The 72089-nt window shown below is 38.7% G+C and overlaps 1 protein-coding gene across 3 annotated transcripts; it reads left to right on the top strand.

Annotated features, from left to right (window-relative positions):
* The first annotated feature begins 14938 nt into the window (after positions 1-14938).
* LOC131059084 (uncharacterized) lies at positions 14939-63300 on the top strand. Of its 3 annotated transcripts, none has more exons than XM_059213936.1 (13): positions 14939-15170; positions 15333-15483; positions 38203-38283; positions 38377-38469; positions 38554-38601; positions 38689-38805; positions 38948-39046; positions 39192-39239; positions 39313-39405; positions 39823-39930; positions 40468-40532; positions 40641-40773; positions 61222-63300. In XM_059213936.1, exons 2-13 carry the CDS (start codon positions 15409-15411, stop codon positions 62995-62997), a joined length of 2736 nt encoding a protein of 911 aa, XP_059069919.1. In that variant the 5' UTR covers positions 14939-15170; positions 15333-15408; the 3' UTR covers positions 62998-63300. The 3 variants fall into 3 exon arrangements, with proteins under 3 accessions (XP_059069919.1, XP_059069918.1, XP_059069917.1); XM_059213935.1 differs by having other exon boundaries at positions 15319-15483; XM_059213934.1 differs by having other exon boundaries at positions 15310-15483.
* The last annotated feature ends 8789 nt before the right edge of the window (positions 63301-72089 follow it).

Raw genomic sequence — 72089 nt, 5'->3', positions numbered from 1 at the left:
TACCCCTCAAGAATATATCAATTTGAGGGAATCTTCATTCAGAGTACTATGCTTGGACTTCTTGACACTAAACAAAAACCTTTCCAGATAATCCTCAAGGCTCTCATCTTCAGTTTGTGTCATTCTAAAGATATCATCCCCATGATGATCAGTGCCTCTACAATAATCTTTGTATTTTGCAAGAAACAACCTTTTCATCTCATCCCATGTATTGATTGTGCTACTACCCAAGCTCATAAACCATCTCAAGGATGACTCCTTCAAAGTGGCTGGAAAATTTTTGAGTCTATGCGCATCTATAGTATAATCAAAACTCCTACAGAGAAGATCAAACTCAAACAGAAATGTATCCGGATCCTCTGTCACCAACTCATAGAATTTAGGAAGTGAAGATGCTGGAATGTTCTTGAGGTTAGCATTATCATGCTAGTCAGAGATGGGAAACTCAAATGTTGGACCAGGTGGTGGTGGATTATTTCCAACAGGAGGTGGGTTCCCTTGCATTGGACTTGTGGGGGTTATTACAATAGGCAATTCTTCTTCTTGTGGACCAAAAAGGAACTAAAGACTACCTTCTGGAAATTCAGACTCAGGGTGATTCAAATTTTGTGGGACTTGATATAGTTCAGAAAAAGGATTTATAGCTGGAAAATTATCTTCTGCATGAGTAGTATGAGTGGGCAAAAATCTACCTCTGGCATCTCTTCTTCTATTATGCATGCAGATTCATGAAATTTCTAATAATTAACTAGAAACTAAAATAATCATAAAAGGTTCTTAGCTTGACACCATCCCCGACAACGGTGCCAAAAATGTCTACCCCAACTTTAATGACAATAATAATACCTCTAATTGAAATTTCAATCTAAAGTTTGGAGATTCATATGGTAGAGTTTACTATTCTCGTGGCTGGTGTTCATTTAGTTGTCAATCTAGGAACGTAAAACTTGAAATGGGTCTACAATATATATGCACTAAGCTCCTTAAATGATTATTCTGGATTACTGCAATGACTAACATTATGCAGAAAGGAAAGGTAGGAATGGAAATCATAAAAGGCTAAATGAAAGCATCACAAAACACTGTTGAAATGATCTAATGAAAATAACAAGAATCACACCATTCTGTCTTGGCTGCAGGAATAGTCAAAGGATCTATTTCCAGTGGCTGCAGGAACAATCCAATCATGAACTTCTACTGCAACTAAGTAAAACTAACTTCAATGATCTTAAACACAGGATCACTCACCAAGTGGGCCCCCTTGGATGAGTGATATCAAATTCTCAGCAAAGAACTATTAATAGATTAGAACAACATTCGTATTCATTTCTTCTTGAAAAATGATTACATATTCTAAAAGAGAAAATTCAGAATGCTTGACAAAACTCTGCTCAATTCCTTTTCATTCTGTCTAACTCTCAGAAAAGAAGGAAGAGCTTATTATAAAGAAAAGATCAACTATAATGGACAACTCAAGTTACGCCCAGAAGAAGAGGCCGATAATTGTCAGATGAAGGAGATAACTGAGAGCTTGGCTGCAAGAACCGTCATGAAACCGAACCACAGTCTTTGCACACCAAAGCGATATTTTGCGAATTCAATATGCACCAGAGTTAAACTCCCATGATGAAGTACAACTGCTCCGATTATGCCATACATTGCGCTCGCTTGAGTCTCCTTCAGTTTGACCTCCAGCTATCTGAACGTGATTCTCTAGTCCTTAGGCGCGAAAGAAAATCATCCACCACAACATCAATTATTATCTGCACTAAAACAGAAACAACATACAAGGACATGCATATGTATCTTACTTAATTAATACATTCATTAACTCACATATGAAATTATCCTAAATAATCTGTATATCACAAGGACAAATCATTTGGCTGCAGGAATAAATTGACATGGCTGTAGGAATTAACCGACAAAGTTCAAACATGATTTCTTAAGTTCAGTTTTAAAACATGGATTACATATAGTCAATTCACAATACCTTACTATCACAATGCAACCCAAAAGATACCAAAAACCTGAGAGTCCTGATAAAAAACATGTCAATACATCGACTTATTAGTGTCCACTTTTCTAACCACCATCTTTGTGCACACGCCCATGTATATATGTATATGTATGTATATGTATATGCATATACATACATACATATGCATGGATGTATGTATGTATATATTTACAAGCACATATACATACACACACACACATATATACATATATATAACATATGCATATACATATACACATATGTATATGCATATGTGTATGTATTAAGCCTTGTTTTTGAAACCATTGAGATACAGTGGATTGATATGGAGACTTTGCAGTTAGCGCAGGGATCTAGATCTAGTTATTGGGCTCGAATTAAGGGCTACGCAGTGACACATTCCAGGTCCATTGGAAGCGTCAGTTGAAGCATGTGTGTGTGTGTGTGTGTGTGTGTATCTTTTTCCTCACCTATTTATACATATACGCATTTATAGAAAGTATGTCAAGCATAAAGGCATATAAAATGCAACCCTCTTTTCCATACTTTATACATGTAAGGGTACTCACTACAAGGAAATGGTGAACAAAGTTGGACACTAAGTAGTAGATTTCATTCAATGCATAATAAACAATTAAGTTGCGCTTCACAAAGCTAGTTTGCAAACACAACAAATGTATATCGAACACCAAGAAATGACTTGCCATCGCAACCCATTAGAAAAACAAAGTTCAACTTAATAATTCTTGGCACTGTCCTAGAGCTTTGTTGTGTACCTCAGTGTTATACACAATTTTCATTTCAAAACCCTTTATCACCCAATTATTGAAACGTAAAACCCTTGTCCATGCATTTTCCTAGGTCTACACAAGGCCTTAAACACAGACAAACAACAACAGAGAAATTTTCAACTATCTTTCACCCAAGAGAAAGAACAAATAGCAGGAGTAAGAAATATCCAACCTAGACAACCTCCCCCAAAAATGACCTTTGCAACAAAATCACCCGAAAATAATATGCTTTGTAAACCCTAGCCACCCCAAAATGAAACTCTTTGCAGATACAAAAAATGAACTATTTTCACAAACAACTACCTCTCCAACAACTATCTTTCATAAAATACACCGACGCAATTTTTATTTCAAAACCCTTTATCACCGAACTATCAAAATTGTAAAACCCTTGTACATGCATTTTCTCAGGTCTACAAAAGGCCTTAAACAGAGACAAATAGCGATAGAGAAATCTTCCACTATTTTTCATAACAAACAAAGACGAACACACATAGTGCATAAACAAATAGTATAATGTGTCTGATATTCACCACACCACCTTCTTTTTACCAAATTCTCAAAGCCCTTTCACACCCATTTTCCAAAGCTTCAACTATCTTTCCTAAAAAATAATACATTGCTACAAAATAAATGCCTATAGGTGTAAATATTTTATCAATTATTAAACCATTCTATTTGAAAAGAAAACAACACTTTGCTTAAAAAAAATCTACCATTATAATTAAATACTATAAGTAAATTCAAACCAAATGATAATAATTCGTCCGATATTCACCACAACACCTTCTTTTTACCAAATTCTCAAAGCCCTTTCACACCCATTTTCCAAAGCTTCGATTATCTTTCCTAAAAAACACAAACAAACACACATAGAAAACAAACAAATTGCAGGAGTAAGAAATATCCAACCTGGACAACCTCCCCCAAAGATGAACTCTGCAACAAAATCACCTGAAAACAATATGCTCTATAGACCCTAGCCACCAATTCTCAAAGCCCTTTCACACTCATTTTCCAAAGCTTCGACTATCTTTCCTAAAAAACAACACATTGCTACAAAATTAAATACTATTAGTAATTTCAAGCCAAACAATAATAATCCGATATTCACCACAACACCTTTTTACCAAATTCTCAAAGCCCTTTCACACACATTTTCAAAAGCTTAACACACATATAGAACAAACAGAGATCAGTAGTAAGAAATATCCAACCTGCACAAACTCACCCAAAAATGACCTCAACAACAAAATCACCCAAAAACAATATGCTCTATAAACCCTAGCCACCACAAAATGAAACTCTTTGCAGTTATAACAAATGAATACCGAATGCCAAAAAATAGACTTACCATCCCAACCCAAGACGAAGTGCTCTATTCAATGCATAATAATTATTCAAATATGCCTTGCCATCACAACTCAACACAAAGTACCAAGCGATAAATTCCACACGTGTTGCCTGTCAGGAATGTCGTGTCACCAATCAGACAAGCCGCGTTCATTGGGAAACCTTGTCGCAAAGCAAGCCACATTCACCGGAAAAACCCCACCTCAAAGCAACTGTCAAACAAACCACATTCACTAGAAAAACTATCAGAAAAGAACTTTTTCGGATGACTCACAATTTGTTGGCAAAAAATCCCCATACTAAATGCCCATCGACGTAATTATTAATTAAATAAATAAAATATACTACAAATTCATGTCATCATAATCATCATTCATGTGCTAGGCTCCTCCCACTTTATCCTCTTTGCCTCCTTTTAAGGGTTACATTCATTATCCTCTCTGTCATAACTTTTTTGCACTGAAAAAAAATAAAGAACTGGGAATGTATTTATGCTAGTATATAGGCCTATATCTTTATAAAAAAAAGTACAAAAATATTTTATATTTTTTAAATATAGTAATTACTTAGAATAATTTGAAGATAATTTACTAAAGATAGTTATTTAAAAAATTAATAATTACAAAGTAGGAAATTTTAATTTTAGATATGAAAGATAAAATTTATAAATAAGTTTAATTAGATTTTTGATGAAAATTACTCCTACTTTATTTCCAATCTTGTAGTCATCTAATTTTTTGTAATTATCAGTAGTATGAAATGCATTTGGCACTAACATAAACCTAAAGATTGCATTCTTTAAAATTTGCAAAAAATATTAGATTCTTGATGAAAATTACTCCCACTTTATTTCCAACCTTATAGACATCTAAATTTTTGTAATTATGAGTAGTTATGAAATGCATTTCGCACATGCCAATGACCACATTGCACCCCTTCCTTCTTGGATAAACCATCAAGGCACTGTTGTTCTTTACCATTATACCTAGCATGTACATTAACCTTCTCTAACTCCCCTCTACCACCCATACATTTCATATTCGTCTCTTGTTTTTCTAATGTAATTCTTTTAGTTTTATTTGATACAAAAAATAAAATAAAATCTCTCGACATAAAAAAAAACCTTATCTTCGAGAGAAAATGAATGCCGACAAGCTCTGCATTATTTATGATTGCTCATACATACAATTCAACAAAATCCTCTCACATCACTTGAAATTTTTAACCAATAAAATATATTTTAAAAAAATCAAAATTTTGAAAAATTAAATATCTTATATCTACATTAACAAAATTTAAAATATAATATTTTAAAAAATGATAAATTTTAATTAGCTGAAGATATTTAATCAGAATCATTAAAAGTTGCACCTTGATAGAATTAATACTAGCAATTGCACCTTAGTGTGCAATGGGTATGTCAAAAGAGGTGTGTAAGGTGAATTAAAAAAAACATTGGTCTATTTTTTTTGCATATAATTGGGCAATACATGAGGTCACTTGTTAGGTCATAATGTTGGTTGTGCAACAAAGTTCTCATTAGAGAAGTGATTGCTTCAGATTAACTATGCATCCACTTATAGTGATCCAATCATAATTGAAACAAAACCTTTAAATTGAGAAGAAAATCATGTTTCATTACCAACAATACATGGTAAGAGCAAGAGAGAGGTTGAGATAGTGCTAGAAGGGGGAAGACATAGAGGGGCAAAGAGTGAGAGAGAGATGGGTAAAGAGATGAAGATAGAGATATAAATAGAGTTAGAGATAGAGATGGAGAATAAGGAGAGGAACATGGAGAGGAGGAGAGAGATATAGAGAGATAAAAGAGAGAGGGGAGAGGAATAAATAAAAAATGGAAAAGAAAAATAAAAAGAGAGAAAGGGAGAGATAAAAAGATAGAGATAATAAGTGATATATAAAGAGAGGGAGAGATATAGTTGTAGAGAGAGAGACAAGGATAACTAGATTGAGTTAGAAGGATGGATGAAATAAGTGATAGGGAGAGATAGATATAGAGAAGAATATGTGTGTGTGTGTGTGTGTGTGTGTGTGTGTACACACACACACACACACACACACACACACACACACACACATATATATAGAGAGAGAGAGAGGCATGTCTAGAGATATAGGGGAGAGAGGAAAATATAGGTAGAGATGAATATAGAATGAGAGAAGAAGAGGGAAAATAGATAGAGAGATAAAGAGAGGTACACGAAGATAGAAATATAGAAAGACAGGGGGATATAGAGGAAGAGATAGAGAGAGATCTGTAAACGAAGAGGGAGAGATACATATAAATAGATGATGAGATAGAGTGAGAGATAGATATCTAAGAACATATAGAGAGAGGGGGAGAGGGGGGAGAGATATATAACGAGATTGACAAACACAGAGATATAGGGATAGACACATAGAGATGGAAAGAGGATGAGATCAATAGGGGGATATAGAGGGAGAGATGCACATATATTGGAAGAGAAATGGAGAGATGTAGAGATATACACAAAGAGAAAGAGAGATATAGATAGAGATAAGGAGATAGATAGGGGGATAGGGAGTGAATGAGCGAGGGAGAGAGGGGGAGAATTAGAGAGGAGGGGAAGGTAGATAGAGCGCGCACGCACGAGAGAGAGAGAGAGAGAGAGAGAGAGAGAGAGAGAGAGAGAGAGAGAGAGAGAGAGAGAGAGAGAGAGAGAGAGAGAGAGAGAGAGAGGTGACAAAGACAAGTAATAGATAAAAAGGTTTAGACCTTAGAAAGAGGGAGAGTGATAGAGAGGGGGAATATAGAGAGATAGGGAGTGTATGTTTAGAAAGAGTAGAAGTAGAGAGATATAAAAAGAGGGAGTAATGGGGAGAGAGGAAGACAGGGATAGATAAGATAGAAAGATTGAAAGAGGGATGTATAGGAATAGAAAGATATGGAGATAAGGGTAGAAAGGAGAGAGAGAATAGATATAACTTGTAAAATATAAAGGTGGTGAGAGAGAGGAAGAGATGGAAGGAAATGGAAAGGGGAGAGGGAGGCATGGAGATATAAAGATAAATATATAGGAAGTGATATGTGAAGAGGTAGAGAGGGATATGGAGAGAGAGAGTAGGAGAGATGAGGGAGGAGGAATGCATGAGATCTAGAGATAGAGAGATAGAGGTAGTAAGGGAGAGGGAGAAATAAGGAGTATGTATTTGTGTGAATGAGAGAGATATAGAGATAGAGATAATGAAGGATAAATATGGAATGTGTGTGAGTGAAAGATATATATATATATATATATATATATATATATATATATATATACATAGTGAGGGAGAGAGGGAGGAAGAGGACATAGAAGTAGAGATACATAAAAAGAGGGAGCGAGAGGAGGAAAGGGAGATATACAAAGATAGATATAGTGGGAATGCTAGAGGGGGCAAAGAGAGAGATACAAGGAGAGGTAAGGAGACATAGATAGCACAAAGAGATATAGATTGAGATAATAATCAAATGGCATGTTATCCTTAGTATAACTCTTCAAGGACACAACTATATATAAATTTATTGGTATGAAATGACTAATCAATAGTTAGTTGCTCTCTCTTGCTCTCTTGTTCTAAAAGTTTAATTTAGGTTTTGAGTTGGAATTTATTTTATTATAAAAATTAAAATAAATTTCAAATATTTAATTACTCTAGAATAAACAAAATTTTAATAAGACATAAATACAAGTTAGATTAATTCTAATATCTTTTAATTATTATTTGTAATTCCATGACATAAATAATTTAAATTAAATTTTAACTTAATAAATAAATTATCTTTTTTTTTATATTAGATATCGAGAGTCCAAAATCGGAGAGTTTATACAAAAAGATAAGGTGGGAGGCAGAGCCTCAACTGCCAAACTGTGAAACCAGAGAGAGTAATATATACATTTATCTCTTAATCATATCAAAATATGGGGACACAATAGAGTATAGCACTATTGGAGAACCTCGCCCTGGTCCTCCAGCCATGTGGTCCAACCTTGTACTCCTTCCATCCATACCACCTTCTTTCTTGCTAGGATCTGGGAGCACATCTCTATCCTGTTGAAGGGAGGAGGCCTACTATCCTGTAGATCCTTTATCAACTTCTTTACTGCCTTATTAAAGGAGGTTTGAATTCTTTGCAAGCCTAGACCATTTGTAACCATCTTGCATCTCATAAACAAACATGGCTGCTCTGCCATCTTTGAGGAATCGCAAGAGTTTGTTTCTCTCAATGTTCATCAGAAAGCAAACCTGCACAACAATTTTGTAATGTGTGAGTTTTTTAAAAAACTCAGTACGTTCCCTTGTATTACCTTGAAACTTCTCCTCATTCCCAAGTTTCCAAATAAACCAAAGAATGTAAGAAGATAGAATTTGCCAAAACTAGATTAGTATCCTTCCTCAGTCCTTGAATAAAATCAATAACTATATCAAAAGTGTAGACATTTTTTGTAATAGAAATTCCAAACAGTAACCAAATTTCTCTAGCAAAAGGGCAGTCAAAGAAAATGTGGCGCGTGGTCTCAGGTTTTCTGCAGACAGAACACCGATCATATGCAGCCGATTTATTCCTAATAGGTAGTCTATCCAATATAAGTTGCCATCTGAAGCATTTGATCTTAGGGGGGATGGGGGATCGCCAAAGCTTCTCAAAGGTTTTCTGCCAAGTGTGGGGGGTATGGTTGACGTACCACAGAGTGTTGATATGATCGATCACCGAGGTATCACTATTGAGCAGGGTATAGATAGACTTGGCTTTGATCTTGGGGAGGGTGGAGCCACCCTTCCATAGGAATGTAAGGTACCTATGGGTGTCTACTTGTGTGCTCTTAGGGAGATTAAAGGGAGTGCATGCATTTTTAATCATGTTGTAGGTCCTCTTATGTGATGTAGGGAGATCATATTTAGTGCTAACAGCCTCCCAGCTGATAAGGTCATCATGTTCTAGTATATCCATAATATACTTGATTCCTTTATTATGCCAGTGCTTAGCAGAGCAACCTTGGGTTAAAGCAAGGGGTTTAGAGTTATGATGTAGGTTCCACCATATTGACCTTTCATCGTGGAGGGTATTGTCACAGTTAATGCTAGAGTTGTTGATAAGACCACACACATGCTCCTAGGCTTTCCAGATGGATTTAAACACCCAGGTGCCTTGGACAGACACAGGGAAACCGCCTGCAATCGAGTCACTGAACGGGAGGGCTTTCCAGGATTTGGCAGTTTTTGGGGACACCATTTTGTATGTTGCTTCTGATGAGGATTTTCCATGGTTCTTGTCCTTCTAGTGAGTGAAATATCCATTTGGCTACGAGGGAGAGTCCTTGCAGCCTAAGATCCTTGAGGCCCAGCCCACCAAGTTTTTTGTCTAAGTGGCACCAGGTCCACTTGACAGCGTGAGCTTTTCTTTTACCCTTGCCATTAGACCATAGGAATCTTCTGATAGCCTTTTGGATTTCAAAGACTTGGTAGTTGCTGAACCTCCACACAAAGGAGTAGTATATGCTGTAGGAAGAAAGGATTTTTTGGCAGACTTGAATCCTGCCAGCAAGGGAGAGGACCCTATTGTCTCACTTGTTGAGTTTACTGTCTATTTTTCCCTTGACCCAACTCCACATGTCTCTAAGAGAGGGAGATATAGAAAAGGGGATACCAAGGTATCTGACTAACTTATTTGGTCCTCCCCATGCATATCCAAACTGGTGAAGCCAGTCTGGAGGGTTATCTTTCCACCCAAGTAGAATGGATTTGGTGCTAGAAATCCGGGCTCCAGATGCTCTACCAAAGGTGTCAAGTTTTTGATTAAGGGAATCAATATTGTGTCTTGAGAGCTTCAGGAACAACGAGGTATCATCGACAAACTGGATGTTGATCAGTTCAGAGTCATCTGGCATAGTAATGCCTTGGACTTTGGGGGATAGGGTGCCATCTCTAAGGAGATAGTATAGGGCATCTGATGCAATGACAAACAGAGCAGGGGCAAGGGGGCAACCCTGCCTAATTGATCTAGACAGAGGAATATGCTGGGAGAGAGTCCCATTGACTTCGATCAGGGCAAACGCGTCCTTGAGGAGGATCCAAACATAATCACAAAACTCGCTAGGGAAGCCAAAGGCGGAGAGCATCATGAGGATGAAATCCCATTCCACCATGTCATAAGATTTCTCAAAGTCGACAAGGAACATGGCAGTGTCTTGGTTCAAGGTTTTGGCCCATTCCATGGATTCCCAACTAGTTACAAGATTCTCCGAGATATATCTACCTTTAATGAATCTTGTTTGGGTAGAGCAAATGAAATTGGGAAGGATCTTCTCAAGGCGAGAGGCTAAGGCTTTGGCTAGGATTTTGTAGGAGACGTTGAGGAGGGTGATTGGCCTCCAATTTTTAATTAGGGCTTTGTCCCCCTCTTTTGGAATAAGCTTAATAATACCCCTATTTAGGAACTCCCCCAGGGTGCCAGTGTCAAGGGCTTCATTGTAGATATCATAGAGGTCATTAGAGATCCAGTTAATGTTGGTTTTGTAGAATTCAGCAGGAAGTCCATCGGGGTTTGGGGCCTTGGTATCCTTGAGAGCCTTAATGACATCCTTAATTTCTTGCACAATTATCTTAGCTTTGAGGAGGAGAGCTTTGTCCTCAGAGATTCTATTAGGAATAATGGTCCTACACTTGGTACGAGCATCTATCGAGGCCTCATTATCCTCCGACGTAAACAGAGTCTTGTAAAACACTTCAAAGGCTTCTTTGATATCATTGATATCCAGGAGTTCCTTATCATCTACCATTATTTTGTCTATTTTTGCTCTGGTTTGTTTTTGCTTGAGTAGATTAAAGAATATCCTGGAGCCTTTATCACCAAATTGGAGCCAGTGGTTACGGGCTCTGATGAAAGCACCTCTGAGTTTAACTTGCTGGTGTTTTCTGAGGATATTTCTAGCCTCGGAGACCTGATTGGCCAAGGTAGGGGAAGAGGACTGCAATTGAATTTATTGTTCTAGGGAGTAAAGCCGAAGAGTAAGGGTTTTTTCTAGGTATCTAAAGTCCTTGGCTTTTTTCTGGCCAATGGTTTGGAGTAGTTTCTGCCAGGAGGAAATGTTCCTCTTCCATTTGAGAATGTGGGATTGGGGGAGATGTGGTTGTAGATTGAAGAGTCTAACTATTTTGATGGCATTTAGGACTTCCTCATCTTGTAGCAAGGAAGTGTTAAGTAAAATTTTCTTATTGAGAGGGTGGCTAGGGGTGATGGAGTTCCTGATGTTAATGATGGCTAAGATGGGGAAGTGATCAGACAGGGTAGTTGGTAAGATTGGAACCGCATTCCCAAACTAATTGGGGGAAAAGGAGAAGAAGTCCTTATTAGCATAGAATCTATCTAGCCTGGAGTATATTCTATTAGTGTTTTGCTGAAAGTTGCACCAAGTGTACCATAGGCTAGGGGTATCAGGTTTGGTGCCTTCCAAGGGGTCAAATAACTACAGATGTTGTTTAAACCTGTCCCAGTGAAAGAGGTTTTCCGTTCAAACGGAAGTCCCCCAGCCTTGTCATCCTAACATTTAGTCATGTTAAAGTCTCCAGCCATGACCCAGGGGATATTTGGGAGGGAAGTTAGCCAATTCCAGAGGGATATTCTTTCCTTGTAATCGTTAGATGCATATATGGAGCATATGCCAAAGCAAGTTCCTTTAACATCTAATGTAACCCAAGCCACTCTATTATAGGGGGAGGTTCCTTTATCCTTGAGGTACATTGTCCATTTAGGGGGAATAAGAAGGCCAACTCCTCCCTTTCCTCTCGAGTGGTTGGTACAGATTTTGATTGCATCTCTCCAAATGAAGTCAAGTGTGGTGTCGAGAGAGAACCCAACAGATTTAAGTTCTTGTAACATTAGAAAATCTAAATTTTTATGGTAATCCAGAAATCTTTTAATAACAAATTTCTTGTCAGGCGACTCAAGGCCTCGAATGTTCCATGATATGTACTTCATTAAAGTGGAGGATTTAAGAGGGGTTGGTAGGGAGACCGTGTTGATCTCCAGGCTTCTTCTTATTTTTGGAGCCCACAGGTCTACCTTTTTTTAATTTAAGGAGTATCCTTTCATAAGGTCCTCATCATCTTCACTGTTTTTGGGAGGCTCAACTCTAATATTTGAATTTCCTCCTATGTCGGACCCAGATAGCTGGGAGCCTGGAAAGCCAAGGAGCATCGTGCTAGATCTAATTTCTTCTAGACCCTTATTGGCATAAATAACTTCTATAATATGATTGTCCTCTAGTTCTTTGAGCGTAGATGCAGTCGAGGGGTTGATGGTGCTAGTATCAGTAATAAGTCCTGCAAGTGTAGAGGAGACTGATTGTTTGGGGGTTCCGGATCTGAGGATCATTGCAGGGTTATCACTAACACTAGCATCATCAGCGCCACGATTAGGGTTTTCCAGATTTTTGACCATATTTTTAACCACAGAATTGACAAGGGTTTGTGCAGGGTCCTGGGGTTTATGATTAGAGGCCAATTGGTTGGTATTTGAGCGACTATGGTTTAGGGCATTGTGATGGGTAGTTTTACGTCTTCGTTTCCTTGAAGTAACAAGTTGAAAGCAACCAGAGGGCGACTCTACAAGGTCTTCTGGAGGGTCGGAAACAGGGATGCGGGGTTCAAGGGCCATAGGTGCATGGTCAGGATTCAGTGGGTTTACTCCATTAGGAATGGAACCAGGAGCCGCGGTCACCACGTTAGCAAAGTGAAGAGGAGGAGAATTTAGGTCATTAATGGTTTTAGGGTTTACAGAAGTCTCAACTGAATTATTCTTTTCTTTCCTGTGACTAATAATTGGGCAGTTTTTTACGAATATGCCCTTCTTTCTTGCAGAGAAAACAGGCATTCAATCCTCCAAGCATTTCAACTGGACAGACGAATGTGTCTCCATTAATATCTAGGTTTAAAGATGGTGGGATGTTGATTCCGGGTTTAATTGAGACAAGCATTCTTGCGTCAAGGTTGGGTACTAGCCTAGGAGTTTCATCAATCCGAATTGTTTTGCCAAATGGTTCCATTAATTGGGGAAGAAAACACCACAGAAAGGGAGCGACATCTTTGAGGATGACCCACCCGGGAGAGGATAGTGCGAGGACTTCCTCATTAACCGCCTCCGGAGACCAGGCTAGGGCTCGAAAGGAGGTATTCCCGACCGTCCAGTATTGGCGTTTAAGTGCTCCCAATTGGGATTCATGCGAGTTAAAAAAAATGAGGAAAAGACCTCTCTGTATTTGCCTACAGAATGTGATTTTAAGCCCTAATTTAAGATTCCATAGATTATGAAACCAATTATCTACGAATTTCCTAGGTGGGCATTTTTGAGCATCAACACAAGCAAAAAAGATAGCAGTGTCACATAACCTAAGCTTTTCCGAGGCAATTTCATTCAACATTTCAATATTTGGCGAAATGCAGAAGGAGTCCGAGGTAATGCAAGGGCACTTACCGTCCTTACTGGGTCCTTCGTCTGCAGGAGCCTTAAGGAATTGCGCCGACGAGTGGACTCCATTCGCAGGCAGGGCGACGGTCTCAACGCAAGTCTTTTTTAGGGTTGGGTTTGTTTGTGGCGTGGGTTTAGATCTATTAATGGTATCTCTGTCTGACTTTGGCTCCATTGGAGACCAGGGTTAGGGTCCCGCAGGATGAGCAGATGGGTGGTGGAGTTAACCGTATTAATTGTTGCAGAGTAATTAAAACACAAAGCAGGTAAAGCAAGTGGAGGGGGTAGGAAATGCAAACCGGGTGGAGGAGCTTAACTCCTTCACGTAGATGCCGAGGTACCCACGTCAGCCCTTGAGTGCCTTGATGTTGCTTCCACCTTCAGGGAGAGATCACGGCCGAAAAAACGCAGACCATCCTTATAAACATAATTTTAGATAATTGCAAATCTCATGGAGAGTTAATTTGAAAAGAAATGTGAATGTAGATGTAATGTTTTCATAAATAAATTATCTTGAAAAAAAGAGTAGAAGAATTAAAATAAATTAAAAATTAGAATATCTAATAAAAGAAGGTAACATTAAAAATATTCTCATCAAATTAAGAAATATTTTAATTCTAAATATGATTATTATACAACAACTAACATTTTGATAAGATAAATAATTATAAATTAAATAAATTTTAATAAATTTTAATTATTATTTGTAATTTCATAAAAAGACATAAATAATTAAAATAATTTTTACACTTAATGAAAATTAATTAATGAAACAAAAAGGAAAAGATGAATAGAATAAAACTAATTATTTTTTTAATATTATTTTTTCCTTGTAGAAACTTAATAATATATTTATTTTCCTACTTTTAGCTTTATTTTTTTTAAAATATTTTTTTTTCTTTGTAGAAATTTAATAATACATTGATTTTTCTATTTTTCTTTTTCTTTTTAAAAAAATTAGAAAACAAAATAGAATATCTTAATAAAATAAATAATATTGAAAAACTATTCTTATTAGATTTTTTCTTTTATGAACATTCTTGTTCTAATTAATTAATATATTTAAATATGTATTTTTTAGTTTTTTATCATATAATATATCTTTTTAAAATTTAATTTAAATTTAAATAAGTGGTTGTCATTAATTCTATAGTCTTGCATCCTTCTCTCATATTTGAATCATTGTGAGTGGAAAACTTGATATAGGGTATGCCTTGGGCATAACTATAGATCTTGATTTGAATCATTGATTTTACAATGTGAATGAAAAACTTCATATAGGTATGCCTTCGACATAACTATAGATCTTTAATGTACGACTGAAAAAGAGTTAGATGACACAAAAAGTGAAAATTTGATCTAGGTACACACCAAGGAAAAATATTTCATATTAAATGAAGGTTTCCAGGCGAGCCATTATCTTCCCTAGAAGAAGGCCATAAATGAACTTCCATGCATCTAATTTATCATATTTGAACTTAAAAGTCCTGTTTCTGGTCTCTTGGGTGCACCGGAAGGCTAAATTTGAAACACAAGGGTAAGTTTTTCAGGAAGACTGGGTGCTTAATGTAGGGTTTAAGCATTGCACATAGAAGGTCATGTGATCTGTAATATTTGCTTGTGGCACAACCATCTATCTTTATACAAGTCTAAACTTATTTCATCACTGTCTTTAGTTGTTGCAGGCACATTGTTGCAGGCACATGCCTCCACGCCCAAGGCAGCAGCATCGGGCGCCACCTTCATCAGGGTCATAATTTCATCAACCAAGGGCAATGGTAACAACTAGAAGCATGCCGCCACCACCAGGTTTGGGAGGCATGGGAATGCCACCATCATCATCCTATACGGTATACTTAATTTCATATGTTGCAATTATTTTGTCTGTAGTCTATAAGCTTGTTTCATTGTAAAATATGTCTGTATAAGTTTTTGGGTACAAGTATTTAGTGTTGTCTGTGCATGTTACTGATAGGTTCATTTTTCTTTCCCTTGTTCGGTTTGCTACATCTTCTTTATATGGTCAACCCTCAAATTCATTCAATGCTAATCCAGCCTATCCACCTGTTTCTCAACCTTAACATATGCCAATAGTTAATCCTGGCACTCAGGAATGGGAATCGTCAGGTCAAAATAGTGTTGTGCCACAAGCAGTACAAACAAACCAACGGGCAGTTTCTGCATCTGTAATATTCAATCCCACAGATTTTTACTGGGACATATGGTCGCAATGCGTGATGTAGTCAAGGAGTCTTGTCATTAGTGTCAACTTGCCAGCTTGACCGTTGTTTTCGTGAAATCAACATTTCTTTTGGATTTCTTCAGGGGGCTTCTGTACAACCATTGAATTCTAATCTACAAAGTTCTTCAGAGTGGCATGAACAGACTGCTAGAAATGTAAGGAGTTATCAAGTTGATAAATGGCAACTGCATTATTAGATTTATTTGTTTTAAGAAACAACATTTCTGAGTCAAGCTGGGTTTGATGTGGTCTTATTTTAAACTATACGGTCTTCTGAAATAAAGTGCATTGCTTGATAGTTATTTATATTTCTGTTTATTTGGCCTTTTCAAAAAAGGCACAAAGTGTTAGAAATATTCTAGGGAATTGACAATAGTTTTTGACAACTGGGGATTTTTATTTGTTGCCATCCCTCTTTTGGCTTGGTTTGCATGCAGTATGCCTTCATAGGATCAACTTAAGTTGTGTTTCAATGCACAAGCATTTTTTAGATATCTGTGGAGCATATCACCGAAGATTTCTGTTTTCATGTACATACTGTTACAATAAAAGTACAAGGAGGTCTAGTTGGGAGAAACCTTTAGAATTGATTACATTAGTTGGCAGGATAAAGGCAGAGTTTGTACAACGGTGCAAATCCTACCAAAATCCATCGCAGTGAGGTTGGGGAGCCTCTATCGAAAACATATCATCTACAATAGTTGTAGTATATATAAGATACGTCCCATTAGATAGATATTTGTATAGGTAAAGATATAATCTAACAAACAGTAGACAGAGATATAGAGGATAGGAGAATAGATAAGTAAGGGGGAGGTAGAGATAAGGAATATATGTAATGTATAAATAGATATAAGGATATAGTAAAGGTGAAAGCCCTGCATACATATGCATGAATAATCAATGATAATATATAGTTATATTGGAGTTTTACATATAATATGTTATGGTTCACGAGTACTCTGTTTTTTGTATTCTGTTAAGTTGTTAAGGTACAGTCCAGATCAACTCCTTACTCCCTTTGTATAACTGAGTCCATAGTATAAATACAACATACAAAAACCACTTGGGGCTCAAAACTTCGGTCTGTGTTCTCCCATTTTCTTGCTAACATTGGTTCTGTTGTCAGGACCTTGGTTAGGTTGTACGAAAGACAGTAAGGGGAATTTAAAATTAAAATTGTAAACCAGACAGGAGTAAAAGAAGAGATGAATTTTGTTGGATAATTTGCAGCACTGTCTTGTTGGTGTTTGCTTCATGAGAGGGGCTTAGGCACCAAGGGCATGGAGAATACAAAGGGGGGATCTCCAAAAGGAATCCTTGAAAGGATGTGACCCATAGAAGGAAGTTGGGAAATAACTACCATGGGAAAAGATAAAGAACTAATGCAATCCTAAATCAAAAACAGCCAAGGCCAAAGGAGATAAGAAAAATTCTAGAGAAATTAGAGAGCAAATTGAATTGACAGATAAAGTTAACATGGCAAGTCCAAATGGTGAAGAGTTGGAAGAACAAAGCACAACTTCTCTGCAGAGATTCAAATGACTATCTGTAGGAGCTTCACGTGTAGAATCCACCCAATTTGAAGGTAGCACCAGAAGATAATAAAGGAGACTGCCCACTACACCACTACAGAGAGAGCCATTGGTAGAAGATGTCTCCAAAAAGCATATGGCGGCACCTAATAAGGTGATTGCAGAAAAAGCATTGATACAATAATACAATATATGGTGGCCTTCAACACGACATTAGAGGACATGATGGATTGCCTCTCGGATCAACTAGCTGCTGCATTGATACACAAAAGGGAACATGATGAATAGGAAGAGGAAAAGATGAAAGAGACAGCTATTGCAGAGGTGGTTCCTACCACTACTCCAACTTAGAAACAAAAGCTCATAGAAATACAGACTAAGGAATTGCAGCCAAAGAAAAGATTGGACAAACTAATGCTGGCAAAACCAGAGGTCACTGAGCAAGTTCAAACAAAAATTAAGGAAGCTACTGCAAAGGCTCATAAAGAGATGCACGAGGAAGAAGCAAAATATGAAAAAGTCACTTCCCCCAAATTAGATCCTATAGACCACAGGGCCCCTTCTCCCTTCTCCTCCGCACACCTCTGACATACCCTCTTCCTTTGTCACTTCACCCGTGCGTCTATCAAAGACTTCTTGGCAAAGTTAAAGTAGATCCAGCCCGTCACTTCTCCACAGCTACTTCAGCTACCATTGGTAGGTTCCCAAGTTGTTCTTAACAATATCTCTCCACTTCACAAATTTCAATTGGGAGACCTGTTACACCAAACAATGAGGGAGCAGATTTTGAAGCACTATGTGGATAGTTCAAAACAATTGAACATCATAAAGGATGTTTAGGACAAATTTTCTCAATTACAAGGGGTTTCCTCTCAACTCCTTGCGGTACAAATTAAAACATTGGTGGATGGAGTCCCAAAAGACACACGACTGCAGTAAAGGACAATGCGATAACAAATACCTACAGAGATTCAGAAGACATAAATGGATGAAGAAAGGAAAAAGTGTGCTGCCGCCCATTCCACTCTGGAATCATATATCAACACAATAAAGAATACAAAGAGTTACATTAACACCCTCTATCAATTTTGTTTATAGTGGCCTACTGTTACAGCACCTGTCAAAGCACAAATGGATCAGATAGAACTACACATTCTCCAAATAGCCACATTCTATGATGCCTTACAAGACTTTGATGGATGAATTTGAGCACAAATGGAAGCTTTGCATGCACAGTTTCAATAGCTACAAGACTAGTGAGATTAAACAAGGCACAAATTCTAGTAGCTAAGGGAAGTAGTGAGCTTGCGGTTGGTTCATATCACTGGAATACTTCAAGAAGCACAGAAATTGGCCCAATAGATCCAAATTCCTAACACTCTACTGCAAACCGAGTCCAATAATCCAGATGTAGGTACAAAACCAACAGTTATAGCAAGCCAAGGCACAATAGGATATCACTTTTGCTAATCTCAAGGAAATTTAAAAGGTAATTCTTCCTGCACGGTAGGAGTAGAGTTGGCTTGAGGACAAGTCAACGTTTTGAAAGGGGAGATAATTTTAGTAGGATAAAAGCAGAGTTTGTACAGAGTGCAAATCCTTCCACAATCCATCGCAAGGAGGTTGTGGAGCCTCTATCGAAGAGACATGATTTACAATGGTAGTAGTATATATGGGGCACGTCCCATTAGATAGATATTTGTGTAAGTAAAGATATAATGTAATAGATTGTAGACAAAGATATAGAAGATAGGAGAATAGGTACGTAAGAAGAAGGTAGAGATAAGGAATATAATGTATAACCATAAGGAGATATAAAGATATGGTAAAGGTGAAAACCCTACATACATTTACATTAATGATCAATGATAATATATAAGTATATTGGAGTTCTACATTTAATGTGTAATGGTAAATGAGTACTTTGTTTTCTGTATTTTGTTAATTAGTTAAGGTACAGTCCGCATCAACTCCTTACCCCCTTTGTACAACTGAGTTTGGGTTATAAATACAACATGCAAAAATTACTTGGGGCTCAGAACTTCGATCCGTGTTCCCCCATTTTCTTGCTAACAACACCAATTGAGGTGAGATATCCAAGATTTCTTGCCTTATGCTTGTTTCAAGTGCATATGTATGCTGTTACCATAGTATGGTTCATTAACTTATGTATTGTTGAATATCCTTGGAATCTATAAAATCTTAATCTTCCCTCATGTGGTAGATAATATGTGGACTAGTTGATTGAACTTGTGTCATGTAGATTATGTTTTCCTTTGCATGGCCTATTATTCTTTTGTTGATGTCTTTTGGCAAGATCAGCGATCAATAAACAGGTCTGTATGCTTACTTCTAAGGCGGGATGTTTTCTTTCTTGTTTTATGAAGTTTGGTGATCCTTGCTATCCAAATCATACCATTTCTTTTATGAGGGATTAACCCCTTTACTCCAAACAAAAAATCTTGAATATTGTCATTTTCTCAACTTCTGACCCCTCTTTATGCTGAAACAGTGTAGTGTATAGAATTTTCATTTTACAATAAAGGAGGAATTGCTACTTAGGCCTTGAAATGGATGGTTGTCGATGTGTCATGAATTACTCCTGCACAGTATCTATAGAAAAACAATTTTAAAAAAAACTTAAAGCAATTATGAAATAAACCTAGGAATGAAAAAATGCTGTTAAGAATTTCGAAGAAAGTACTAAATACTTCTTTCTTTCAGAAAATCTAGGTCATATTAGTCTGAAGAACAAGAGATACAGGGAAGACCGAAAATAATAATTGCAAGGAAATATTACCATCATTTTTTTGGAAAGAATGAAAGTAAACTAATTGAATTGATATCATTTTATTTTAGATTTGTCTGCAACTTCTTTCTATGTAGATGATGTTAATGTTGATAGCAGAAGGAGACGTCATTATTCCTGCAATGGTTGTGAAACTGTATTGCTGATGTTTTTCATTTATTGTGTATGAGCTCTTCTTAGTTCGTTCTATTGTTCGATAATATTGAATTTTGCTAAGCTGGAATTGTAACGAGCTTTGATATCTGTCACCGTCCTTGTGTATTGACTACGACTCATGGGAGCCTCGTGCTTAATGATTGCATCCTCCTCCTTTATCGTTTTTCTTCCGTCGAGAGGTGTGACGGTGTCTACAGCTGTGCGACTCTTCTTGGTAACGATTTTTGAAGCGGGATGAATGGTAACTACCGGCATGGACTTTTCGTATTCCACTGCCTTAGATATTCTTAAAGCTTTGTCGTGTCCATATAGACGTGTTGGGATTTAATTTTGTGGTGCATGAAGTTTTTCAGTGAGATCATATTGATCATATGCATGTGTGATCATTGATATGATGAGTTTCTTGTCAGTCTCTTATTCAGCGCTTCAGTATCTTCTTCAGTAATTTTGTATCTTTTCAACTCTTCGTATTCTATTGGTGAATGATTATCCCTGTTGCAGGAAGTTTATATGTTTTTTGTCTTGTAGAAGCTTCAATCATTCTTGAACAGTTTTTGAGATTCTGCTGTGGATTGTTAAATGCTAATAATCGTGTTTAGTTCTTTGCTTACTTAATCTTGTGAGCATTGTATCAGATTTGTGACAATAATAAAAGATTCTTTTTGGTGTGGCTGGGTTTTTCACCCTCAAGTGAAGGGTTTTCCCAAGATAAAATTGTGTCTATCTTGTTCTTATGAGTTTTCTAAGTTTCAGATTTTTTAGTTTTTGTCTTTCTGCTTCTAACTTTAACAGATGATAGGATCAGTATAGCTTGAATTTGCTTACGGTTGGGTTTTAAAACCCGACCTACAGGTCTTCCCCATTGGCAGGCTGGGTTTTAAAACCCGACCTACTAACCTCTTTTACTATCAAAACCTGATGTGTAGATCATGTCCGACCCCAATGCAAGTCGGGTTTTAAAACCCAACACGACCTATCAATCTTTTTCTGAACATGGTGCAGGTTGGGTTTTAAAATCCAACTTGCAACCTAGGTTTTGTCCAACTGCAGATCGGGTCTGCTAATTTTTCTTTCTTTTTGTTTAAGTGTAATTTTGATCTTGCAGACATCATTGCGGGTCTTTGAAGCCGACAATCTAATGGTGAATATTGATTTGCATGATGAAGATGTTGGAGATTCTGGCGGGTGATTGATCTTTCTCCAAGTAAATCCAGAGGGAAGAAAATGAAGAATAAAGTGTCCTCATTGACACTAAGTAGTTTTCATGTAGTTGCATCTTGTCTTACTGCAGATTTTCTCGCAGTTGCATTTTTATTTTATGCAATAGTTGTAGTCAAGTGGGACTCTGTAGTTGAATTAGTCAACCGTGCCCATGTTTTTCTCAACTCCTTTCCTATAAAAGTGTTGAGACATGGACCAGCTAGGACTCGAACCTAGGATGTTCCATACGCTGCTGGAGTGCTCTACCACTGAGCTACTAGCCCCTCTTGGACCAGTCCATCATCGGTCCGGTGTGGCTTATTTCCAACACCAACACCCCCCCATAAGCCACACCTCTCGTGTGCTTGGGGCTCCTAGCCTGGACCTGGCTCTGATACCATGTTGAGACATGGACCAGCTAGGACTCGAACCTAGGACCTTCTATACGTTGCTGGTGTGCTCTACCACTGAGCTACTGGCCCCTCTTGGACCAGTCCATTGTCGGTTCGGGTGTGGCTTATTTCCAACACCAACAAAAAGGAGGAACCTCATTTGTAAATATTTATCTTTTATATGCTAAGCAAAACTCTGCCGAATTGTTGCCTCAACTAAGACTTTGAACTTTTTGTTGTGAAGATTCAATCAAGCAAATAAAGAAAGCAATTCCTTTTGATTCCAAACTTTGTGTTGGGTTGAAGATTGTTTATATGAGTGAATGTTCCTATGTTCATTGCTTATATATGTTCTTTAATTCCTTGATATTGGTGGCGTTTTTGTTCACGTGATTAAGGGAGCATCTAAATTGTGGCAAATAGACTTTGAGCTATTTTCATATTTAGTAACTAGTATTGTGAATAGTGATTAGGTAATAGGCTTTGTGCTATTGCTGGTTGCTTTAGATTATTGACAGTTTCATATATGTATATCTTGAAGACTTTGAGCTGCAAGTTATATTAGTCATAATCGTTGTTGATTTGAAAGTTAGATTGTACTCACATAAGACTTTGCGCTTATGCGGTTTTAGAGACATAGTTTAGTCATTGTATGCAAGTTTCATTAGTTGGCTATTTTGTAAGAAGTTTCATCAAGTAAAGGGATATACGTTAATCCTGAAAAAAGAGAATTATACGCCCTAAGCTTACCCCCGAATTTACTTTCAAAGTTGTTGAAATACCCAAATTCTACCAGGGAACTGTTGACGTGTATTTTGTACACAATCATACACAGAATAAAATACCCAAAGGCATCTTATCCTCTCTTGAATAAAGTCGCTAACTGCTGAAGATATCGCAAGAAGGATCAGTTAGGATGACTCCAATGTTCTTTTTAGTAGGGTCTCTACGTGTGGATAAGCACCAGTGGTCGTTGTGATTGCTGTGTCATCAAGGGGCCTTACGTCGCTGAAGATTTTTCTAAACTAAACAAGCTTTTCAAAAAATATCAAAAGGATAGGGTTTGCAAGAGGTCTAATCTAGTCTAACCCTAAGAATGACTCAATGTGGACAAGACTTGGTGAGATTCTACCAACTTCAATATTGCCATAAATTAACAACTCAATTGAAATTGATGCGATCTTCTAAGGTAACAAATGATTTTTCAATACATCAAAGATCAAGGACACTACCACGAAGGTACATATCCAAGATACAACAATGATTGAAGGTTTAAGCGATTCAAGTATCTCCAGTCGACCACGCAAGGCGTTCCTACAATCAGCAAGAAGCTAGTGGTTTGGAAAGCGAATCCTACCAAAGATCAAGTCCAACACTTTGTCCTTTAACACACTACTTTGATTGAGAATGATTCAAGAAAATTAAACAACCATGAAGATAACCAAGAGAATTGCAACAAAACACCATAACTTCAATATTTCATTGATCTCAAAGCCATCATGTACAACAATTGTTTGAATTCTTTCTTCAAAGCTCAATCTTGCTACAAAACAACTTGCTTCTAATCTCTAATTTCTCTTCAATTCTCTAATACATCAATAATCTAATCTTCTAATTTTCTAATTACAAAAATGAAAGAAATGAGGGTATAAATAGCATCCTCAATTACAATGAATGGTCCAGATTGAAAAGAAGATCAATGGTCAAGATTATGACACCTAAACCCTAATTAGGGTTTATTACAAATAGCCTCCTTTTTACTGAACAATATTAAATGCATAGCCAAATATTAAATTTGGCACAAAAATCTAGGAGACATAAACCAATGACAATTAAGGTGCCATGTCATCTATAACAACCTCTCATCTAGAATCTTATTCCCTTTCCAATGCTCTTTTTTAGCATATGCAATGAATCTTGATACGATTCCTTCGATCTCAGTAATTGGAATCTCGGGAAGATTCCTCATTCTTTCTTCCAAGTGGATGACCTGATCAAATGCCTTGAGAAGAGCAGTGTCCCATTCAAGTTCAAGTTCCTTAGTCTTTTCAATCAGGAGCATGGTAGCAAACATCTGGTCCTGTTGCTCATCTGTGATAACATTAGCATCCTTGCAAAAGATGACCTTAATTCTATCCTCCAATTCCTGCAAATCCACATCTGTCTCAACTTCGATCCTCCTGCCAAGAATGGTACGTAGTACCTCAAATACTCTGTTCTGGATCGGGTGGATAACCTCCTCAACATGGCTACATCTAGTACCGATGTCCTCAAAGAGAACTTCCTTCATCTGGAGTAAGGTTGACCACCGAAGCAAACTATGAGGTCCTCCATCCATTATCTTTTCCTGTACTAGGACCTTCCTTGATGTTTGTCTGATTACTTGCAAGACAGGAATAATAACCTCTTTGGTATGAGCAAAAGCGGCTACCGTTATCATCAAATTGTGGATAATCTCAAGAACCTGAATAGCCCTATGAATGGTCTTCATCATCCTTGTTGCAAATTCTACGACAACTGTATGAGATTTGTCAATCCAAGTGCTCATACGTTGGACCATACTCCTGAATCTCTCTGCCTCACCAATTGATTGAAGGGGAAGTGCCTGTACGGGTGATCTTGCTGGATCCTGACGTCCTAAAGGCTGATTGAGATGGCTGAAATATGTTCTCCATGCACCAACTTCTCTCTCAAGCTTTCTATTCTTCTTCATTTCTTCCCTACGCTTGTCTTTCAATGCCTCAAATGAATCGGTGGCATCATCCATCATCTGTTCGGCTGTGGATGGACCTAGCTCAAATGTTTCTACATCATATTCTTCTGCGAGGATCTCACCTTCATATTTGTCCACTGCCGGTGTAGCTATCTGCAATTTTCTGGATCCAGTCTCATCTCTAATCATCTTGGACATCTTGGTAGCCTTCCTCTTCTCTGTCACTTCCTGGGAATGTCCAACAAGGCTCTCCAAATCAATCACATTATCCTCGTCCTCGATCACAATTACCTTCGTTAATCTTTCCTTAAACCAATCTGGGATGGCAGATCTTGTCTCTTTAACCTGAATTTCCTTGAGCAACTCTTCTTCTCTGGGAGGAGATGTTACTTCATTATCTTCTCTATCTTCATGCAACTCATTGTCTTGAAGAGATCCACCTGGTGCCTGTCCTTCTTTATCATTCTGTACCATTGACTCCATAGACTCCTCTATCTCAAATGTCCTCTTCTCTTGTCGAGAAGACGTACCGGATGAACGATCTCGGTTGGCCTCTTGCTTCTTCTTGGAAGATTCTCTCTTCTCAGGTCTCTCTTTCCTCTTCGAGCCTCTTGGATGGAGATTACCTTCACTTGCACTTCGAAGGTTTCCTTCGCTTGTGTTTCTGGGATTAGGATTGCCTTCGCTTACACTTGCTCCACCTTCAGCTGGTCTCTCCTCCAAGGTGAAAGTCATAGCTATGCCTTGCTCTCTCAACTTCTGATGCTGCACATCAACCCATCTGCGAGTACAAGACAAGACTGGAGCCATCAAAGCATCTAGATCCACAACCTCGGGCTCATTCCAATCTAACCTCACTATTTTGCTATCTCGATCATAGGATGATTGGAGATGTCTGCCACTGTCCTGAGCTTGGTCGGCCACTCTGTAAATCTTGCATTTCCTGATGAAATCCAAAGGCAATCTAGAATGCATCTTTCTTTTCACTTCAAGATCATCTAAGAGATTCATCATAAAATCTTCTATCTGAAACTCATGCTTAAATTTCCTACCAACTGTCTCCTCTATATATCCATGTGGATCAAAACTTTCTCTCAAGGCAAAGAATGAAAATGAATACAAAGCTAACTCCTTCTCTGCGTCATCCATGGCTAGAGCATTAGGACATACCTCAACTGAATTGCCCAATATGATAGATACGGGAACTCCATTTCCATGTCTGTGTCTGAATGCCTTTGCATAAGCTGCCAACTGTCTTGTTACCTCAAGTAACACAATTCTGTCTGTCGGGTATCTCGGCAACATATATGGAGGTGAAGGACATCCATGAACTCTGATATAAGTAAATTTCGGAAATTGGATAAACCAAGCACCGTACCTCTTTACTAGCTCTTGTGCATCCTGTGATAGTCGATTGTGAATCCCGCCTTGCAACGTCCTTGTGATGTTCATCGTGAAGGTATCATTAACTAACTTGTAGTTACTTCCTGGCGGATGATGCAAGTTAACATAGGAATCACAAACTCTGACCTCGCCGGGTCCTCTTCCAATCACTCCTCTGTGAGGTAGTCCTGCGTACTCAAAGCTCCTGATCAAGGCATATATGACGTATGAACTCATGTGGAAGGATTTGGTAGCCTTCAATCTCCTTAACTGTACGTCCAAGCAATGGCTAATCATTCTAGCCCAATGAATTGTTCCTTTTCCCTGAACTATCACCTGGATGAAGTAGAACATCCACTTTTCGAAATAGAAGGCTTGAGGGGCTCCTGTGACTCGGTTGAGCATTGTAATCAAATCTCTGTACTCCTCCTGGAAATCGATCCTATGTGGTGTGTTCGGGATCTTGCTCAGGCGAGGACGACTCTTAAGTAACCAGTTCTTGTTGATGATGCTTAGGCAAGCATCTGGATCATCTTCGTACATGGACTTGGCTCCTTCTATGCTTTTGTAGACCATATCTCTATGCTCTGGAAGATGGAAAGCCTCACTTATAGCTTCCTCCGAAAGATAAGCTAAAGTGTTGCCCTCCTTGGACACGATCGTTTTGGATTGAGGATCATAATGACGAGCACACTCAATCATCAACTCATGGCACTGAACTGCTGGAGGGAAGCCGGCCGCCTTAATGATGCCACTTTCAATTATCCTCCTGGCGACAGGTGATGGCTTGCCAATGTAAGGGACCTCTCGAAACTTCTTTGTGCTGAAGTTGCCCAAGTTGGTATCTCCAATGTTGCTCCACTTAGACAGGATCTTGGTCTCTAGTTCCTCGTTCTTTTGATCTTCTTTCATGAGAGCTGGACGACTGGTGGATGCTCCCGCCTTCGGGGTTGCCATTGTAACACCTACACAACATTTCATAATAAGTAATAGATTTTGCAAGGTATAACTAGATTAGATTAAAGATTAATTTAGGAAACTTCATGATAAGTCCTTGAGTTATCATTTCCTAAAAACGATCGAGCTACTTGAAATTCAAAATTTCAAAATTCAAAATTTAAGGCTATGACTATCAACATCCAAAATTAAAACAAGGAGTCATATCGCCATACCTTACTTGAGAGCTTAACTCTAAAAAATGCAAAATAAAGAGATTCGCCTAGGCAAAAATCGATGTTTGGAAGATTTCAACGTGATTCTCCTCAAGCGAACGTCCTCCTTAGCAATTTCGCCACCTTTGGGGGGGGGTCTTCAATCGAGATGATGGCAAAACTCGCTCAACTTGAACCAAACTCGCACTCTCTTTTGATAATGTTCGCACCACTTTGATGAAGTTCGCACCTTGTCTTCTTGATATTTCGCATGCAAATGATGTTCGAATGATGATTTGAAAATGAAATTTTCACCTTCCTTTATAGGCGTTTACCCCCTCCATTACCTCTAGGCCGACTTTGTAATTAAAAACAAATTTTAAATAAAATTAAGGGCCGACTTTGTAAAATAAAGCAAATAAAACCCAAGCGCCCCAATTTTATTTAAAATAATAATTAATTCATTTAATGCCTTCGTTTTTAATTAATTCGATTTTTTTTTTTAAAGGCAACAAATAATTAATAAATGCTCATGCGCTATTTTAAATGCCAATTCTAATTAAATATTTCAAATTTCATCGATCTTAGCATTTAATAAAATTCAAAAAAGGTATTAGCGCCAAAATTTGGGAGAGGTAAGGGTACAAACCACATCGCTCTGGTCCCTGGGAGAGGGACAGGAGCAAATTAACATTTTAGTCTTGAATCTCTCGCCTTTTACGTTCAAAATCACCTTCTTCACGTTGAAACTGACATCTTCGACAAGAATCTTGTGCTTGATTGACTTGATTTCGTAGACGAATGCCCCTTGTGATCATTATCGCCCTGGTCCCTGATTGAGGGACAGGAGCGAACTTCCATTTTTAGCTCAAATTTGTGATCTTTTGACGTTCACTTCTTGTTTGTCGCCTTCCAAATGACGTTTTCAACCTTATGCAACTTTGTTTTGATGTGATCTTTGGAAGAAAATGAGTGATTTTGTGAATATCGCCCTGGTCCTTACCTGAAGGACAGGAGCGATTTAGCTTCTTTGCTCAAATTGATCACTTTTGGCGTTTGATTTTTCGCATATTATCATCTCAAGAACAATTTTGACTTTGTGCAACCTTGCATGTCCTTGGCTAGACGTGATTTTTGAAGGAACTGGCTAGTGTAGTGAATATCGCCCTGGTCCTTGCCTGAAGGACAGGAGCGATCCTTGGTGTCCTGAGCTCATCCTTGTTCCTATCAACTCGCAAACGCCTTCACAATGTAGAATGAGGTCCTTTGATCCCTCTTGAACACTTTGAAATGTGATTAACATGCAAAACTTAAGCCTTTATAGAGATTTCGCTCTGGTCCTTGACTGAGGGACAGGAGCGAATTTGGGCATATAGTGTAAATCCTTCATCAATTTGACTTGCAATTGTCTTCAAGGCGCAAAACAGAGTTACCCGGGGACGCGTCCCCGACCTGAAAACCCCCGTCCCCGTCTCGGGGACGTTTCGGGGACTTGGGGACGGCCAGGGGACGTTTCCCCCCGTCCCCAAATTGCCCTATATTTTTAGGGGACGTCCCCGAAACGGGGGGACGCCTGCCCTAGCCTTGGGGGACGTCCGTACGTCCCGGGGACGGCTGGGGACGGCTGGGACGTCCCCAATCCGTCCCGGGGACGGCTAGACGTCCCCCTTATCTAAGGCCATTAATAAATATTAAAAAACTAAAAAAAGTTGTATTTTCAAATTTTTAAATTTTTTTTCTAATATAGGCCCCTTATTAATTCAAATTGTTAGTAAAAATAAAAAAATTAAAAGATAACATTAATTTAATTCATAATTTTGACAATGAAACTATATGGCAGCAGTGTAGCCTTTGGATATTTGACACAGAGATTAGAAAATCGCCCAAAAATCGCCAAACTCGGCGAGTTAATAGAAAAATAACACCCAACACCTTTATGAAAGAATAAGTTTTTTTGGCCTCGCGGGGCGCTGCCCCTTGACCCTGCAAGGGGCGATGCCCCTTGACCCCACCTTGGGGGCACTGCCCCCAAACCCCCGTTGAAAAATATGGGGGGAAACCGCGTCGATAGAAGTAGGGAAAATTTAACCTCTTTGTTTTGACATTTTGTATGTTATTTCTTTAATATCTATTATGATATGCATATTGACAATGTGAATGAATTGAAATTCTGATTTATGAATGCATAATTGCATATTGTCTATTGAGTATCAACAATGTTGTATGTTCAGAATTTACATTCTAAAATGTCTTCAACTTTTCATAGTATCATACACATGCCATTTCCATGTTTTATTGTTTTCATATGAATATAATGTATGTATGCATGCTTTATCCATGTTTTCATATGAACATTTAGAATTTTGAAATTTTCCTATATATTTTAAATATTTCCTATATTTTAATAGCCGTCCCCTTTGCCGTCCCTTGCCGTCCCCAAATTTGGCAAAAAAATTTGCCGTCCCGGAAACGCGTCCCGCCGTCCCCTGCCGTCCCCGTCCCGGAAACTCGGGGTAACTTTGGCGCAAAATGATGTTCTTTACTCCCTTTTGAACACTTGAAATGTGAGTGGCAACTTGAATTTGGACACATTTGAACATTTCGCTCTGGTCCCTGATTGAGGGACAGGAGCGAATTTAGGCATTTCCATCACCTTTGCGATCTTTGATACTTTACTTTCTCTTCGAGGCGCTTAAAACGTCATTGCCACCTTACACCTTGACTTGGAGTGACTTGAATTTGGGTGGAAGGCAAGATAACTAACATTTCGCCCTGGTCCCTGGCTGAGGGACAGGAGCGAATTTTCATTTGCAAGCTCAATGACACTTTGCTAACTTCCAAATTTGTCTTCAACGGACTCGTTGTGCACCCTTTCATTCGTCCTTGGCTTGGAATTCGTTCTAACTTGGCGAGAAATTGGTCTAAAGAAGGAATCGCTCTGGTCCCTGGGAGAGGGATAGGAGCGCCTAGGACAATATGGAGTTCACCTGGCGTTTTGCAATCTTCAAATTATCTTCAATGGGTCCGTTACGCCACCTTTACTTGCCTCAAACTTAAAACTTGCTTGATTTTTTGTCCAAAACATGCCTTATAAGGAAATTCGCTCTGGTCCCTGGGAGAGGGACGGGAGCTATCATCAAATTTCGCCCTGGTCCCTGGCTGAGGGACAGGAGCGATTTTGCTTCTAGGGTCAATTTTCCTCATGCTTGCGCTTTCAAATTATATTCAACTGATAAAATGTATCTCCTGTGTTCTTCTCAAATCACGAAATTGTTGAAATCTTGCAAGGACAAGGTAATTTTAGGTTTTAAGCTTCGGTCCTTCAGTGAGGGACAGGAGCGATTTTTGCTCCTGGCACATTTCCATGTTTGCGAAATTCTTCAAATTATATTCAACGGAAAGAACATGCCTCCCTTTATCTCTTCCAATCTGAAAATTGTCTTGATCCTGCAAGGACAGTAAAATTTTGAGAAACAAGCTCCGGTCCTTCACTGAGGGACAGGAGCGATTTTGCTTCCACAGGCCAAAATATCAAGATTTCAGGACTTCAATCACTTCACAAGGCAAAAACAAGTCATTTCCAATGCCTGGGATCAATTATCAAAATTCTCAAAATTTGGTCAAAATCATTCAATCAGACAAAAATCAAAATCTCATCATTAACACTCAGACAAATTTGGACTTTGCATTCAAAATTCTGACTGAAACTAGATCAACTCACTTGACCACTGGCGAATTCACTTTATTTCAAAATTGCATCCTACGGGAGGAAGCTCAAAAAGCTCTCAAGATGGACTGGACTCTGGCCTGAAAACACAGAATGGGAACCCTAAGGCTTGACCCTAATCCAGACAACTGACATACTAAACCAAAACCCTAAAAAGCAGAGAGAAAGGCGAGAAAAACAAGCAAAAAGAGGGGGTCCCCATTTTAATGGGGCGATGTGTGAAATGGTCACAACAGGAACCTCCCTTTGATGAGAGGCGAGACTTTGTCTCAACATAGCTGTGTGTGAAATACATATTTTGTCATTGGTACGCTAGTGACAAAATATTCACCCAACACTTACAAACAAATAGATTTGATATTTATTATTGTTAACATGCCAAGTCCAATTGGTGGTTGGCATGAGCTTGAATATGGTAAGTTGTATGCATCTTGAAGTTGAATGTTTTATATAATTTGTTATGACAATGTTACTTAGTGGTGCCAAATGTTGGCTAATTTTGTCATATGTGGAAAAATGTTGCACGCAGACAAGGAAGCCTGGAATTTGCTTAACTTTGTTAGCATTTGATAAATGTCATTGCATTTCTAATTTTGTGAGTACGAGGTATAGAAATAAACATCAAGTACTTTGAAAGTCATGGGTGGTTGTTCTGATCTGATTACTACCAGATGGCTATGTCTTATGAAGAAAAGCTGAACAGATAATAAGGTAATAACTAATTGCGAACAAGAATTCAAATACATAATATCTTGTAGAGGATGCTAATAACATATCTTTTTATGTTTTATCTGCCTAGTGTTTCAACCACTGGCCTTCATGTATGTTTACAGGTTAACTTTAAGCTATGGGGTCATTTCTTGTTACAGTTTTGTTCAACATCTTAATGTTGTAGGATGAAAATTTCATAAATTTCATTTCTTGGACATTCAAGATGTTGTAGGATGAAAATTTCATTTCTTGGACATTGAAGTGAGGTTGGCTTAGAGAATATCAATGTAGTCTCTTTCGTACTAGCCATGGAATGGACCTGGATTATTATGGCAACTGATAAATTTGAAATTAGACTGCAGTTTAATGTGGACCTTATTTATTTTTTCTAATAATGAAATTGGTACAACTGTATTGAGATAAAATGAAACTGTTTGCTCATATGAAGACCTGGCATTGGCAAATTGGTCTTTATTATAGTACACAACACATAAATAACATCAAAATGCTCTCTTCATATCCTGCCACATCCTGTGTTAACTTGTGACTCATCAGTTTACGCTGGAAGAGAGAAGAGTGTGTGGCTTTAGGATACAGTTTTGGACATGAACCATATTGCATAATTCTCAAGGTATCAACTCGACTATCATTGAAGTTTTCTGATTGTTTCCAAGGACCAAAATATCTGGATTTCTAGCTCAACACGCTGGTCAGTACTGCCTATGACATTTATCATATTTTTGGAAATTAGAAACACAATCAGAATGTTAAATGATAATAATTATACCTATGTACATTATGAAATTAGCAACATAAGCTTGTTGAAGGCCATTAGCCACACTGATTGACAGATGATGCATTCAAGGATAGCGAGCCAAATTAATGGCAGCCTCATCCTTGTAGCCAAATCCAGATTTAATACACATATCCCTGATCCATGATAAAGGCACATATTCAGATTCGAAAACTCAGAAACCATGAGCAGCAACAACACAGATTGAAAAATTTATGACAGGTCTTCAAAACCTTGTGTGCCATCAATTGATCTCTCTTTGCAAAATCTGAACTCAGTTTTTCTTTTTTCTCCAAGAATCTCGCAATACTGAAAAGCTAAGTCACAAGGTTCGAATTCGAATTTGAATTCGACAGCCATGAAATTAGGATGAAATTCGACAAGGGAAAAAATCGAAAAAAAGTTCGGATAAAATTCGCCTTCTATAATTTTGTTTATTTTTAAATATATGCATACTTCTAATAAATTATCAGAATAGCGACCCTTGTTGGAGAAAATCCGAGGGCGACCCAGCAGTTGCAGACACCCATGACCCAATAGATACAAAACATATACAAAGAATACCCACGACCAGCTGAGTTGTGTTTAGAGGCGGATAGCAGTGCTTTGTAGAGGAAATTCGATTAAATTCAATTTTTTTTATAGAAGTTTGAAATTCAATTAAATTCGAACCTCATCCATGAAAATCGCCGTATCCTGTGACTTAGCTGAAAAGAATACCATCCTTTTATTTTCCTTACCAAGAGTCTACCTGATCTTTTCCCTTCAAGAGCTCACCTTTTTCATCATTGAAAAACCAATTGAAAGTTTGTTTTTTGAGCACTTCATTTCTTGGCTTTTCACATTTGGGTTGACTCTTTGCATTTTTCTCTTTTCATGTTCAGACTGACCCTTTGTTTCCATATGATGACTCTTTGTCTCATTTATGTTCAACATGATCTTTGATCAAAGAGGACTCACTTCATCCTGCCTACCTGTGTCTGTGGAAAATTTAAATGCTTTTTGGATTATTCAAGCTTGCACTACCCATAGGATTCTCATGCTTCAACTTGCATTACCCCTGGATTCTCTTGTTCAAAAGACGTGCCCTTGAACATTACCAAGTAGTAGCATAAGCCTTATCCAAAGTCCATTAGTCATTCTGATTGATGTAGACTTCTTACCAACAAGAACTAAGATCTAATGAATAAGAAGATTGCCCAACAGAAAAAGGATATATACTGAAGGTTTGTTGGCAAATTCTTTTGCTTATTATTCAAACTAGTCTAACCTTTACCTTAGGTTTGTATCTCACCTACTAAGGTAGTTTGCAATCAATTTTCCAAAATCCTAATTGTCAAGTGGGGCTTTGATTGAAGCTGAAGATTAGTTTGTTGTAAGTCGTACTTGCCTTGGGCAATACAATATGCCAAATTCTCATTGCTTCAATTACAATAGATTATATAATTATATCATAAATGACCATTTTTTGAAATTCTAAATATGTGTGCTATTTTGTATGGTTTTGTTAGCAGGGAAAAAGATGGCAAAGTTTCTGATTAAATTTGTTGGATGATGCTGATGACATTATGGGTACATGATGAAAATTATATGCTTTTATATATATTGCTTATCATTTACAAATATTATGCTCATACAAGCATCAACCAATGCAAGTTCTTGCGAGCAGAACCATGACACCAATATCAGCTCTTTTCAAGCAGCTATGTTGGAAACCACCTATGGAAGACCGCAAGTCACAACTTAGAAATCCACTTATTTAGAAACCACCTCTGCATTAGAAGCTAACTATGGAAGACCAAGAGTCACAACTTCTTAGAAATCCACTTATTTAGAAATCAGCTCTGCATTAGAAGCTAACTATGGAAGACCAAGAGTCACAACTTCTTAGAAATCCACTTATTTAGAAATCAGCTCTGCATTAGAAGCTAACTATGGAAGACCAAGAGTCACAACTTAGAACTCCACATTAGATGTCCCATCTGGATTTGAACTCTGGCTTCAGTTTGAGAACTCAATGCTTTAACCAATTAAGCTCAACCCACTAGACAATGATATGCTTTTTGGTTAATTTTATCTTATGAATAGTATACTTTTGTCAGATTGTGTAAAAATTGAGGGATTTGGTATAGGTGATCTTATATGAGCTTAGGAGATCTGTTTCCTGCAATGCATTTTGAAATGACATAATTTTAAACCGACGAGTTTTTAAGAGGGCAATGATCGTTTTTATTTGCACACTAATACTCATACAAAATATTATCATTTTAGGCAACTGAATTGCTGTGTTTCCTTCGATGTTTCACTTGCATAACTTATTAGAGTGATGGCCCAAGGTTTATTTGCTGATATCAATATAGGAATTGATCTATTTTTTCAGCTTTTGCTTGTTCATTATACATCCTATTTGAGTAAACTACAGATGTTTATTGCAGGGATTTCTTTTAAATCACTTTCTCCGAGTGTAACGAGTTTTGTTTCTTAATGTCTAGTCAATAATTCTGCTGAGGAAGCCTTATTTAATAGTTGGTATGCTTCTCATTTATTACGTTTTTATGAATTAGGTAGTTTAATGTTTAATGTTTGGTGGTGATACAAAGGTAAGGGATGATAAAGATCAGTTTAAGTGTCAAGGCATGTTAACAAAAGGCACACAAGAAATATTAGACTACATTACAGAGAAGCAGCATTATTCCTTTTGTCAATTTCATTGTTTATTCTGACAGCAATATTCATTTTCCATCTATATTCATCTTCCACAGCATCATAGTTAGCTGCTGCAGATTTCTTGTTTATCAGGTTTCAACATCATGCTCACAGTGCTGGAAACATTTATATCGCAGTTGCATAGGCTTATTAGACAGACTTGTTAAATGTAGACGTGGGATCATCACATGCATATATTCCATCTCTTCAAACAAACAAATAAAAAATAATGAACATGCAAACCATGCCTAACTGGACTATAATAGTAGGTTGCTAGAGCTTACCAAATTTCAGATGCAATGCAAACAGGAATACTTGACATCCTGTGCACAATACAATGGGCTTCACTTTGAAGCATTGCTAGTTTTCCAAAAATTACGGTATTGGTTTCTATATAGTAGTGCAATCTCCATGATGTTTGTAGGTTTAAAATTACAAAACATAGTTCCCATATATTTGCTTATATGCTTTATTTTGATTTTAAAATTTTTGCTGGCATATTGATTGCTTGACATCCTGTGCACAATACAATGGGCTTCACTTTGAAGCATTGCTAATTTTCCAAAAATTATGGTATTGGTTTTTATGTAGTAGTGCAAGCTCCATGATGTTTGTAGGTTTAACATTACAAAACATAGTTCCCATATATTTGCTTATATGCTTTATTTTGATTTTAAAATTTTTGTTGGCATATTGATTAGATGAAAACTGGCAAGTGTTTCGGGTTTTGTATATTTTACCATTCTAAACACTTTAGCTATGCTGCTTTCTATTCAAATTTAACATTTATGTTAAATTGAGGAATGCCAGAACTGGATAATCCAATAGATTCTTGATAAGGAATTGTAGAGTAGAGTTTGCATAGCACATTTATAACTCCTACAAACTATTGATGGCTGGAAAGCCTAAAACTGACATGTTATACCTGCTTGACCAATGACAATGAAATATGACTTGTTGCTGCTTCTGGATTAGATTGCGTGTATTTTTTTGCATCAATGTATCAGATCACACTCTGTGATCCATCATCAAGATGATAAAGAGCAAAAGAAGAATGAAAATGGGCTGGTTGCTGACCTAAACAGACTAAAAAATGTTAACAATGAAATATGTTTTCAAAGCAGGATGACTTCAATTCAAGAACATTAAACTGGTTGGTTCACATTAACATAGCACTGTTTGTACTTGGTACGGTGTTAGACAGCATCAAAGAGGGACTTGTCTGAACATCAGGTCTCATTTTAGAAGCATTTGTGAATTGATTTTTGTCATTTTGGGGTGTGATCTGAAACATTGATACAAAGAGCTTGCATAGAGTTTTCAATTAGAAGCTTGCTAATTCATTGCAATTGTCTGAGGAAATATCATGTTATTTGATTTTATCTTCTATAAAATTATTGAAAAGCTACATGGTATAATATTCTTCGTATCAATGCTGGTCATCTTGCAGACTTACAGTTACCGTATCATGTTTAATATTTGTTTTGCCATATTGTTCTCATTCTGCTATATCAACCTGGCTAGATTGCTTGTGATAAGATATCTTTATAGTTGTCTTTGTAACCTTCCATACCTTTGTTGGAGATGCAAATCAATGGAGTCTTGAAGAATTGATGTTTTTTCAAATAATCTTCAAATTTTTGGTTACCATTGGTTAAGTGATCTGTTAAAGTTGATGTTGTCCTAGTTTAGAGTTTTCTTCATTGATGATGGGATAAGCTTATTTATGGTTTTTCTTGTGTCTTATTAGAAAATAAGAGCTGCCAGAGGAACAAAATCATGGACTGGGAACTTGATTGAGATGCAATGTGGGTTTTCAAATTGTTTAATATTATTTTGTCTGTAGAACTGTGGTATTTGCCTTTTTGTGTTAATCATTCTTTTACAATAATCGGTTATTCTTCTGCACTGCGTAACAGCAGGCAGATGCATACACTGTCTGGAAAGAATTCATGACCCTAGAAGGACGAAAGTGGGAATCTTTTCCCTGTATAAATGTTTCCTATTTTTGGATGATTTTGATTGCCTCGAGCTCCTAACTATTTCGATCTCTGTTAAGTTTAAAATTTCTGCAGATGCAGTCAGAGAATTCATTTTTCATTTTCTGACCCCCAGCATTATTGAACATTGGTCTCGGCTATTCTCTTGTTCAAGTGTCATTATTAATGATTTGGTTAGAGGCAGCCGATTGTGGCCAAACTCAATGCACAACATGCTGTTTTCAAATCTCATTGACTTTTTAGATTTATATTTTATTATTTTCATTTTCGACAGATAACATTTTAAAGTAGTATAGATGCCAATTCATAGCATATGGATGCTTGTTCCTGTAAAGATGATTCAAGGGTGGGGTGGCAGGAATAAACTATGGCACTTGGCTTGCCTGATTTTTGTATAAGACCTCTTGTGTTATCTGTGTAAATATATAGTTTCAATTTTGTGGTTCCTTTGGTTTTGAAGTTGTGGCAAAGCTTAGGAGTGAAATAGGCCAAGCCAATTGGATTACACCTTCAATCATCTCATGTCAAAGTTATTCATGATAGTTCTGAGTACAGAAAGTTGAGACAGAACTAAAGAAAGTATGGGCCACAATAAATTCCTTTAGAATTCCCAGCAGTAGCTAATTACTTTTGACTAAAGATGAAAAGTTAAAACATGGTAAGAGGCATATCTATTAATTAGATTTTAAACTCCGACCTTTAATGAGATTGGAACAGATCTGCTCAGAGGTATGCAATCAAATGTTGGTTATGAAGAAAGCTGGATGCTATTCACAAAAGAAGATGCTATTTTAGCTCTTCCTACATACGAAGGCTCTTTCTTGTTCCTTTTTTGTCGTATTTTGTTCCCTTGGTTTACTTATCAGTATAGAAGAACTCTATTGCTTTGTTGAAGGTCTGTAATCTACAAAATTAAAAAACTGAACCACAGTATGATATTACAATTGTTGACTACTCTTTTATCATGAACATTATATGGCCTCTCTATGAAGAGATTCTATGTATGTATGGTGCCAATTATTATAAAATTAACATTATGTTATGAACTCAGGAACGGGAGAAGGCACAAGAAGAGGTAAAAAGAAATATTGTTGAGTATAGAGCCTTTTTGGAGTCTTGTAATTTCATAAAGGTGCACACGTTAAACTTTGTCTTAAGATATTTTATGGTTTTCTTAAATTTAAGATTTATTAGAATGATGGATGGTTTGATGTCTAATTTTTAGGCAAATACTCAATGGAGGAAAGTTCAAGATAGGCTGGAGGATGATGAGAGATGCTCAAGACTGGATAAAACAGATCGGATGGAGATTTTCCAGGTGACATTGAATTCCATGTTCTTCATTTTTCTAGCCATTTTGTTTTGTCCTCTTAGCCATTAATATTGGTTTTTGATATGGCAGGAGTATATACATGATTTGGAGAAGGAAGAAGGACAAAAAATTCAAAAGGTGTCTAGAATGAGAGTAGTTGTGCTTCCATGGTTTTTACTTTCTTATATTTGCACATTTGTATAACTTGAATATTTTCAAATGCAGGAACAATTGCGAAAAAAGGAACGTAAAAATCGGGATGAATTTCGAAGATTAATGGAGGATCATAAGGCCACTGGCCTGCTTACAGCAAAGACATTGTGGCTTGATTACTGTGCCAAGGTATTAAATGTTTGGATTTTGTTTTGAATACTTGTATAAAAATTTATTGTTTTGTTTTACCATTACTTCCAGTAGAGTTTTATTCATGTTTATTCTGAGATTATGTGCTTCTATGTAAGATCTTTGATCTGTTTCCTTGTAGGTCAAGGACCATTCTGCTTATCTAGCCTTGGCTTCAAACACATCTGGTTCACCGCCCAAGGATTTGTTTGAAGATGTTGCGGAAGAGATGAAAAAGCAGGTATTAAGTTAGACATTGTTCAGTGATTTTATTGCAGATGTTAATTGCAGTTCTACTACCAGGTTTGTAATCATTGTTACTCAATGCAAAGTACGTTTCATTTGTTTGATGAAATCTTACTTTGAATCTGATGTATGTTTGGCAGTATCAGGAGGACAAAGCAAACATAAAAGATGCTTTGAAGGCAGGAAAGGTGTGTCTTCTGTGCTTTGAGATTTTCCATGGAATGTAAAATATTTTCTAATCTCTTGATGTGATGATTGCAGTTCATAGTAACATCAGCATGGACTCTTGACAAGTTCAAAACCTCCATTGGTGAAGTATATGATTTGGTTGCTGCATCTAAAACAAATCTTAAGGTTTGTTCTAGTTCCATATCTGGATTTTTGGTCTTAACTACAGATATCTTTATCAGAAAAGTATTTGGGATTTTAATTTGAACAATGTGACATTGGCGTTACGCAGTGCCACATATTGTTATGCTCATATCAAATTCTAATTACACAAATATGGATCTTATCCTTTTGTGCTATATGACTGGTTTCTAATTTATTAGTTTATTCTACCAGCTGTATGATGTTTTGACTGATTTGCGCTGGGAAGTAGTCACTGAAAGTGAATCACTATCGCAGATCCACAACATTCTGTTCTTATTTGTAGATAGTGAATTTTTGTTAGGTTAAATTGAAAGAAATGCAAATGTTGAAATTAATGCAAGTTGTTTTGGGATATATGATTTTTTTGGTCTTTATTGGCATCTTGTGTTTTCCTTGCAGCTTGTGTTTGAAGAAGAGCTTGAACAAGCAAAGGAAAAGGAAGAGAAAGAAGCGAAAAAGAGGCAAAGGGTAGCAGATGATTTCAAGGATTTGCTTTATTCTGTGAAGGTTTAATTTATTTCTTTTAGAAAAATATCCGTTTAGTGAAGTCTCTTTTTACTTTACTTTTCTTACATCTAGAGTACATTTTCATATTGTGCTGTACATTAAAAATCCTTATTATTACTGAATTTCTATCTACTTCTTGATGGATTAATTATATTGCTTTTTTATTTCATGGATTTGCTCTATTTTGTGAAGGTTTAAATTCTTCGTTTTGAAAAAACTTCCTTCTATTGAATTCTCTTTTTAATTTGCTTTTCTTATATCTGAAGTACATTTTCATATTGTCTCATACATTAAAAAATCCTTATTATGATTGATGGATTAATTATATTGTTTTTTCATTTCATGGATTTACTTTATTCTATGAAGGTTAAAATTCTTCATTTAGGAAAAAAATCCTTCTATTGAATTCTCCTTTTAGTTTACTTTTCTTACATCTGGAATACATTTTCATATTGTGCCATACATTAATTTTTTTTTATTATGATTGAATTTCTATCTACTTCTTGATGGATTAATTATATTGTTTTTTCATTTCAGGAAATTGTTGCTTCCTCAAAATGGGAGGATTGTATACCTTTGCTCAAAGATGCCCAAGTGTACAGGTAAAAGAGCCACTATTAAGAATTAATCTATTGTAAGTAATAAAAGGCAGTTGTTATGTGCCTTTCACTATAATTATTTATAAATATATTTCGGATGTGAATATTCAGGGCAATTAGTGATGAAAGCTTCTGTCGAGAGATATTTGATGAGTACATTGCACATCTTCAAGAAAAGGTTAAGGAAGAGAAATGCAAACGAGATGAAAAGGTTAAGGAAAAGAAACGCAAACGAGATGAAAAGGTAGACAACCTTATTACTTTTCTTTCCTCTGCATATTATCCCTTGTTTCATGTTTAAATTTGTTAGGATCTGATCAATTAAATAATTCAGACTCCAACATTCCATAATGTTGTGGGAAAGACCTTCTGAAAGACTATTGAGATGAGTGTTGTATTAAGAATGCAAATTAGACCTCCTTATGTAGATAATTTTACTACAAATGCTGGCCGTAACCAACAAATTATATTAACTACTTTTAGAAACTAGCTATTACGAGTTAAATTGTTGCAAATTAGCCTTTACCAAGATCTGATCTTTCCTACATGATCTGAATTGGGGTTAGTAGACTGACCAACATGAAAGGTCTCCCCGTGTTGAATGATTGGGAGGCGAGGAAGGGTGAATTAGTTTGGAAGTTTAATATGCCTCAATTTGCCACTAAAGTCATATTTTTGCAACATACAACTCCTAATGCATGAACATCCAGAAAGCCTAACATTACCTAGGAGAAGTTGAACCAAAAAATATTACTAAAAAGAATCAGATAAATTATAATAATCATTATCCAAGTTCTAAATCCAAGTAAAATAACTAAGTTGCATGGACATGAATATGGCTATTATTCAAGGCCCTTTGATATGGATATGTTTGGACACAACATTCATAAAAAAAAACTATTAATTTACTGGTGCCCAAGTTGGAGAGAAAGTATTTGAACCAAAGCTAGTGTCTTTTTGAGTTCCGTGGAGGCATTCCAAAGGTTGTGGTTGTGAGGAATGAGGAGGCTTCGTTGGACATCTTATTGTTGGTATTGGAGCTCTTGCCATTCCATAAATCAGCCTTTTGGGTGTAGAATTAATGTGTAACAGTTGAATGTAGATTTCTCTACAAGAACAAAGGACTAGTGGGAGGCATAAGGAGGTTGCAATGTACATAGGTGCTGCTATGATGGAGGCTAATAGGAGAATGAAAGTGATTATATTGTAAGCACATTTATTGTTGATAATGCAAGCTTGACCTCTTTTCTAAGTGGAGTTTTTTTCCCTCAAGGGTTTCTCCATGCAAATCTTGTGTTATGTGTTGATTTTATGTTGCTGATTTATGCCTTATGGCTGCTATCTTATGCTAATGTTAATAATTAATTATTGCTGTTATAAGCTCACATAATATAGGTTTATTAAGCATGATAAATAGGCTGATCTTTGGCATCATTAAGAAGGGTCTAATCTTGGTTTTTCCACATCAAGGCAACTTAATTTACAAATTTGCATAAGTAGCTATCCAAGGCTTGTATTTCATCATTTGATTAGTTTATTGCATAGAGATTGATCTTCACAATCTTTGGTATTGAACCTGTCTATTTCCCAACAATAGGTGCATGCTGATGTTGAGGAGCCAGATGATCAGGATCTGTAGGATGTACCCATTGGAAAAGAGTATCGTGATGTAAAGGACCTAGGGACAACTCAGGCTTTGATCAGGACTCTACGAGCACAGGGGGTATCCCTACAGGCCCAGGTTATTGCCCTGACTACAGAGAGGGACACATTGATAGCTGTCGGAGACACATCTGTTATTAGAGCACAAAGGGCAGATCTGACAGCTGGCAAAGTTCAATTGTTTGTTGACGCTGGCAAACGGTTGTAGTACTATAAAGGTCTGTATGAGAGAGCAGTACTGCGAGATCAAAGGGCATTTAGCTATACAACTTATAGAGCACACAGTCGAGCACACTCGAGGAGGGAAGCCAACAATGGAGGAGTAGAGGGCCTGATGAGGCCCCCTCAAACACCACGACAGTGTCAATCTAAGCAGGGACAAGCAGGAATCGTTGGGGCTTGGCATCGTAGGCCATCACATTGAGAGGGTGGGGGCAACACTAACTAGCCTTGTTATTGTTGTACTAGACACTTGTTTATTTTGATTGAGCCTACGAGCTCCATTTTTGACAGACACTCTGATGTTGTACTCTGAGACTTTTTTTTGGATATATATGAGATGCATTGTTTTGGTGGTGACTATATGATGTCTACATGAGTTTATATGCATGTTTCTATGATGTCTGATGACTCTGTATGATGATTATATGATTTGTGATGTTCTAATGCATGTTAATTTGAATCTATGTGGTCGACTCTATTATGTATGCAATTCTAATATGGATGCAATGACTTTATAATGTATGGTTATATATATGTGATGTTGAGGAAATGGGGACAAGGCAAAAACAAAGTTCAAATGTGAGTTTCCAACCATAAAACCAAGACAGAACTAAAACCATTCCAAACATATCAAGAAAGATTAAAAAGCATGCAAGTAAAACAAGATAAAAGAGAAGGAAGAGAAATCTCCCTAAGATGCTTCCATGATGCTTTTTGACACTCCTTCCTTGTTTCTCCCCTCTCCAAGTCCCAAATGAGTGTAGCTTTCAACTTTTAGCACTATCCATGGATGCCATATGGAAATTCAAGATGGTTGTAAATGATAAACAAATGCTATGCAAGTGTAAAAGGGTTGCTTTGAGAAAGCTCCTAATGTCTATGTAAATTTCACTATAATAACAATGCTCTAATGCTCTCTATAGCGCATGTGTCGTGCAATGTAGCACTTTGGATTTTTTTGAGCGCTTTTGTAAGTTAAAATAGTGTCGTTGATCGGGTTAGCGCTTTTGTAGGTTAAAATAGAGTTGTTGATTGTGTTGTGGCGCGTTTGTGGCGCTTTTGTCTGTAGGTGTAGAAGGATATGTCAGTTGCCCCAAGTTAAATGTCAAGTTGATAATTGATGTCAACGTTTGTTGTTGTATGTGTAATAGTGACCTGTGAGACTTAGTGAACCCGTTGAGACTAGGCAAGTGATGTAAATCCCTGTTAGTAGTCTAAGTTCAGTGGTGAGTCAAGTTACTCGATGAGACTTAGATACTTTGGAAAAGCATTTGATGAAGTCTAGGTAAGAGTCAATGCTGCATAGCAAAGATTATTGACAGTGTTTTTGTGATTTGTGGTTTTGTAGGAGGATCACCTAGGGGTCTTGTAGATGCGTGAGAGGCATCTGACCACACAACGCTTGCGAGATTAGTTGACAGATTTGGAGATAGACTATATATGTGCGACAAGTTTATATGATATGATGCACCTACTCGTAATTCAGTTGAATCACGAATTATTGACAGCGCTGGCCAAGCGATGGCATAGCGAGACATGCTCTTTCCATTTAGTGATGGGAGAGATGACTGTGACACTGGAGGACGTCTGGAGGATATTGCATATCTCGATTATTGGTGAGCTTGTTACTTATGACAGGGCGTTAGGGGAGGCAACACTATGACGAGTATTCCCGTATCCGGATTTGGAGGTGTTTGATGGATCGGTTTTATGGAAGGACATAGCAGACTTATATGAGCCATTACCAACAGTGGTATCAGGCATTGTGGGAGGGCTACTATGCCCGGATCAGAGATCGCACAGGCTTGCAGTGGGCTGGGGGTAGGTGATTGAGCGGATGGTCAGCGAGGGCACCTGATATGCATGGAGACCATGTGTGCTGGCACATTTATACAGGGATTTGCATGAGGTTGTGTACCATGAGATTTCATCGCTAGGAGTAGGGATTACCTTGCTTCATGTCTGGGCATGGGAGCACTTGTTGATATCGAGACCAGTGTGTTTGAGGTTTAGGGTGATTGACCGACCCTATGTATATATGTATGGAGGTATGATGACACAACCCCAACCGGGGAAGCTGGAGTACTGGCAGCATGCATTGGATGAGTTAGATACAGTGATATGGCGCCCCTACCGGGCTTGTCAGCAGTGGGAGGATGATGCAAACACAATGCCATATGTGTTCATGGGGCAGTTCCTCATTGGACGAACAACGTACGTGGTAGAGAGACATTTGTTAGGGCGGGTGATGAGACAGTTTGGGCGCACACAGGGTTTTCCCCAGGGTTTTGGTGAGTATGCCAGAGTAGTACGAGATAGATTCCAGTGGTGATCGGTATTATCCCATGAGCAGGCTATAGCAGAGTTTCAAACACTACAGGCGAGGCCATGGCCACACCGAGCAAAGGTCGCAAATGTAGGGGTGACAGATGAGTATACACAGTATCGAGCCGCTCATCCGATTCCATGGATCTTAGATCCCGCAGAGCCAATGCCACCGTTTGAGGATGACAAAGCATCGCGACAGGGAAGGAGGAGATTAGACAGGGGGGCAGAGATGGTAGGGGAGGTGGAAGAGGTGGAGGGGGAGGTTTTGGAAGAGGAAGGTGGTTACAGAGGAGAGGCTGAGGTGGGCAACCCTTACGATTGTCACAGGGTCCACTGATACAGGGAGCAACAAGAGCAGGAGGGAGAGATGTCGGTGGTGGAGAGGGTGGTGATGTGGCTATGGAGATGGGACACAGAGCCGTAGGTGGGGGAGAGGGGGACCTACGAGATGTGGTGATAGCAGACTCGCCTGACGGCTGTCGATGGGCACATTCGAGAGTTAGAGGCACAACTGGAGCATAGAGATGCAAAGATTGCAACCAAGGATGTCCATCTTTTTGCATGGGGGGTCGAGTTGACCACAATTGTGCAAGAGAGATGATACGGTGGATAGAGTGAGGGAGCTACAAGAGATAGTTCGAGTTTTGGAGGGAGTGTAGGGACAGGGCCCGATTGGGGAGATGATGTGGGAGATGTGGCGAGCAGGGGCAGAGATTGACTACTGGCAGGGATTATATGAGCAGGTAGTGCCGAGTAGTCAGTGAGTGATGAGCTACTCCTAGATGCTTGCGGACGAGATCAGAGCGGTCTTAGAGGGGTCAGAGCAGTGGTGGTGTGATGGGTCCTCCTTGGTGAGATGGTTGGGGGGGGGGGGGGTGGAGCCACGACATCTGGCCAGAGTGTCATTTGAGGTGGTTTTTTGCATTGTTACTGTGAGATATGGACCAACTCTGATACCATGTGAGATTTTGCCAAGATCTAGAGGCAATGGAAAACAAAAATAAGAGAGACAAAATAGATGATAGGAATAAATTGTATTCTATCAAGATGCAAAATATGATCAACTGGATCATTATAAGATATAGATTGATTGCCTGTACAAAAAATGTAAATGAGCCTTCTTATATAGGCAAGGCTTATGGATATGTGAGCACACTATTGGTTGTAATTAGGGCTGACGGATTCCAATTGCCTTGGGCAACATTGGAATCTGCCTCCTTAATATAGGGCCTGGCCCAATACCTTCCGGTGCACCCAAAAAGGTTCCACGCTTCACTTAAACCCTTCACGCCTCCTTGATAGGGCCGACCCTATCTAATAAGGAATTAATATAATTAATTAAGTTTAAAAGAAGGCCGACATGTTAAAAGGAATAAGTCTCCTATAAATGTGGCATTTGCTTCTCATTATATCATCACAATTTCAAGCAGATGAAAAGTATTTTTCGGTGAAAAGCAAATTCCATATTTAGGGATCTGGCAACCAGCGAACTACTCTAGATAGCAGCAGTAGACAACGAACTCCATTAGGCAACTTCAGATCCTCAATAGCAGCCTGTGAACTTCATTAGACATTTGTAGATCCATAATTAAAGGCAGCGAACTTCAGATCCTCAACAACAGCCAGCGAACTTCATCAAGACATCTGCAGATCCATAATTAAAGGCAGCGAACTTCATAAGAGGCTGCAGACCATATGTAATGTCCAGTTGAATTAAAATCATAATCAGATTTGAGGATCCTTTGGTTGGGTTTTTCCTCCTAGGAGGGTTTCCCAGGGTAACTGTGTTTTGTCTTTTGCATTTCATTTCCTTTATTATGCTTAAGTCTGGAAAACAATAAGCTAATTAATCTTATTCTAATTTTCTGAGTTTTATTCAATCTGAAAGTACCAAATTTAACATGGTATCAGAGCTAATTGGTTAGATCAATCTTCAGATTTAAAATTCAGTACACCTTTATTTTCTGATTGCTGTAGCTTTTGCAGTTCAGGTCAATGGGGCTGAAAGTTGAAGATAGGCTTGATGGGAATCTAAATTTTACTGCATGGAAAGTTCGAATCAAGTTGGCTCTTGAGGAAGAAGATCTTCTCTAATTCATTGAAGCGAAAGAGCTAACCGAGCCTTCGGATGCAGCTGAGTTGAAACAATTCAAAAGGGATGCTATCAAAGCCAGGAAGATTCTCATTGATTCAGTCAAAGACCACCTCGTCACCTCTATTGCTTCATTCACCACTGCAAGGGAAATGTTCAGCTACCTACAAGGTACATATGAAGTTAACAATCTTAGTAGGGCAATTACATTAAGACAACAACTACTTAATATCAAAATGGCTAAAGAAGATTATGTTATTTCCTACTTCATAAAAATTTCAGAACTAAAGAATCAGCTAGGTTTAATTGGCCATAACATGGAAGATAAAGACCTTGTCATGATTGCCCTTAATGGTCTACCTCACTCTTGGGAGTCATTTATCCAAATCGTAAGTGGTTGGTCGAAGTTACCTACTCTTGATCGCCTTAAGAATGATTGCATCCAAGAAGAGTCCTGCCTCTTTACAAGGGGTCAATCCAAGAGCCCCCATGTAGATGAACATCACATGCTTGCAACTCAATGCAATAAAAGGGGAAATTGGAATCAACCTTATCCTAAAAGAAATAGGGATTCCAGATCCTTTAGTTCCCAACACCCTTGGAAGAAACCAAGAGATACCTCACGTGTGCGATGTTTTAGATGTGACAAATTCAGTCATTATGCTAAGCAATGTCAGTTTAACCCTAACCAAAGTGAAGCAAACCTAAATGAAGTCTCAGAACAAAATGATGACTTCTTATTTATTTTCGCTCTATCTACCAGTGTACCATCAAATAGCAATACATGGTTGATTGACAGTGGTGCCTCCAGACACATCACAGGTTACTGCAATCATCTTTCAGGCCTAGTAGAAAAGAATACCAACCTTCACGTGGTAATTGGTGATGACGCTTGTTATTCGGTAAGAGGTTCTGGCTCTACTTCTCTAAAATTAGATTCTGATATTTCCTTGCATCTTAGTGATATATTGTTTGTTCTTGGAATTAAAAGAAACCTAATTTCCATTTCTGCTTAGAAGATAAAGGTTATCAAATTGCATTTTGTGAAGGAAAAGTTCTTGCTTGGCCTAAGAAAGATAGTTTTAAATCTGCTCGTATAATTGGCCATAGATATGATAGTTTTTATAAGCTCTCTACTAACCCTATTCAAGCCCTCATTAATGAGGTCCCAGAATCATGTGAATTATGGCATAGAAGACTTGGACATCTACATTATCAAGCCCTTCCATCCCTTGAAAGGTTAGTCAAAGGTATGCATAAACTCAGTCAAATTTATGATAACACTTGTAAAGGTTGTGCTATTGGTAAGAATGTTAAAAGTCCATTTCATAAAAGTGAAAATAGAGCTAAAGACAAACTAGAACTTGTTCACTCTGATTTATGTGGTCCTATGTCTATAGTATCTCCTAGTGGATTCCTTTATTATGTAATCTTTATAGATGATTTCTCTAGGAAAACTTGGATCTACTTCTTGAAATCTAAAGAATTTGATGAAGTCTTAAGTAAATTTAAGGAGTTTAAAGCATTAACTGAAAACCTCTCTGGTAAAATAATCAAATGTTTAAGATCTGACAATGGAGGTGAGTACACCTCCGGTAGCTTTCATGATTTTTGTGTTGAGTCAGGAATTAAGAGGGAGTTTTGTATTTCATACAATCCTCAACAAAATGCTGTTGTTGAAAGAAAGAATAGGACCATTGTGGAGGCTGCAAAGGCTATGATCCACGATCAAGACTTGCAGACTTTCCTATGGGCTGAGGCTTCTAGAACAACAGTATATATCTAGAATAGATGTCCTCATCGTGCTCTAAAGAACATGACCTCGAAAGAAGCCTTCACGGGATTCAAACCAGACATTAGTCACCTCAAGATCTTTGGAAGTCCCGCCTATGTTCATGTGCCAAAGGAAAAGCGATCAAAGTTAGAACCCTCTGGAAAGAAAGACATGCTAGTCGGATACAGTGAATCCTCCAAAGCATTTAGGATTTACATCCCAGGCCAAAGGTATGTTAAGGTAAGTAGGGATGTTAAATTTGAAGAAGACATTGCATTTAAGAAATCAAAAGGTTCCTGTGCTATTGATGAATCTAATGATAATCAAAATATAAACCTTGATACTAACCCTGAGATTTAGAGGGAGCAAGTTGAACCTCCACCTCAAGATGATCATGATGATCCTTCAGAACCTATGAATCCCACTGATATTCCTAGTGACATTGTCGTTACCAAGAAGAGACCACTTTGGGTAAGAAACACTATTCAAGAAGCTGAAAGATTTGCTGCTCCAAGTGGCACCTTCCGTGAAACTGAGAGACCTCAGGTATTTTCCAACTATGTTTCTCTAATGTGTAATCTCATTGAAACTGAACCTTGCAATGTTGAAGAAGCCTTAAGTCATCATGCCTGGAAGCTTGCTATGGATGAAGAATATCAGTCTATCATCAAGAATGATGTATGAGACCTTGTGCCCAGACCCAAAGGTAAGTCTGTTGTTTCTTTTAAATGGTTATTTAAAATTAAACATAATGCTGATGGTAGCATTGAAAAATATAAGGCTAGATTTGTAGCGCGTGGTTTTTCCCAAAAGGAAGACATAGACTATGAAGAAACATTTGCTCCTGTTGCTAGTTATACTTCCATTAGAACAATTATTGCTATTGTTGCTTCTAAGGGTTGGAAACTTCATCAGAGGGATGTTAAGACTGCCTTTCTCAATGGTTTCATTAAGGAAGAAGTCTACATTGAGCAACCTGAGGGATATGAGATTCATGATAGATTAACCCATGTGTGCAGGTTAAAGAAAGCTTTGTATGGTCTTAAACAAGCTCCTCATGCTTGGTATGAAAGAATTGAGAAATATTTGCTAAGTCTAGGCTTTTCTAAAAATGATGCTGACCCTAACATTTACTTTAAAGTAGCCAATGATGAAATGCTAATTCTAGTTCTTTATGTGGATGACTTATTTCTGACTGGTAAAGATGAACTCATTATTAGATGCAAGAAAGAATTAGCTTCAGAATTTGAAATGAAAGTGTAGCTAGGAAATCGGAAATCATCAAAGCAAGTAGTATTAATAATCTAGCTCAATCACAAAAGCTCAAATGCAATGATCAATCCTAATTACATACAATATAGATATGAAAACAAGACATCAATTCAAGATTGGAAATTAGCAAACCAAATGTAGACTTGAATATCTCCTTCATGTGGCTCCATTGTCCTTCTTTCTTCTTCAAATAGCTTTGTTTGTGGATCTCACCTACAAGTGCATACACATGAGATGAAAGCAAGAAGACAAGATAGTAGCGCAAGAATACTCGAAGCGTGATTGATTCGACAAAGTGATTAGTTCGATAATGTGATTAGTCTTGATTGAAGAAATTCATCCAATTTATAGATAAATTGGAAAAAAGACAAGATTAACATGAAATTGATATTAGAGGCAATTGATTTCAAAAATGGCACAATTGAGTGGAAAGAAGAAGGTTATGACATCTTATATGTCATGAATTATGACATATTGCCAATGCAAAGGTTAGAAGACTAGAGGCTTATGACATCTTGCTATGCCAAAAGTATGACGCATGAGAAATTCATGCTTCCACCGAAGCACAAAAATAGGGAGAACTAGAGAGAAATTAATTAGGTGGAAATTGAGTTTGACAAATTAGAAAATAGGTGGAAATTAGGAATTAGGAAAATTAGGAAATTAGGAAATTAGAAATGAAGAAATGATGAAATTAGAAAATTGATGCAAATTAGGTAAATTAATTAATAATTTCTCATTCATTAATTAATCCACAAAAAGAGGAATAATTAGTTAGCCAATTAAATTAAACATTTAATTGTGACACACAGACTTAGGATAAATAAATAAATTATTTAACCTAGAGGGAGAAAATGGAGAGAAAATGACAAACAAGGTTAAATGAATAAATCATAAAACCCTTGAAGATTGATCACGTGGGAGAACCGACCTAACTGCTTCATGTTACGACATAGACTTAAGAGCACAGATAGAGATACATTAGCAGGACTTGGAATATACTACATCACATTCATGCCCGAGATTAGGGCGAACACAGGACTACTGACCGCATTGGCAGAGCGATGGCATTCGGAGACCTCCTCATTCCATCTGGCAACTGGAGAGGCGACTGTGACATTGGAGGATGTATGGCGCATCCTCTGCATTCCGATTCATGGAGAGATGGTAGAGTACAACCCAGTGACAGGGAGAGATGCGTTGTGCAGATTATTTGAGTGCGACATAGATGATCTGGATATCGTAGAGAGGGAGATTGGTTGGGAGACCATGGCATCAGAGTATGATCGGCGATATGTGGTGATAGCATGCCTACTAGCAGGGGACAAATGAGGACATGGATTCCCTATTGGATGGGGAAGAGTGCTAGAACGGATGGCGACAGAGGGGACGGTGTACGCATGGGGACCATGTGTGCTTCCTATGCTATATTTTCAGTTGCATCAGATAGCATATCAGGGAGTTCAGACTTTGAGCTTTGGAGTCACACTGTTACAGGTATGGGCATTTGAGCACATAGCCATATGTCGACCGATTGCAGAGAGACAGGTATTACCACACCGACCATATGTGTACTGTTATGGTGGAGCACTGAGACAGGGTCCTTTTGGATACATATTGTATTGGCGACACGAGCTAGACAGACTGAGAGAGTTCACATGGAGGCCATATCGTGATTGCCCTAGATGGTCAGATGATAGTGATGAGCTACCGTATTGTAGACAGGAGAGGTACCTAATTGGGCGACCAGTGAATCGCCAGAGAATGATTGAGATGTACCTGCCAGAGAGAGTTAGACGACAGTTTGGAGAGAGGCAGGATGTACCTAGGAGGACTGCACACTTTGCCCGATCTCACAGAGAGACGAGTTAGTGGGGGAGTATGATTCAGCTACACAGAGCATATGCTGACTTCACACAGCTACAATAGAGACAGTGGGATTGGAGATCAGACGTGGAGGATGCCGGGATGACAGAGGAGTATGAGAGATGGTTTGCACGACAACGACTAGTGCCATTGACAGATCCTAAGATTCCAGTACCGAGGAGACATGAGGACTTCCCACTCACAGGAGAGGAGGAGGGAGATGATGAGGACGAGGAGGATGAGGGCGGTGAGGAGGATGAAGAGGATGACGAGGATGGAGATGAGGATGGGGATGACGAGGATGAGCCAGATTCAGGTGATCAGGAGGCATTGCAGGATATACCCATAGAGCTGGAGACATCTAGCATAGAGGAGATGGAGATGTGTAGGGCTACCATAGTGAGTCAGCATGATCACATTGCGATTTTAGAGAGACAGAATGCCATCTTGAGGACAGAGCATGAGCAGTTCAGAGCGGAGATAGCCAGACTTACAACGGCTCGAGATACAGCAATAGCGCAGGCACAACGAGAAGAACAGAGAATCACTGAGTATATTGGGTCGATTAGGGATGCCAGTGCACGAGAGATGGCACAGATGTTGGTAGAGACCGGAGAGGAGATATGCCATTGGAGAACACTATATGAGAGTGCAGTTCCACCTGAGCAGAGAGCAGCATCATATCGGGCACGATCGAGGACAGAGAGCAGAGCATGCTCTCGGAGGTCATTGAGCAGCATGGGGGTGAGTGGACCTAGGAGACCACAACAGCCAGGACCTGGAGGGACATCATCCATGAGACATGGCAGGGATGAGGAGGACAGAGGGAGCAACCAGTGACAGAGGCACATGCTCCGTATGACGGACAGTGGACATTATGTAATTTGACATTTTGTAGTCAGCCTATGGGCCATACCTAGGACAGACAGTCCAATTTTGTACTCCGATATTATGTGACATATGATATGATATGCATCGATATGATGGGATGCAATGTGTTATGACTTATGTTATTTTCCATGTATGGATGGTGTATGCATTGTTTATTGTGGAATATGTAATGGATGTATTTTTATGTGTTTTTTATGCATTGAAAAATGGATAAAATGCTTGATGTGAGGCTTGATGTAATGCAAATGTACTAACCAATGAATGTAGGATGCAGCTTATGTTTTTGGAGATTGGAGCACTAGACCGAATTGACTATCCGATCAGACGGAAGAAATGTTAGTAAGAAGAAAAATGAGACGAGAACAGTTAGAGACGAAAAAAAACTTGCTTTCAGTATTGCACTTTGTAGGTGAATCTTTATTTTAATGTAGCAAAATGGATGCGTAGCATCATGGCATTGAAGGCCAGAGTTGAAATGCAACCCTTTTTGCAAAAGACAGACACATCGCAGACAAATAGCAATCACAACCAAAAAGAAAAGGACGATGAACCATCCTGATCACTCTAAATCACTCAGTGACATCATCGAGCAACATAGGAACATGATCGAAGCCAAAAATAAAGTAGTAAAAAGATAAAATGCACAAATTCCAACAAATGAAACAAACATCTTGATTTTCTTTGTCAAAAGTTGAAAGTGTTGATAGGACGATCATGCTGTCTGGTTTCAAGACATGCGGTACCCCGTCTAAGACAAGACACAGTCTGGTTTCGAGTATACCACACTCTGTATAAGACCCATGATAGTAGAGACAAGGACAAATGATTTTGAGGTTGATCGATATGACAATTTGGATCAGTTTGAATGTCTGGGTTGATTGAAAAGTTCATCCGTTTACGCATGATTGCATTAAAGCGCAGTGTTGTGATTAATTGTTGTTGGATGTATACTCAGTGATCTGTCTATGCACAGAGGAATTTTTGTTCATTTTTTTTTTAGGACTTAATTTTGACTTTTTAGGGATTTTTTCAAGACATTTTTTTGATTTTTATAGGTTTTTTTTTCAGGACATTATTTGATGTTTAGGGATTTTTTCAGGACATTTTTTTGATTTTAATAGTTTTTTTTTTCAGGACATTATTTGATTTTTAAAGAGTTTTTCAGGACATTATTTGATGTTTAGGGATTTTTTCAGGACATTTTTCAATTTTGTTTTGAATTATTTTAGGACATTTTTCAATTTTCAAAAGTTCTAGTGATTGATCATGACAAGGGGAACGCACCCAATGCACATTTGAAAGACATGTACAAGAAACCGGAGTATGCAAGACAATGATGTTGACCAATCACAGGCCTGGAACCGAACATTGGGTCAAAACAAAGATAGACATGATAAATCGGCTAAGAGAAAGCATAGCTAGAGGTCATGACAGATGACGGAGCAACGATCTCGCTTACACATGGCACCTGATTGCCAGGTTTTCACCATGGTACTTGCCCAAAGCGCCTGTTTGCCAGGTTTTCACTAGAGGGCGAATCATTTTTCTTTACTTTTTTGCTCTTTTTCTCTTCTTTTTTTTTTTTTTTGTATTTTTTTGCTTTTTTCACTTTTTTTTGCATTTTTTCAGGATCATACTTGAAGAAGTGCTGATAGAAAATTATGCCTAGTACTTGCGAAGGTGCATGCTATTGACAGGATCAGACAAAGGTTCACCTTTTGGAGTGGCAAGCTGATATGCCCCCGAGCCATAGGCTGCAGTCACTATGAAAGGCCCAACCCAATTAGGTTCAAACTTGCCTTTGATGATGTCAGTAGACTGTGCATTCTTAGGGTTTGCCTTTAAAACCAGATCTCCCACTTCAAAGTGTCGCCCTTTGACTTTCTTTTTATAAGAGCGATGAAGACGGTTTTGATATGCTTGCAAATGTGTCAGGGCTGTCTGACGTTTTTCATCTAACATCTCAAGCTGATGCAACCGAGATACTCTATGCATCTCATCATCAATCAGATGTTGCAAGGAAACATGCAAAGAAGGGATCTCCATTTCCAAGGGTAAAATGGCTTCCGCACCATACACCCAGGAATAAGGTGTTGCTCCAGTAGGTGTGCGGATAGAAGTGCGATAGGCCCATAGTGCTGGATTCAACTGTACATGCCAATCTCGACCAACGTCATTGACAACTTTTTTCAGGATTTTGATAATGGTTTTATTTGATGCTTCGGCTTGACCATTACGCTGTGGATAGTATGGACTGGAGAAACGGTGTTGAATATGAAACTTTTCACAGAGTTCCTTGACATCTTTATTCTTGAAGGGACGACCATTATCTGTGACTATGGCAAGGGGAACCCCATACAAGCATATGATATAATTCAATAGGAATTTTGAAATTTGCACACCAGTGATATAGGTCATGGGGATAGCTTCGATCCATTTTGTAAAATACTTTGTGGCTGCAATGATGAACTTGTGTCCATTTGCAGATGTTGGGTGAATCTTGCCAATAAGATCTAATCCCCATTGAGAAAAAGGCCACAGAGATATGACAGAATGAAGCTCTTGGGTTGGTGCATGAATATAGTTTCCATGAATCTGGCATTTGTAACACTTCTTAACAAAATCGTGAACATCTTTTTCCAGAGTGGGCCAATAATACCCAGCACGAATCAACTTTTTGGCTAAGCTCAGACCATTGAAATGGCCCCCACATATACCATCGTGAACCTCGTGTAAAGCCGTTTGTGCTTCGTCAGAATCCAAACACTTGAGGAGGGTATGGTCAAAGGAATGACGGTAAAGGGTGTCGACAATGATGACATATTTGGTTGTCTGTCGGATGAAGGCTCGGCATTGGTTAGCGGAAAGGTTAGGTGGTATGGTTTGGGATTTCAAATATTGATATACGTCATTGTACCACGGGGAGTTGAGACCAACAAGAACACACATCACATCTGCTGTTGGAATGTCAAAAGAAGGAACAAGCAACTGTTCGACCAAAAACTCACATTTGTCCATATTGTTTGGCATATTTAACATGGAAACAATCGTAGCCATCGCATTTGCCGACTTGTTTTGCTTTCTTGAAACTTGACTGAAATGGATAGCCGTGAATTTTGTCTAGAAGAAATCTACCATATGCTTATAGGGAAGAAGCTTTTCATCTTTTGTTTCGTAGTCATCATTCACTTGTCGGATGACTAATTGAGAATCTCCATAGACTTGCAAATGTGTGATGTTCCAGTGGACTGCTACTCGGAGTCTTATGACTAGTGCTTCATACTCGGCAATGTTATTGGTACAATGAAAAGTTATCCTGTAGGATTTGGGAATAGCATCACCTTGAGGGGTGACAAACAAGATGCTTGCTCCAGACCTGAACTTGGTATGGGACCCATCAAAGTATAACTTCCACTCATTAGAAGATGTGAGAGCAAAGACTGATTCATCGGGAAAATCGGTCAACATGGGATGATCATCATAAATAGGAGCCTCTGCAAATTGATCTGCTATGACTTGTCCTTTTATCGCCTTTCGCTCCATATACTCAATATCAAATTCACTAAGGATCATAACCCACTTTGCTAGGCGACCCATCAAAGCTGCTCTGCTAAGCAAGTATTTTAGGGGATCAATTTCTGCAACCAGCAATGTTTGGTGATTTAACATATAATGTCGGAGCTTCTGTGTTGCAAATACCACTGCTAAGCATGCCCTTTCAATAGTTGAATAATTCAGCTCATAGCCTACCAGTGTCCGACTGATATAATAAATAGTTCGTTCTTTATCGTTCTCATTCTGTTGGGCCAAGAAAACTCCTAGTGCCGTTTCAGTTGCGGAAATATACAATATAAATGGCTTTCTTTCTATAGGAGGCATTAAGATAGGCGGTGACAACAAATAATCCTTAAGAGCTTGAAACGTTGATTGGCATTGCTCAGTCCATTTAAAAGCGACTCCTTTATGCAATAAATGCTGGAATGGATGACATTTGTCTGCCAATTGAGCTATGAAGCAGCGGATTAACTGGAGCTTTCCTTGCAGACTGCGTAGTTGACGGAGATTAGAAGGAGGAGGGATATCCATTATTGCTTTAACCTTGGCAGGGTCGACTTCAATGCCTCTATGAGAAAAAATGTACCCTAGTAATTTGCCAGCTGTGACACCAAAGACACACTTCTTTGGATTGAGTCTAAGCTTGTAAGTTTCCATTCGGTCAAAGATTGGGCCCAGGATGGCTAGATGACTATTGGGCCCAGGATGGCTAGATGACTATCTCTTGTGACAGATTTGTATAATAAATCATCAACATAGTTCTCCATCAAAGTATGCATGAAATCATGAAAAATTGTCGTCATCGCTCTTTGATATGTGGCTTGCATTTTTAACACCGAAGGACATCACATTCCAGCAATAAGTACCCCAAGCACATGTGAATGCAGTCTTATGTTGGTCTTCAACAGTAATGCGGATTTGGTTATAGCCGGAGAAACCATCCATTAATGAGAGCATCTCATATCCAGCAGTCATGTCAACTATGATGTTGATATTTGGCAATGGAAAATCATCTTTAGGGCATGCTTTATTGAGATCCTTAAAATCTGTACAGATTCTGATGCCCCCAGTTACTTTGCTAACTGGTACCAAATTTGAAATCCAGTTTGCATAATCGATGGGTCTGATAAAGCCCACATCCAGTAGTTTTTTTAGTTCTACCTTGACCAAAAGAGCCACTTGGGGATGCATCTTTCTAAGTTTCTGTTTGACAGGCTTGGCATCTGCTTTTAATGGCAAGTGATGAAGGACTAGTTTTGGATCAAGGCCAGGCATATCTGCATAGGACCATGCAAAGCTGATCTTCTTCTTAAGAAAGAAATGGACAAAATCTATCTTTTCCTGTTTTGATAGAGAAGCAGCAAAATGAATGACCTTAGGGTTGTCAGGTGTACCCAAATTGATTTCCTCGGTCATTTCCACAAGCAATGTTGATTTATCCTGACTTGACAGGGGTATGTCCACTCTTCCACCTTTGGGCGCCTCAGAGAGGTTTTCACCCGCATGTATGTCTTTTATTTTTACTTTTGCTTGATCAGAGAGTGCCTTACGGTTTTCACTCAAAGATCTATTCTTTTGATATTTTACTTTTTCTTTTCTTTTTTCATTTTGATGACTGGAAGATGGAGTTGACTCTCCAAAATATGCTGTGGAATCTAAGTCAATAGCAAATCTTGCCTTATGATCACCTTGTGGTATGCCTTCCCGTAGGCCAAGGAATTCTGCAATTGCTTCGTCATTTTGAAAACAGTCCAATGTGAGTGGTTCTTATTGGTCATGTTGGATAAGCTAGGGATAGATGAGGGGCATGTCATCATTGGTTGTAAGGAGAGAGAGGGCTGATATGGTAAAAATGTAAACATCTGTGGTATCACTATCCGAACTGCTTGTATCTGATTCGGAGCTTGGATCCCAGAATGACTCTATCCAAGCACTAGGACATGTTTTAGGAAGATGAGTTATTTCATGTTTGTCTTCCATAGGCAAATTATCAGGGTCAAGGAAAATATTGTCAAGGGCATAAGAGCTAGAAGAAAAAGAACTCCACTCCCATTCATTGGAATCAGTTTCGGGTCGGGTATCCTCAGGGGTTATTCCATCATTAGAGTCACACCCTTTTCTACACGTGGTCACTTTGGTAGATGAAGATCCAATTCGCAATGGTACAAAACCTAACCCTAAAGTTGGAGGCCGCATCTTGGGTATAACAGGTTCTAGCCTTCCATTGTTGTTCAGGCCTAAGCCACTGCAACCGTCATATCCTTTCTTTTGCAGCATAGTAAATCCTTTGCCGTACCATTCCACTGGCAACCTGACAGGTGGGGTCTCAGTTGGATCCTTATAAAACCAATCTATGACATCATCATCTAAAATTTCTTTGTCAAGTTCACCCCATCTTGTAAATGTAGTGGGACGTTGATATTGAATAACTACCTTAGGTTCCTTTTGCAATAAATGCGGTTTGCCATATGATTTTGGAGACATTGGTAAATTCTCAATTTGGAATGTTTGATCCTGATGCCCTGCAAAGTGGACAAGGTTAGTCTAAGATAAACAAAACAAGACATACAAGAAAATCGTTAGTGTTATTCAATCAAAAACTAATCTAAACAGGCATATCAAAAGAGACACTAAAATAATGCTAATATATCTAACAAACAAAACAAAGATAATGAGGCATCTCCAAATGCCTCTTAGCATGCTCTTAGTTCCTTCTCCCTTGTTCCTCTCCTCTCCAAGTTCCAAAATAGTGTAGCTCTCAGCAGCTTTTTGCACTATGGATGCTTATGGAGGATTGAGATTGAAATATTGCTCTAAATGTTAATAAAGAAGCTAATATTAAGCTATTGATACTAAAATGATTGATTTTATCCAAAATGACAAGATATTAGTTAATTATGCTAAAATGCTCTCTTAAAATGCCTATAACTTAAATGCATACAAGTTTTCAGGATCTGGATTATGAAGAAATGGGCTCTATTTATAGGAAAAATGGAGCAATGGATGGTTGAGATTGAGTAATTTCAACAAGGGTCAGGATTGAATGATTTCAAATCCATGTGAGGGCTTTCAACCCAATCCCAGGATGACAAGTGTCAATGTGAGATAGGCTGAGAGGGGAGGGAATAAGCATTAAATGTTTGATATGACCTCGGGAGCTAAAGTTAAGGTTGGTTGAATGAATAAACTCTTTATTCAAAGAATAAAGCTTTTATCCAATGGATAAACTCTTGTGCAAATGTGAAATGGATGAATATGGTCAAAACAATAAATGTTTGGGGGGACAAGTTTGAAATAACCATAAATGGTTATGTAAGAGCCATAAATGGTCATGTAAGAGCCATTAGTGGTATTTGGAAGACTTTGGGGGTTAATTTGTTGAACACACAAAGCATTAAATGCTTTTCAAAGACTTTGGAGTCTTTGAGAAGTGACTCCATTTTGCTTAAGAATGTGACAATAATTAGGGGATGGATTAGGCTAATTAGGAAGGGATTAGAAGAATTTAGAAGGGGATTAGATTTTGCAAGTGGATTTGGTGGTGAGGGAAAATAATATTTTATTAAAAATAAATTAATTTATTTCAATAAATGTGTGCAAGTTGCATTTGTAGGAAAATGCAAGTGGGGGGGATAATGATTTAAATAAATGTTTTATTTAATTTATTTAAAAGAGGAAAAAGGGGATTTAATTAAATAAATAGATTTTATTTATTTAATTGATTTGTATTTGGTTTAATGAATGAATTAAAATAAATTGAATAATTTATTTAATTAATAGAAGAATGTTTGGAGATGAATTAATTAAATATTTATTTAATTAATTGATGGCTAGTGGATTTTTAATCAAATAAATAGCGTTTATTTATTTAATTAAGCTGGACAGATTTGTGTGACTATATTTGCCCCTCTTTGAAACGGTGCGGTTTATCGCGTTGTTTCAAAGAAAGAAAAATAGGTGTGAAGAAATGTCTCATAAAATGTAAATTTAATGGGTGGTATGCCCCCTCGAGAGATGGGCCGAATTTTTTTGAAAAATCGGACGATCTCTCGAAAAAGAATGAAAATTGGCAAGGTGATAGAAAAGAAGTTAGCAACGTGGGTGAAAAATAGAAAAAAACGGGGAAAAAATGGAGAAATGGGGGGATCGAGAAGTTCACGGGGACCACGACGGTGAGCGGGAGAAGTTACGATGACGGTGAAGGGTATAAATGGGGTGAAAGGGGTGAAAACAGGATCATTTGTGACTGCGACCAGTGTAAAATCAGAGCTCTAATAGGGACATTTTGGAGGAGTGAGCAGCAGTTAGGATGCTTATACCGATTACCGAGCACAGATTTGAGCGAATTCGACGGTTCCAGCGCCCAGACGACTATGGATCAGCGGTACGCAAATTCGAAAAGTTAATTTTTATGCATGTTTGATAGGTTTTTAGCTGAGTCCAAGTCAAGTCGGAGCAAGAGCGCTGGAACTACGGTTTTGGCGTTTTTGCTCCATGAACTAGCGCTACTGCGCCGCAATGGTGCTATTGCCCCATTGTTTGAGCGCTTTCGTTTTGTTGTAGCGCTATTGTATGCAAGTTTAAGCGCTGTTGATTAATAAGCGCTATTGAGGGCTTGTTTGAGCGCTTTTGAACTTTGAGCACATTTGTAGTTTGAGCGCTATGGGATAGCTGATTGAGCGCTTTTGTTAGGGTTGGAGCGTTATTGTTGGGAAACTAGCGCTGTTGATAGTACAATAGCGCTTTTGCTTTAGGATAAAAAGATGTCCCAGTTTAGATGAAGAAAATCTCTCGATGCGAATGATTGATGGATGGTGAGGTGAAGTGGGAGTTGTTTTGAACCATAGCAACTTGATGAGACTTAGGTCATTTGTTAGGATAAATGCCCGTTGAAGTCTAGGTGGCCATGATTGCTTACCTATTGAGACCTGAAGATACTTGATCAAAGTATCTGTTAATAGTCTAGGTTTAAACTTAAGAAAGTTTGAAAACAAAACAACTAATGGTGATTGATGAATGTCCATGTGCAGGAGGAGCTACGCGTGTTGCAGTTACGTGAGCGACATCCTGTGACACAGGGGTTGCGGGATCGATTGACACAGGCGGAGATAGACTGCATTGCCGCGACTGGTCTATATGAGGTGATGCACATGCCCGTGATTCGTATGAATCACGGATTGATTACAGCATTAGCAGAGCGGTGGCACAGCGAGACGTGCACCTTCCATCTGGCGCAGGGGGAGATGACAGTGACCTTAGAGGATGTGTGGCGCATCCTACGGATTCCGATTCGGGGGGAGCTAGTCACATATGACAGATCCTGGGGGACTCTTGCAGTGCAGAGGATTTTTGATGAGGACGTTTTTATTGATGATGGCTCCGTTGCTTGGGAGGAGATAGCGGCGTTATATGAGCCGCTTCCAGCAGTTTTGTCAGGTATTGTGGGAGGACTTCTTTGTCCAGACAGACGATCACATGGTTTGGTCGTCGGATGGGGACAGGTTATCGAGATGATGATGACTGAGGGGACCCGATTTGCGTGGGGGCCGTGCGTGCTGGCGCACCTATACCAGGAGCTCCATGAGGTGGTTTACCGGGGGAGGGGTTCCTTAGCAGTGGGCGTGACGCTGCTGCATATTTGGGCTTGGGAGCACCTACCAGTGACTCGACCGGTGAGTCTGAGATTCCGAGCAGTAGATCAGCCGTACATGTTTATGTATAGTGACATGATGAGTCAGCCCCACCTGGGGAAGTTAGAGTGGTGGCGGCGGGCATTAGATGATCTGGATGCAGTTATATGGTGGCCATATTTAGAGTGTGAGCCATGGGATGATGATGCAGAGGCACTGCCTTACGTTTTTATGACCCGATTCCTCATTGGGAGAACCGCATACCATGTGGAGAGACAGGTGCCTGGGAGAGTGCTAAGACAGTTTGGGCGGCAGCAGGGATTGCCCAGTGGATCAGGAGAATATGCTCGAGTTATTCGTGATAGGTATGCATGGGGGCCAGTGCTACCATATGATCAGGCATTGGCAGAGTTCCAGACATTGCAGGCGAGACCGTGGGATATACGACCGAGGGTCGTGGATGCAGGTGTTACAAATGAGTACACGCAGTACCGGGCAACGCACCCGATTTTACGAATCTCTGATCCAGTAGAGCCGATCCCAGATTTTGAGGATGAGAGGGGATGGAGACGGAGGAGGGCAGGGGGTCGAGGATCGAGGGCAGGTGGAGGAGATGGAGGAGGAGGTGGAGGAGGTGGTGGTGGATTGGGGATGTGGAGTCAGCGGAGAGGGAGAGGTGGACTGCCTCTACAGATATCACAGGGACCATTGATACAGGGAGGAGTTCAGCTGAGTGGGAGGGGGATGGAGAGGGAGATCCCGATGGACAGAGGGGAGGGTGCTACTGGAGAGGGTGGTGTAGGGGAGGCAGCTATGGATACTGGAGAGGGAGCCACTGAAGATCTGCGAGATCATATGATAGTACGTTTGCAGACTCAGATAGAGGATTTGGAGGCGGAGGTGGCAGCTAGAGATGTGCAGCTCTTTGCACGGGAGTCAGAGTTGGCGGTGGTGCTGCGAGAGAGGGATAGTGCAGTGGAGAGATTTGCAGAGCTGCAGGAGAGAGTGCGGGTTGGAGTAGGAGCACAGGGGCCTATGGGGGAGGTGATGAGGGAGATGCGACGAGCACAGACAGAGATAGACTACTGGCGGGGTTTATATGAGCAGGTGGTGCCAGTTAGTCAGCGAGCTCTCAGTTATTCGCAGATGCGGCAGGCTAGATCGAAGCGATCGTAGAGGGTGTAGAGCAGTGGGGATGTGATGGGTCTGTTGCAGAGGGAGAGATCAGGGGATGCAGGAGGGAGTGGTGGTTCGATGAGGCCTCCATGGAGAGATGGATCAGGTGGTGCGAGCACCAGTGGGAGAGCAGGTGGAGATGGAGGTGGTGGTACAGTATCTGGCCAGAGTGGCATTTGAGAGAGCATTTTTGCATATATGTATTGTATCATTGTCTATTTTTTGGACTGTATCTTGGATGGCTCTTGGTAGCCGATTTTGTAGACTTCATTGTACTCTGATATATGAGATGATATATATGAGGAGATCCTATATTTTGATGATATGCCGTTGATGATGTATGGATGTTTATGCAGGATGATGAGTTTATTGCTTAGATGGATATGTGTATATGTATGTATTGATGAGATGTTTCTTATATGCATGTTTTTATGATGATTTATGATGTGGAATACTGACATATGAATGCAGGTTTATATATGTATGATTTGTTGTGATTTTTGATGTAATGCTTTATGTATGTAATGCCATGATGATGATGTATGCTTGTGAGTTAGGAATAGGATTTTGGTGTTTCCTATTTTGATATAATTATGAGATGATTTATATGATGATGTTAATGCAATGGTCGAATGAATGATGTTATGTATGGATATGCATCTAGATGTTTTTAGATGAATGTAATATGGATAAACAAAATGTAAAGTACAAATGTTTATGTGATAATGTTTAAATGAATGCATATATATAATGGATATAAAATGTTATGAACCAATGTTTTATAAACAAGTGGATTTTATGATTTTAAATGCTTAAATATGATTTAAGTAAAAATGATAATGTGATGATATTATAACTTATGGTTGTAATAACTGCACCTTAATGCAATTAAAAAGAGGATAACGAATGTAATGTGAAATGAATCCTAAAATGAGCATAATAAGGTACTTAATAATGAATGAATGCACCTTTTAATTATAAATGAATGTATGCAATATATTAAATGATAAAGGATAATGAAAGGATGATGGATAATTGACACTAAATGAATGTCTAGTAAATGATTTAAAAACAATCAAAAGACAATTTGATCCCACGAATGAATCTAATTATTTATGATTGATGCAATGATGCAAATTATTTATGAAAACGAATGTCCAAAATGAACTATATGCAATGTTAAGTTAAAAATGACATGAATGTTTCTTAATGCAAGATGCAACTAAATGTAATGATGATATGACCATGAGGAATGCAAGGTTTTTGAGACTTTGCATGATGCATTGATGATGTATTAGAGTACTCGGTCGTGATTATTTCCAAAACCAGCTTGATTTTCACATTTTGCATATAAATCTTATATATGAATGAGTGAATGGATGGGTGATATGCAATGGAATGCAATATATAAACAGATGAGATGAAATGATGATCCATAGTGCTCTATTTTCATCATTGAGCTTTAAAATGTTGGAAGGGAATACAAGCATCTTGACATAATGATTCAAGATGACTTGAGTATTCCTTTCATGGATTTTATATAGCAAGTTAATACAAACGACTTGATATAAGGGTCAAGTCGACCAGAGTATTGCTTGCGGAACAGACAAGGATTATCGCCATTCATGCATGACTCGGATCGTCCTCTTTGATCTTAGGCTGATCATATTCTGAGACAAGTGCATACCGTACTAAGAGATAAAACCTTTATCCAATTTGGATGAGGAGGAACCAAAGAATGAGCATTTGGACGTGAAAACAAACAGTATATACATAAAGAATAAAGAATATGGATCCTTGGTAATGGTTCATGCTCATATGGTCAAGACATACGCTGTAGTCAGCAAGCCGTAGTGATTTATGACTGTATTTTGCATATGATTACGTAGCTTGGTGAACTTTCCACATAGACACCATTAGTACATGCCCCAGAACTTCATTGGAAATAATGTGCAAACGATACAAAACAATGCTGAAAGATCCCGATACAGATAAACGAATGATTGTATTCACAAACCAATCAAGTATTTGACAGCTTAACATATTTTTCTTGTCAAAGAAAACGTCACTTTTGTCTTTGTTTTGGTAAGGAAGGATGCATCCTTGTTGAAGACAGTTTCCGATTTTGTTGATGTTGATTGTGTGGTTTGATCGGTAAATGGTCATTATGTGAGTATTTTGTCAATGTTTGTTTTGGTATCTGCATGGATGAGTATGTACAAGGTGTTGCCATGTTTTTGTTGGATTTTTCAATGGTTTGTTGATATTTTTGGTATTTTTGTTGAGACATTTTCCAATTTTTTTGGTATTTTGATGATTGCTCGAATGAAGAACTTAATGAATCATAAGACAATGTAGAATCCACTTCCATCAATAGGTTAAAGGCATTGCCCCCAGTTTTAGACATGACTATGAAAAAGCGGGATGCAAGATGTATGGAGTACTATCATAATTGCAGAGGAATAACAAGCCATGGTTTTGGATGGATGGATGTATGTATGAAGTAGATGTGATCGCAACAAGTCTGAAAGACAATGGAGCCACAACCTTTACGAGTGGCGCCTGTTTGCCAGGTTTTCACCATCGTACTTACCCAAGGTGCCACCAGAGTGGTTGTTCACCGTTTAGATGCATGATTTTTCTCTTACTCTTTTTGGTGATTTTGTATTTTCTTCAGGACATTTTTCTGAATGTTTTTTGGTATTTTCTGGTATGTAGGGGAGCCTGATGCTCTGTACACCTTAGGTATAAAACCGTTTGAGGTGCATGCTGTTGATTGGATCTGCAAGCGGTTCGCCTTCTGATGTAGCCAACTGATATGCTCCGGACCCAAACACAGTAGTGACAACATATGGGCCCAGCCAGTTTGATTCAAACTTGCCCTGATGTTCTCTGTTTGGTTGATTACGAGGATTCTCTCGTAGAACAAGATCACCTACCTCAAATGTACGAGGTCTAACTCGGTGATTGTAGCTTCTACTCATGCGCTGCTGATAGGCTTTGAGATGGTTGTACGCAGCTTGTCGCTTCTCATCAAGTAACTCTAAGTCCTGAAGACGGGATACTCTGTAGGCTTCGTCATCGATGAGATTGTGCAAGGAAACTCGTAATGATGGTATTTCGATCTCAATAGGTAAGATAGCTTCTGCACCATAGACCAATGAATAAGGAGTTGCACCTGTAGGGGTTCGAATGCTAGTTCGATATGCCCATAGCGTTGGATTTAGTTGAACGTGCCAATCACGGCCGACATCATTGACTGTCTTCTTGAGGATTCTTAATATGTTCTTATTTTATGCTTTGGCCTGACCATTGCCTTGTGGGTAATAGGGAGTGGAAAAACGATGTTGGATATGAAATTTCTCACAAAGTTCACGAACATCCTGATCTTTGAAAGGAAGACCGTTATCTGTGATGATGGACATGGGTACACCATACCGGCAGATGATGTAGTTGAGGATGGATGAGGCGATCTGCTTGCCGGTGACTTGGGTAAGTGGAACAGCTTCGATCCACTTTGTGAAATATTCAGTGGCGGTAATAATGAATTTGTGGCCATTAGATGAAGATGGATGAATCTTACCCACAAGGTCAAGACCCCATTGACAGAAAGGCCATGGTGTTGTGATTGGTTGTAGTTCTTGGGCTGGTGCATGTATCAGGTCACCATGAACTTGACATTTCTTGCATTTTCTGACAAAGTAGTAGGAATCTTTTTCCATAGATGGCCAATAGTATCCATTGCGTAGGAGTTTCTTGGCTAGTGACGGACCACTTGAGTGAGTCCCACAAATTCCTTCATGGACTTCTTCCAAAGCCTTTGTTATCTCACCTTGTTTCAGACATCGAAGGAGAGTACCATCAAGACCGCGTCAGTATAGGGTTTCGGCAATAATGGTATATTGAGCGGTTTGGCGAATGAAGGTTTTTCGTTGGTTATTGGATTGGTTGGGAGGAAGGGTATGATCGCGGAGATAGGTGTAGAACTCACCATACCATGGGGATTCGGAACCTACAAGGCGATATATCATTTCGGATTCGGGGATATCATAAGCGGGAATCCAAAGCTGTTCTACCAAGAACTCGTAGCGTGTTGAATTCTGTGGAAGATCTAGGAGAGATGCGATGGTAGCCATAGCGTCAGTAGCTCGATTTTGATCTCTTGGTATCTGTTCAAAAGTGATAGTAGTAAATGATGACTTTAGATTGTCCACCATTTGCTTATATGACATGAGTTTATCATCCTTTGTCTGATATTCATCAGTTGGTTGTCGAATGACCAATTGTGAGTCACCATATACTTGTAGTTTTTGTAATTTCCATTGTACGGCTAATTTGAGTCCTGTGATCAAGGCCTCATATTCTGCTATGTTGTTAGTGCATGGAAATGTGAGCCTGTAAGACTTCGGGATGCTGTCACCTTGAGGTGTGATAAACAGAATGCCTACCCTCGAGCCATGCCTAGTGTATGAACCATCAAAGTATAATTTCCATGGTTGTGTTGTTGTGATCATGAATATCTCTTCATCTGGAAAATTGGAAATGAGAGGATTCTCGCCTATGAGAGGTGCATCGGCCAACTGATCTATAATGACTTGACCTTTGATACCTTTACGTCCACATACTCGATGTCAAATTCACTTAGAATCATCACCCATTTGGCCAAGCGGCTTGTCAATGCTGCTTTGCTGAGTAAATACTTGAGTGGATCAGTCTTTGCGATGAGTTGTACCTTGTGTGTCAACAGATAGTGCCTCAATTTAGTGGCTGCTAAGATTACTGCTAAGCAAGCTCGCTCAATAGGTGTGTAATTGAGTTCATAGCCCACCAGTGTGCGAGAGATGTAGTAAACAACACACTCTTTTCCTTCTGCATAATGTTGTGCCGATAGTACACCCAATGCTGTACTTGTCGCTGAGATATATAATAACAATGGTCTACTTGGATCTGGTGGCATCAACAATGGTGGATTCATGAGATAGTCTTTAAGCGTCTGAAATGCTTGCTGGCATCTGGCATCCCACTGAAAGCGGATGTTCTTGTGTAGTAGATGTGTAAATGGGTGACTCTTATCAACCAATTGTGCAATGAATCTTCGGATGGATTGAAGCCGCCCTTGTAATGTCCTTAGCTGACTGATATTCTTTGGTGGTGGCATGTCCATGATTGCTTTTACCTTTGCTGGGTCGACCTCAATACCTTTGCTTGAGACAATGTATCCTAGAAGCTTCCCGGAGGTTACTCCAAAGACACATTTCTTTGGGTTGAGTCGAACATGATATTGTTCCAGTCTATCAAAGATTTTATTTAAGATGGGGAGATGCCCTTCTCTGGTGAGTGATTTTGCTAGTAAGTCATCAACATAATTTTCCATCATAGTATGCATCATGTCATGGAAGATGGTGGTCATTGCCCTTTGATAGGTTGCTCCTGCATTCTTGAGACCGAAAGGCATTACATTCCAGCAATATGTGCCCCATGGACACGTGAAGGCCGTCTTATGTTGATCCTCTGGTGCGATCTTTATCTGATTGTATCCTGAAAAGCCATCAATGAGTGAAAGCATGGCATGTCCTGCTGTCAGGTCTACTATGATGTCGATATTTGGTAAGGGGAAGTCATCCTTAGGACATGCCTTATTCAAATCTCTGAAGTCAGTACAAATGCGGATGCCCCCTTTTGGTTTGCTGACAGGCACAATGTTGGAGATCCATTCTGCATAATCAATTGGTCTAATGAAACCAACATCTAGGAGTTTCTTGAGTTCTGTTTTGACTAGTACTGCAATTTGAGGATGCATCTTATGAAGCTTTTGCTTGACAGGTTTGGCTCCTTCTGCTACGGTAAGGTGATGCATGACTAAATCAGGATCAAGCCCAGGCATGTCCGCATATGACCATGCAAAGTTGATCTAACACTTCTGAAAGAACTCTATAAACTTAGGTTGTTCCTTTGGAGTGAGAAGAGAGGCTAGATGTATGAGATGAAGATTTTCAAGAGTCCCCACATTGTATTATTTGGTTTCCTCGATGAGAATCGTTGATCGTTCCTGTTGTGCATTAGCAGGGAGAATGTCAAACCCTTCATCCTCAGGCGCCTCAGAGAGGTTTTCACCATTGGATACGCTCTTTCTTTTTACTTTTGTTGGATCAAACAGTGTCACAGTGCGGTTTTCACTGGAGGATCCATGTTTTATTGTTATATTTTTGCAGCTGAAAGGTTTGGCATCCGCCCCGAAGTATGCAGCGCTATTAAGTTCAGTGGCGAATCCAGCTTTGTGATCCTCGCTTGGTAGGTTATCCCTTAATTCCAAAAAGTCAATGATGGCCTCATCGTTTTGGAAGAAGTCAAGACATGGGGGATTTGGTTGGTTCCATTCGATGAGTTCAGGGTGGATAATGGGCATTACTTCATCGATTAGGTTAAGTGCGTTAGATGTATCAGTGAGGGTTAAGATGTTATGGTGAAGGTCGTTAATGGTACTCTCCTTGTCAGAATCAGGCGTAGGATGAGACGTAGGGTTTGTGGAAGATATTTCCAGTTCAGGAACCCAAGTGGTCTTTATCTGTGCTTCTCCATAAACAGGGATATCTTTGCGTGGCGAAGGTAGTGATGCATCTTCCTCATCTGAAGTGTTAAGCTGTACAGAATCAAATTCCCACTCATGTGAGTCGGTCTTTGAGTCACTTTCCAGCATCCGATTACTATACCATACTGGGATGTCTGTTGAGTTAAATACTGCAGGTGTGATTGGTTGGTGTACCTTTGTAATGATCGGTGCTGCAGGAAGATTGATGGGGATAAAAGAATATGGTACCGAGAGTGTAGCGTCCTAAAATTGCGACACTTACAATTTCGACCGCATTTTGGTCTTCACGATGGCGACGCAACACAGAACCTGAATGGAGACCCCGAAACTTGCTCACGACACCAAAAACTGCATTTTTCCAGCACCCTGCCTGATCCCTCCTTGCACCCTGCTGTCCCGGGAGGTGGGACCAGAGCGCCCAGCGCCCTGGTCCTGAAGGACCAGGGCGCCCTGGTCCCCCGAGACCATGGCGCCCAACGCCCTGGTCCCTGGCCCTATTTTGGGCCCGGTCTCCTATGGGACTTCGGGTCTTTTTGTTTGCAAATTGGAAAATAACATTTCCTGGTTGGCCTAAGGTCGGGAAAATCAGTCTTTTAACCCTAATTGGCAAGTATATAAACTACTTTTCCTCTCTCATTTTGGTAAGATGAAAAAGGCGTGGAAACGATATCCAAACATTCAAACATTCAAGCATTCAAGCATTCCAACATTCTTTCAAGCAATTGATCATTCTAAGTCTCCATTCAAGGCTAAGTGTTGCATTCAAGACAAGGATTCAACCATTGAAGAGGAGATCACAACATACAACATACAACATACAACATACAACAACATCTATACCTTCGCACATAAGGATACAAACATCCTTACAACAAGGTATTAGTACTTGTTTTGCATTACAATCATTTACATTTACAACATTTCTCATTTCTTGGTTAATTCCAAAACCGGGGTTTGACCTAAGGGCAAACCCCTAATCCCTAACCCCCCAATCATGTTCGCTTTTCTGTGTGTAGGTTGCAGCTACGCGGCTGAAATTGAAGATCTGGAATCCTTGTGCAGAGACGAACAGATCCCCCTTCGTTTCGCGGATTTTTCGGAGGACCGTGTGCACGCCGGGCGCCATCGTCCCGTCAACTTTTGCTCAAATTTGCAGGACAGCGCCGTATCAACATTTTACTGCTAATTCCAGGTCCGCAGCTTCATCCTATATCCCTATCTCAGTTTATAAGCGAATCTTTCTCACTTTCTATGCATTCCTAGCTTGATCATTCTATGCACATTCTTTACAAAAGAGGGTAGCCTTGCTGTCTTAACCCTTGAAACTCATTTAGAATCCAATCTTGCATTGTGTGGGATTGGATCTTGTGGGTTTCAACCCCTCTTTTGAATGTAAAGTCTCCCCTAAGTGAAAACCGTCAACCTTAGTAACCTCCCTTCTCTCTCCTTGGAGTTGGAAGAGGGGAGAGCAACTAGGGTTCGATTATTTTCCGCTTTACATTTTGGTGAACCCGACGTGAACATCCTTTCTGATTATTCATAATTAGATCTGAAAATTGGATTCCTTGATTACATTTCCATTTTTGATCTTTTGCAAATTTTAGAGGTTAATTGTATGAAAACCCTAAATTTTCTTTTTAGTAATTGAGCTTGCGAATGTCTAAATGTTAATGCTTCTTTCAGATCTACCCTTCTATTGCAAATTATCAATTCATATTTGTGCTTTAATTCTGAAAATTAAGTGGTTAAGTGTCAAAACCCTAATTTTTGAAACCCTCTTGATTCAACCTTTGTCCGACAATTTCACTGATCAAAACATCTCCAAATCAGCTGTAACTTTGGATTCTGCAATAAAATCATAATATCTTTTATCCCTGAAAATTTGGAAACAAGTTGCGAGGACTGTGTGCACTCCGAGCGCCATCGTCCCCGACATTTTTTTCGAAATTTCGGGAGCTAGATCTTACTTTATTTTTCTGCTAAAATCCAGAATTTTGGCTAATTTTATCAATTCTAACACTTTCAAAATTACAGTCAAAGTTGGTCTTGTGATTGTTTGGTTTAAGGCTTCTAATCATTCAAAAATTGTTGAAATTGAAATTTTGTGTCAAAATTATGTTCTTACTGTCCTAAATCTGAAAAGTGTGTTTGCATTCATTCAAAATTTCAGTGCTTTATTCAAATTCTTGCAATTTGTGACTTTTGAAATTAAGTGCTTAATTACAACAACTTTGATTTCCGTTTTCAAAATTGAATTTTGCGTGAAATTGAGTCAACTTTTAAATTTCAAAACTTGCATTGCTTTTGGTATTCCCTCTAAAATCATAAAATTCAAAATTTCAGTTTCCCTCTCTTTTTCAAAATTCAAATTTTGCATTTTTCGACAATCCTGGTAGGGTTCAATTTTGAGATTGCAACTTTAATTTGGCCTATCTACAGATCGTAAAATCACTCAATTTTTTCAGGTTAGCTTTAAAATCATCATAACTTTCATCCTTGCAAA

This window comes from Cryptomeria japonica, chromosome 11 (assembly GCF_030272615.1).
Source record: "Cryptomeria japonica chromosome 11, Sugi_1.0, whole genome shotgun sequence".
Lineage (NCBI taxonomy): Eukaryota > Viridiplantae > Streptophyta > Pinopsida > Cupressales > Cupressaceae > Cryptomeria > Cryptomeria japonica.
The sequence above is the reverse complement of the archived record's forward strand: the minus strand, read 5'-3'. Positions and strand labels throughout refer to the sequence as shown.

Coding starts and splice junctions, on each gene's coding strand:
- LOC131059084 (XM_059213936.1), top strand. CDS start 15,409: ATGGTAACAACTAGAAGCATGCCGCCACCACCAGGTTTGGGAGGCATG. Junction 39,931..40,467: donor ATTTGCTTTATTCTGTGAAG/GTTTAATTTATT, acceptor TTTTCATTTCAG/GAAATTGTTGCTTCCTCAAA. Junction 40,533..40,640: donor AAAGATGCCCAAGTGTACAG/GTAAAAGAGCCA, acceptor GTGAATATTCAG/GGCAATTAGTGATGAAAGCT.